The 72,089-nt window shown below is 38.5% G+C and overlaps 3 protein-coding genes and 2 pseudogenes across 5 annotated transcripts in view; all 5 read left to right on the top strand.

Annotated features, from left to right (window-relative positions):
- The window catches only part of LOC119911929, a 7,568-nt gene extending 1,353 nt beyond the window's left edge, over positions 1–6,215 (top strand). The window contains exons 3-7 of the mRNA XM_038730905.1: positions 604–877; positions 959–1,098; positions 3,444–3,526; positions 3,808–3,900; positions 5,997–6,215. Of these exons, the coding sequence (XP_038586833.1) occupies positions 604–877; positions 959–1,098; positions 3,444–3,526; positions 3,808–3,900; positions 5,997–6,215 (809 nt within the window). The remainder of the gene's footprint in view (positions 1–603; positions 878–958; positions 1,099–3,443; positions 3,527–3,807; positions 3,901–5,996) is intronic.
- Positions 6,216–20,020: 13,805 nt separating this feature from the next.
- On the top strand, positions 20,021–27,073 carry LOC119911764 (annotated as a pseudogene).
- Positions 27,074–39,566: 12,493 nt separating this feature from the next.
- On the top strand, positions 39,567–46,229 carry LOC119911768 (E3 ubiquitin/ISG15 ligase TRIM25-like). 3 transcript variants are annotated; one of them, XM_038730677.1, is made up of 4 exons: positions 39,567–39,850; positions 41,087–41,764; positions 42,220–42,328; positions 46,080–46,229. In XM_038730677.1, exons 2-4 carry the CDS (start codon positions 41,121–41,123, stop codon positions 46,107–46,109), a joined length of 783 nt encoding a protein of 260 aa, XP_038586605.1. In that variant the 5' UTR covers positions 39,567–39,850; positions 41,087–41,120; the 3' UTR covers positions 46,110–46,229. The 3 variants fall into 3 exon arrangements, with proteins under 3 accessions (XP_038586605.1, XP_038586604.1, XP_038586603.1); XM_038730676.1 differs by lacking the exon at positions 46,080–46,229 and adding an exon at positions 45,083–45,237 and having other exon boundaries at positions 39,567–39,787; XM_038730675.1 differs by lacking the exon at positions 46,080–46,229 and adding an exon at positions 45,083–45,237.
- An 11-nt stretch (positions 46,230–46,240) lies between these two features.
- LOC119911928 lies at positions 46,241–50,232 on the top strand (annotated as a pseudogene).
- Positions 50,233–61,066: 10,834 nt separating this feature from the next.
- LOC119911767 (macrophage mannose receptor 1-like) lies at positions 61,067–65,905 on the top strand. The gene is made up of 5 exons (XM_038730674.1): positions 61,067–61,123; positions 62,554–62,594; positions 63,068–63,448; positions 64,060–64,404; positions 64,855–65,905. Exons 2-5 carry the CDS (start codon positions 62,561–62,563, stop codon positions 65,199–65,201), a joined length of 1,107 nt encoding a protein of 368 aa, XP_038586602.1. The 5' UTR covers positions 61,067–61,123; positions 62,554–62,560; the 3' UTR covers positions 65,202–65,905.
- The last annotated feature ends 6,184 nt before the right edge of the window (positions 65,906–72,089 follow it).

Raw genomic sequence — 72,089 nt, 5'->3', positions numbered from 1 at the left:
CAAACAAACAAAGAAGTCACTCAACACAGAAACTACAGCTATTATTCCAAAATTCAAATCTTTATCAAATCTTCACAAAATTATTCTGTCATCATTCTATGATTTTCATGATTCAAAATAATTTTATTTCAACACTTTAATCTGATTTAAAGTGAATGCAGAGCACAGCTTATATAATTATTCAATTGATAACCCTGAAGATCCTTTACTTTAAATTGCATGTTAGGTGAGAAATTGTTAAATGTTCTGTAAATGTTAGTTTTGCACACACATTCACGGCCCAGTGACTAGTTAAAGTTTTCACATATATGGTGAAATTTCTCAACATCTACACAATGGTTAAGTGTGTGTTTTTTGCCCTAATTTTTATCAAATGCCAATATCAGGTATAAATAAATTTTATGTGTCTAATACTTTGGTTTATCTATCTAACACTTTGATTTGCTTTACAATAAGCAATCTGGCCTCAAAGATGTGCTGTAGAGTATTTTGTCGTGATGAAGTACTTCAGTTTTCATTAAGTGCTGTGATTCTCCATATGAATCAGTAACTGGTCCTTACTCATTCATTTTTTCGCAAATGCCTTCATGACACTCCTGTCAGCCAACGTGGCACCGAGAGGAGTAGCCACACAGTCTGGAAGACCAGCTTCTGCAGCAACAGCTCCACAAATGGCCATTGATGAAGACAGTGGGAAGGATCCACAAAGCACCTGTGCTTCAGTTCCACTGCAAGACAACCCCTGGTGGCAACTGGACCTGAGGAGTATCTACAAAATAACAGCTGTGTCTGTCACCAGCATCAGCGACTGCTGCTCAGAGGAGCTGGACGGTGCTGAGATCCGCATCGGTCTCAAAAATGACACCAGCAACCAAAGGTGCAGGAAGAAAAGAGTACTTACTTGCTGTAGAAGTACTAGTACTTATCAGCCTTTGATTATCGCTTTCTTATATTTCAGGTGTGCCATCATCTCCATTGCAACGGGACAGAGCAAATACAACTACCAGTGTGGAATAATGGAAGGTCGCTTTGTCCATGTTGTTCTTCCTGGACTACAGAAGAATTTGACACTTTGTGAAGTACAGGTGTATGTGCTTGGTAAGTTTTAAACTGTTTCCCACTTAAACCAAAATATGTTTCTATCACAGGGTGTTCTGCCAATGAGAGCTGAGCATTTCACTTGTCACCGTCATGCTGAAAGAGCAAAAGATGAACCACAAAAAACAACAACAAAACCTAACCCTACAACAAAATGGACAAAGATTTTCATCTTTTTACTCGCTGACTATTTCAGGTACCTGTTGACACTGTCGAAATATACAATTAATGAGGCGATACCATTTTTTCTAGCTTTTATCTTTTTAACAGTGTGCCCTGTGAAACAGTTGGTAAGCACACATGCTGAACATCCCTTTAAGGTCTTGATTAAGGAGTAACTCAACACCCCCTTTCATTCCTTACCCCCAGTGTACTACATTACTGTTGGGTGTGGTAACCAACCACAAACCAGCGATGAAACAGGCTTGAAACTCTCAAAAGGAGAGGGCAGCAAAACACAGATTTTTAGGTGGCTGTTAAGTTACTCTTTGGAAACAAGTCCTCCAACTTAAACAACAAGTTCGTATTAACCAACCTCCAAAAACGACTCATATGAGCCTATAAAATGGTGCCTCTACAGGTGCTGTTATATGAGTGTATCCTACAATAGCGGCTTACCATACCTTCGTTTTGGAAATCACGTGACCCACGTCAAATGACATAAACACGGGGAAACCGCTGCGACACAAGTGAGGTGAACCCTGCTGCTAGCAGATCGGCCGTGATCTGTACAGCTGTTGGTTCACCGTCTACATGCATAAAACACTGAGTTAGGTTTAGGCACACACCCCTATGAAGCTAATGTAGCTAAAGCTAATTTCACCAAGCTAATGCTACGAAGCCAACGTAGCTAATGCTAAAGCTATTGCTAAAGTAGCTAATGCTACTACGTAAGTTTGCCAGTCACCTGGGTGAAGGACCCTACCCACCACCACTACTGAAATTCCACTTTCTGGCTATTTATAATACGTCACCGTCTTTGTCATGTGTTTGCATTGTACGGCCACTAGAGGTCGCTGCCACAACGAACGTTTAACATGAGTGGTAATTTTGTGTGGCTAAAACAACCTATATGGTCATTTTTCTTTGGAGGACACGCTGCTTTAAGGGTAAAACATGACCTTTTAAGTTTAACCACAAAAATACATAAAACGCAAATGTGCAAACCAAGATAAAAATTGTGTAACTGACTTTGCATATGTTGCAGAAAGCCTCATCAATATCAATATCAATTTTATTTATATAGCACACTTATAACAACCAAGGTTGACCAAGGTGCTTCACAGGTTAAAATACAACAACAAGAACTTACACAGTAAAAGTACAGCAATAAAACATTGTAATATACAGTATACAATATATAGTGATATTAACATTGCCAGGAATAATAACAGACTTAACTCGAAGGAAATGCCAAAGAAAAGATGTTTTTAACAGTGATTTAAAACGTTCGAGAGTTGGGGCGGTTCTGATATGGACTGGCAGGTTGTTCCACAGGTTAGGGGCAGCTATACTAAAGGCTCGATCGCCTCTGGTTTTAAGTCTGCTTCTGGGTACATCCAGGAGGAGGAGACTGATGGATCTCAGCACTCTAGCTGCAGTATGAACGTGAAGAAGCTCCATTAAGTACAATGGAGCCAATCCATTAAGACATTTAAAAGTTAAAAGTAAGATTTTAAAATCAATCCTGTAATGTACAGGAAGCCAGTGGAGGGAGCGCAACACAGATGTGGTCACCCTCTCCAAATATATAGGAGGGAGATAGGTCTTTACCTTGGCTATAGTTCTCAACTGGAAAAAGCAGGATTTAACAGTGGCGGATATCTGTTTATCAAATTTAAATGCACTATCCAATACAACACCAAGACTCCTCACAGTTGAGCAGTTGTTTGAAGTTAAAGGGCCGAGAGAATCTACATCAAGCAGTTCAGTCTGAAAAACAGTGGAAAGAGACCTCATACCTCTCAGAAATAGAGGCCAGGGGCAGCATATACAAAGAAAATAAGATGAGGCCTAAGACAGAACCTTTAGGTAAATGGGGCTGTCCACCGAGGGGACAGAGAAGCTCCAATCTGTAAGGTAGGACTGAAACCACCTACTGTTAGGACTGAGTGGTCAACAGTGTAAAACATTTGCTGACTGAAGCTTCAAATATGAGGATTTGCTGCTTTTCTCTGTTTTGCATCAATATTTATTAAGTAAATGTTTTTGGTTGGTTGAAAAATGTAATTGACTTTATTCATAATTGATGTTATTTACTAAGCAATTATTCATTTGTAACATACAGTATTCTTACTTTCAGTACCAGTCTGTTATTCTTGCCATGCCAAAATGCCATTTTTCAGACTCGAAGAAGAGATCTGTGTTGAAGATCCGCACTGACTTTGACATGAGTGACCCGGTCATTCAACAACAAATCTTGAAGCAGGTGAGAAAGAAAAATTTTAATGGGATATTGTGTCATATGTTCTTTCGTAAAGTCTATCACTGCGTGAGGGCATGGTGTGGGAGGTAAAACCTATTCAATTTTAACTTTTAGTCAACATTTCATGTATGGAAAGTCCAAATTCTGACCCCTGTAGCAGCGTTAGTAGTCGTGATGACGCAATTAGTAATTAAAAGTTAAAAAGCAATATCTAATAATACCCAAGTTGCTCATTATTAAAGGTAGAATAAATGTAAAACCAATTATTTGTGAATGCTTCCTAGCTGGAGACAAATATGAAAAGCAAGAGGATCAGTGACTTCAAGATCAGCTGGAGGACGTCAGGACGAGTTTCACGCAAGACTAAAGACAACATAGTAAGACTTTAATGTCATGTTTACTGCCAAGTCTCTTTCTTTTTGTTATAGTCATTTTTTCTTCACTTTTTAAAAATGCTGTTTTGTCAGTTTTTAAAATTTCACTCTTCCTCTTTTATTCTTTCTTTAACTTGTACTATTTTTAAAATTGCTGCATAAATAGAGTTTGTCTAGTTACTTGCTCAATAAAAGTCCAGTATAAAGCCTGAACATTGGCCCACTGTTTGTGGCTATTTGTGGGATTCAGCTGACTTGATCCCAAGTCATACTGCCTTGACTTGACTTGTGCAAGTTTTGACATAGCAGCAAATGATGTAAAGGGCAACATGTTTATCAGCAGGGAAGTGTAAAAGTACACAAATACACTCCAACAGGTGTGTGACACCGGAGGGAGCTGAATCAAGAGTCCTGCCACTCTGACTGGGCTGAAGCTGAACAATGTGGACCAGTGGACTGTGTGTACTGGATGGTAAAAACAGGAAAGCTGATAAAGATGAAAATGTATTTGTAAACAAACGCTGTGTTTTTACCCCCTTCTTTTTAATTTACTCAATGTAACTGTATACAAGGTTTCTTTTAAAGTTACTTTGGCTGTGTGCTAACATTTCATTTTTAACCGAGCCACATTAATCTTACTCAGTCAATTATGACTAAATTAAGGAAGGTTCATTTTTTGCATTCAAAGAAATTGTGTGAGAAAACAAATGTTTCTGTTAAAGGTCCACTATGGAAGCAGCAGCTGATGCACATAAAAATGAATACTTTGACATTATGGAAAACAGGCTAATTTACTTTCTTGCTGAGAGTTAGATAATATGATTCGTTCACTATCATGTCTGTACAATAATTAAAAAACTGTAGCCAACAGCCAGTTAGCTTAGCTCTGTCCGGTAACACACAGCATTGTTTTGACTATGGTAATATTCCTGAAAAGATTGTCTAAAATTTGTATCTGTTCGCCTATGAAAATATTCATAAAATGAGAATAAAAATTAAACTACAAAATATACACACAAAACGTCTATGTTATATAATTTTTTGCAGAGTCTGTTCCTGTTTTTATTCTCACTTCTTAAAAGCTTTTACTGTGTGATGCATAATTGGATTTTCTTTTATTTGTACTTTGACTTGCTTATGTTTTATTTATTATGATTATTATTGTTATTTACTGTAAAACACTGTGTGTGATACCAGTTTTACTGATACTTATCTATGTTTTACATAATTGCTGTAAGGCAATTAGTTAAGAACAGGATTGGAAGGAAGCGTAAGTTTTATTACTTTATTGTTTTAAAGCTGGGCAAGCAAATCACCCTGATGTCAATGGACCACTGCTAAACAAATCTGCGTGTTTCCTCCTCACTACTGGTCAAAATTTGCATGAAATGACATGAAAAATTTTTCCCAACACACAACCTGAACTCCTGAACAGAGATGGTTGTGACAGGTTTCAACAACAGGAGAAGTAAGTCTGTGTTAAAAAAATGCACTAAAATTATTCTGTATTGTAAAATATAGAATTCTCTAATAAATCTAATGAATTAAGATGTCATCACTTTTGTTGACAGATTTTGTTGGAGGTCATCATGCCCTTTTATATTAGTTAACATTCAAATAAAACTCATTCAGTTTGTGTAATTACGGGCAGGGCTTGTATGCTCCTGAGGTTATTGGCAGTAGTATGTATTGAAAATTTCACAGACCAACCAAGTAACTTAACATTCATGCATTATGACAGAAATCAATAATTCAACTAGAAGGAATTGGAATTGTTTACAAAACTGATGCAACTGGAAAAAAAAAATTTTCAAGAGTATTTTACAAACTGTGTATCTAAACTAAACTCAACTATACAGTCATACAGATTTGATAATGACATTATGTCTGATTGATTGTTTGCGCACCACAAGGTTGTGGTGCTCTTTCCAAATGTTATTACTAAATAAATTTTAAAAAAGGCTGAGGTTCAGTTCTGCAGTAATTCAGGACACGCCTAATCTTCTCTGTAGATGCAGTTTGTATGTTTGAATATTAACGTTTCTGCTTTGCTGAGAGTTTTTAAATGTCTAAACCTTCTGCCCAAAGTGCCTCTGCAGTACCACCTCATCAATGGCTCCCTGATCTGGTATGAGGCTCAGAGCTTCTGCAGAGTAGAGTGCACCAACCTGGCCACCGTGAACAACATGGATTGCAATAACATGCTGGTCAACACGTTGGGCAGTCATGTGACATACAGCTGGATCGGGCTTTGGGCAGGTGGAACTCACAGACAATGTATGGTGCGGACAGATGTCTCACACGGGTGTGTGGAATGACTTTACATGTGGAGCGGATAATGGTTTTGTGTATTATGAAAGTGAATAAATAACCCACAGTGTCATTAAAATCCAGATATAAAACTGTTGCATTCAGTCCAAAATGTATTCACAGGTCTTTAAATACATATACTAACACAAGAGAACAACTAAAGTTAAAGAGGTGGTATTATGTTTTGTGGCTTTTCCCCTCTCCTTTATTGAGTTATTTATCTTTTTTGTGCATGTAACTGGTTTGCAAAGTGAAAAACCCCAAAGTCCAGCCTAAAGGGAGTTCCCATCTCCCACAGAAAACTCTGCTCTGAACCGCTTGAAAACAGCTCATTTGTAGTCCAGTCCTCCACTTCCTTTACTTGTGACATCACAATGAAAACGCATCATAAAGCTTGCCAAGCGGCTAGCGGGGTCAGGCACGCCCTCAAACCAAGCTAGTGTGAGCGGAGGCCCTTTGGCTCGACTCGCCTTTGTTTGGTTTTCCATTGTAGAAATGTTGTACCTGTACCTGCTTCCAGGTACATTTTTTCGTATCACCTCACCTCCGTCGAGGTTCCAAGCGAGCTGAGGGAAACTAAAATGTAACGTGAAAACAAGACAGATTGCTGATTGGTCAGAGAGAATCGTCACTATTAACTACATCATCATTGCACCAGACAGAGGCCAGCAACAGAAAGCAACAGTTTTTGAATGGAATTTCATCACTAAATCCACTTCTGAGAAGTTTTCAGGTGAAAACAGCTGTGTAGATTTCGAATATTGACAGTTTTACTTTAAGCGATGGCGAAACAAAAATGTGCTTGAATATTGTCGGAGTTCAGGAGCTCCGCAAGTGGCTGCGGGGGAAGCCTGCGCCAACCCGCGGGAGGAGCGTGTGAGGCCGGCCAGCCGCCCGCTCACAGAGCCCTCTGCTCCCGCCGTCACACAGACCGCTGCAGCAACAATGGCAGAGGAAAACACAGCTGGAAGGTTTTCATACCGCTTATCTGTCTTTACATTCTGAGGAATGTTGAAACGTTTTAACTTAAAAAAGAGAAAGCTGTGTGGATCGCTGGTGTGTGTGTTGCATTGAACATTATGTCGCAGCAGTTGTGTGTGGCGTCGCTATGACGACGAGCTACGTACTATCTCTGGGTACTATCTGCAATGGAAAATGGAGCAGGGTCGAGTCTATCGATTTGCGCTATGGTAGCATTTTTCGGCAAAGGCAGCATAGATCATCAGAACATTGGCAACAGTTCAACTTTAGTCCTAATGGTATGATGTGGAACAATGATGTTGTGGACTTGAGAGTAACATCTGCTAGGTTACGGTCTCAGTCTTTGATTTGGATCACATTACCTTGTTTCTTATGATCCGCCCTTCTCTGCTTCTGATTGGCTAGTAGTTCTTACCTGGGAACTGCGCATATGCACCTCCCAACAAAGATTTTGTACGTAAGATGCATCACTCTGTAGCTCAAGAGCGGAGCGTACAACACACAGGGTAAAAAAGAGGAGCTGCATCAATGTGCAGTATGAGAAAAATATGGTGTTTTTCGAAAATGAAACCATGTAAACCTGTTCTGGTACAACCCCTAATTAAGATTTTGAACCTGAAAATGAGCATAACACCACCTCTTTAATAATATTTGATAATAATATCTGATGTCACTTTAGCATCACCGACAACTAAATTAACTTTCACCTTGTTATTGTGTGTACATCTGGACATTTCCCTTACATTTCCATACAATTTCCCTTCCTGCAAACCACTTTACGATCTAGGAGGATGTCCTGTTTGCATGCATGTCCCTCTATTTTGATAGCATGACATTTTAAAGCCACCTAATGGGAGCTTTTGTGGAAAAAAGTGTGTCGTCTCCTGTGTGTCAATCTCTTTGCATGTCCCCTGCTTGCTTTGCAGAAGAAAGACCTGAAATTCATTTTTGTTGCTGTCTCCCTGTAAGTCTCTTTAGGTCAGCAGGATGACATGACAACGTATGTGTACACTGAAAAAACAAACTTTGTGGTATAGTAAAATATATTAAAGTCTTAATTTCTACATATAAAATTAAGTTTCAATGAGATCTACAATTTCTTAAGTAAATATTTAAATCTTTACACATTTTATTCATGTAATACACTAACTGTGTGGAAGGAGTAGGTTTTACTATAGATGCACATACTATTTAAAAGTTTAATAGTCGCTGAATAAATAGCTAAAAATACTAAGTAAATTGTAATCCAAGTGGGTGTTTACATTTGAATCCACACATGCGCTTATGGACAAGACAAGATACCTGCCATTTTAGTGGTAATAGACCAAAGCAGGGCAACTGAATCTGTTTCTGTTTGAGACAGAGGTGCTGCATGACAGGGCTTTACTTTTGTGATATCATTGCCACTGTCTCAAGAGCTGCCTGGCTTAGAAAACCCCTGCCACGTTATTGTTATAACGTTACCAGGGCTAGAAAAAAAAAGCCCACATGTAACTATGCTTAAAAGCTCGTTTGTTTATTTAATTTCTATACTGTAAAGGTATAGAGTTGCCAAAGAGTGGGTAAGTTGAAAGAAGAACAGAAGTGGAGATGTGTTTAACGTACATACTGACTAACCTGAAATTATTACAATTTCACTAAAGAAGTTATTAAAGTAACATTACCAAATTAACTTAATACATGCTGCTAGGCTGGTGTGTAACATTATACACTAAAGGACTGCATTGTATTTTAGCGCAGCTGACTACTTTATTTAGCCTGTAAACACGTCTAAATTTGTAAATAATAGTGTGGTGTTTTAAATAAAATATTTTTGTGAGTTTCCAGCCCTTGTTTTGACATATTTAATGTTATATGTATATTACATTATGTTACCAATCACTCTTGTCTGAAAAATGCCTGTTTAAATAAACGTGTAAAATATTCTGATTTATGCCCTCAACTTTGCATGCCCCCCAAACACTGCGCTACACCTTTAAGGTGCTGCAGAAACTTTCCCTAGAACGGGATGGGATTAAACTTTCCCCAACTCACTTCTCCATCTTGCAAATAATTGCATCAACTTAAAAAGACACTGTCACCTGCATTGGACCCTCCGCCACTGTCAACACACAGACTTGCAGAATCCATCTTCAGCTTTGACTCTCTAAAAGAATGTTAAATGTGGTCAGATGGGACCAGGATTTATAGACTATGCTGTATATAAATATATTTTTCAGATGGGTAAATGCAGTGGATAAACATGTTTTAATGCATTACGCTTTTAATGTCACACACGGTGTTTTTTGCAGTACAAAGACATGCACCAGCAAAGGTAATAAAATGTGGGAATATATTAAGAACTTCTTAATGATATTGTTTTACACAAATACATATTTTTGATGGTGTTATAAATAAAATCAAAATTAGTGCTGGGCAACGATTAAAAATTTTGTGATGAATCTCAAAATTGAATAATGAATTGAAGTTGACATTTTGGTTACTGTATGGGGTAACCAACAACACGTTGTATAGCATGTAATGCTGTGACATGCACAAAAAAGATATAAAACATAAAAGAGAGGGGGAAAACAAAGAGCATAATGCCACGTCTTTAAACAATATGATTATTGAGTTATTATTAAGTTAGTATGTAGTATTAACAAATGTAGAGCTTTTTTTTGCACTAGGATTTAATAAATAATAACAACCCACAGAAATGAAACAGCTGTAACTGGATTTATTATTCAGCTAGTGGTAAAATAGTATTATAGTAATGTTAATGTTAATATGTTACATTAATACACTCATTTATACTAGTTCTTCCTTCAGGTTGTGGATAGAGCATCTGCAGTGGACAGATGTAGATTTAGACAGACGCAGAGTCAGGATGCCTTTGTCCCAATATGTGATCTTTTTAGCTTCCTCCTCCTGAGAGCAACACTCATAACACAATAAACCCACAACTTTGTTTGAGTTGAGAAATATCCGTATTTTGTGCAACATTGTCCACAATAATCACAATATGACTTTTTCTCCAAATTGTGCAGCTCTTTCTAAAATGTTTAAATTATTTGGATTTTCCATATTTTTATTTTGTTTATTCAGCTAATTGTTTGATTATATTTTCTGTAAAATGCATCTTTCAGTGCATTTTTCAAAGCCTTCTCACACTGCTTGCGATACAATTTTGGGGGAGAAATACTGATCCCTTATTAATTTATGAGGGTTGGCCTAAAAGTGGTCAATGGCCAGTGTAATACGTTGAGTCCGAAATATCCAATACCCACTGAATGAAATCAGTGAAATCAGTGAAAACTCCTCTCTGGTTTGCCAAAAAAAACAAATTTTTAGAAAATACAAAACGAATTACCTCAGCATCCATAATGGTTTCAAATAACTGCCTTGAATGATGGATGGATTTGATCTGTATTAATCAATTATTTTCTTCCAGATGACAGCAATGGGAGAGAAAGTTACACCCTACAAACCACAACTATGTCATGGCAAGACGGTCAGAGCTTCGGCAGACAGTATTACACTGACCTGGTGAGTGTGAAAACTACGGCACAGCACAAAGAGATTTGTATGCATGCTTACAACAACAGAGTCTGGGTCAGGCTGTTCAGAGACGTGTTTATGTGGTCTGATGGAAGCACTGGCTCTTTCAGAAACTGGGATGAAAGTAACCCTGATAATCTGGGAGGTAATCAGAACTGTGCGACGTTCAGATGGGTCCATCCAGTATCAGTAGAATGACAATGATTGTTATTTCTGCTTACCTTTTGTCTGTTACAATGGTGAGTTATTAATTTTATATATACTTAATATGTGTTTTAGCAGTAGGTGAATTTAGCAAATAATTTAGTAATGATGACACTGCTACAAAGGGGTGCGTGGTAGTAGGGCCAATAGAGGAATTTTCTTTGAACCCTTAAAAATCTTAGAATTAAGTTTCATCTGGAATTTTTGTTATTAAAAATTATACTATTAATTACTATTTTATAAATATATTACTATTTTTTTTATCTAAAACATTGGTTTAGTCTTCGCCTTCAGTAGGATGTACAAATAGTTTATCTCCAAACACACTGACGCTGAGGACTTAAGGTGAATGTTGAAGCATCATGTCATTTCAAAATCAGGCTACCAAAAGAAAAAAGAAAGACAGGAGGAAGAAGAAGGTGCAGGAGTGCGGCTAGCTCGCTAATATTATAAATGTTAGGTTGCTGATAAATGAAGCATCATTACCTTCAGTTTCAGAAACAGCCACAGAGATTGGATCAGCCATAGGTCCATTATCACCATCTTTTCATGTTACTGACGATGTCAGACAACCTGAACCCATAAAGTGGTCATAGTCACTTTAGCTATAGCGGGTTACATTACTGATGCAGACAACTAGTATTGACTCTGTATTAAGAAGGGCAACTGGACTTGGTTGAAGATACTGGAAGACGTTTCGTCCCTCATCCAAAGGACTTCTTCAGTTCTGACTGACTGGCAGGGAAACTCAGCTATTTAACCTCAGTGGGGTCGTTATCCCGGGTCATCAATACCGCTGGTTCGTTAGTGTTCCTTGTTGCTGTGACGACAGTCGTTACAGTCGTTAAGACTACCTGTGGCCAAGACTGAACGACCATCGTTGGTATCTTCACCTGAGGCCAAGAGGTTACGTTTGTTGAGTTTCCTGGGAAGTGATGAAAGGACAGCATTGTAAGTGGGGGATAAGTGGTGGCGTAGACCCCCTCCCCTGTTCAATGACGGCTTCTCAACCCTGGTGTAGATGGCTTCCTTGACACCTCTTTCAAACCATCCATCTTCTCTGTCTAAAATGTGCACCTGGTGGTCCTCAAACGAGTGTCCTCTGTCCTTCAGATGTAAGTAGACTGCAGAGTCTTGACCTGAGCAGTTGGCCCTTCTGTGTTGAGCCATGAGTTTGTGTAGTGGTTGTTTAGTCTCCCCAATATACAGGTCTGTGCATTCCTCACTGCATTGGACCGCATACACTAGATTGCTTTTCTTGTGTTTGGGTGTGCGGTCTTTGGGGTGTACCAGCATCTGTCTTAGTGTGTTCTTGGGTTTAAAAAACACAGGGATGTTATGTTTGTTGAAAATCCTCCTGAGTTTCTCTGATACTCCAGACACGTATGGAATCACAATGTTGTTGCGTTTGACCTTCTTTTCCTCCTCCCCTGTAGTTTTGTTCTTCTTGGATCTTGTGGCTGTCTTCACAAAGGTCCATTTAGGGTATCCACAGGCTGTAAATGCCCCCTTCAGGTGGTTCTGTTCCTTCTCTCTGGCTTGGGCGCTTGTGGGTATGTTTTCCGCTCTGTGGTGCAGTGTTCTCATGACCCCTAGCTTGTGCTCCAGTGGGTGGTGTGAATCGAAGAGTAGGTATTGGTCTGTGTGTGTGGGTTTTTTGACCTCAGGTGAAGATACCAACGATGGTCGTTCAGTCTTGGCCACAGGTAGTCTTAACGACTGTAACGACTGTCGTCACAGCAACAAGGAACACTAACAAACCAGCGGTATCGATGACCCGGGATAACGACCCCACTGAGGTTAAATAGCTGAGTTTCCCTGCCAGTCAGTCAGAACTGAAGAAGTCCTTTGGATGAGGGACGAAACGTCTTCCAGTATCTTCAACCAAGTCCAGTTGCCTTGATTTTAACCTTCGTTGGATAACTATGACCTGGATGACTGAGAATCTTCATAGACATCGTGTAATACAGTAATCCTTTCTCACTGTAGGGGCCAGACCTTTGTTTTGTGCCTGGGTTACAATTACAACCTAAAAAACCTTTTCTAAATTTTCTCTTTTAGATTTCTAATAATCTCATAGTAAAAGCATCACACAGTAATTAACAGTAAAGGGCTGAAATATGTTGAGATTTCAGATTGTGCAGACTTTCTTAAATGTCTTAAAAACATTAATCACTACTGATGCATGTGTTTACATGTTGGTTTAGTTAGTTAATGTGCCACTTCTGTTACAAACCTGATTAATATTTTATAAAGTTCAAAGAAATAGTGTGACATTTTGTGAAATACACCTTGTAATTTTTTGGTCGAGAACTTAGCTTAGCTTAAGACTTTAAGCAGGGGGAACAACTAGCTTGGCTCTGTCCAAAGGTAAAAGAAATCCGACACGCGTTTGTTTAATCCACATAGAAATGTTTTGCATCTTTATGCTAAGCTCTGCTAACCGGCCGCTGGCTGTAGCATATTTCCCACAATTTCGAACTATTCCATGAACTAACAAATATGTAATGTAACCTACTACTAGTATTAAAATGAATCTTGTTGTTTTGGGAACTGATTCAGAACTGAATATAACCAAGTGAAGTGTAGTGAAAGTGAAACTAAGCTCTACGGTAAATCTGAATCTTGTTACAGAGAGTGATTTTCTCCTGAAACAGGTGAGAGAAAGAGAAACAAACTCAAAGAGGAAGAAAAAGAGATGGAGTCACTATGAAGGAGAATGGATCTATAGTTTGAAACAAATCTGCATTCAGTTTCAGGCACAGCTGGAAAACCAGTTTAGGTGTGGAGTCCAAGTCCACTGGCAGGCTGACATAAATGCACAGGTCTTCCATAAGTAAGACAAACACAATGGAACCGATAAAACAGGTGCATTTGCTGCAACACCCACTTGTTACTCCTAAGGTTACGTTTGTTTTACTGTAAAGCAAACGACAGTTGAACAGTGAAACCAGTTTTTCTGAATGTCTTTTATTGCACTTACTCTGAAGCTTATTACGTAATTATGTATATACGTAATCTTTTTTCTCTTCTCTTAGGTTGTTGAATACAGAAGCTAATTTAACGGCTCCTGCATGAGGTTCTGGAGAAGCAGCTTTTCAATAAAGACAAATATAGTCATGTTTTTATGTAAATGTAACATGTAATAGTAACTAAAATAATACGTGGTTTGTATTTTGCTGTATTTGTGGTGAGCATATGGTTTATTTGGTGATTAAATTCAAATCTTAATGTAAATTTTTGTATGTAACAAAATCTGAACTCAAGGTCCACTTTCTAGCCTTTTCCTCAGTGGATTGAGTTTGTTTTGTTTTCATGAAGTATGGAACTGACATCTGAGCCTTTTTTTCCCAAGGAAAATCTTGAAAGTAGACCCTGAGTTGACATTTTCTTTTGGTAAAGAATGAACTTTCATGTCCTGTTACTAATAACCATCAACAACACCTTTTGTTATAAATCTACAGTTCTTAATCCTTAATTAAATGATTTTCTAGCCACTTGGGGGAAGTAGCAACAGCCTGCAAACAAGCAACATTGACATAACGTGTTTTTGGTCTCTACCAGCTCCTTAAGGAAACATGTCTTTTTAGCATTATGTTCACTCACTAGTCGCTAACTTCGTATGGCATTTTGTGCTGTGCAGGTCGTGTACAGTTGAGGTTTTGACTGAAAGTCACAGGTAGTAAAACCAAAACATTGAGCTGAAAGATGCTAAATCGTTTCATAGAGCTGAGCCGAACTGCAGAGTTGGGTAACAATTCTCCAGTCTTTCATATTACATTTATTTAATCTGTTGTTGAAATTAAACTATTTATTAGAGCAGCTTTAATGTCTGAAATATCAAAATAATTGTCTGCAATGCTCATTTTGTATGTCAATAGGAATGTAACACAAGTAATTGCAGTCTGATGAAGTACAAAGTACAAGACGTTTACAGGAAAACAGAACTAGATATCAGATAAACAGATCTATTATCACCACTGCAATGACTGAGCTGAAGGACTTCATTTTCATTTCTGTGTAAATGTAACTTAATAGTCATTCAAGCACGAGCTGTTGAAGGTATTGATACTCACAATACAACATTTTTCACCATGAAGGAATGATACTCAACACATTGTCTGATCAAAGATCCAAGAATGTACAGCATGCAGAAGGTGTGGCTTAAAGCTGTATATAAATAACATCCTCAGGCTCTTTAGTCACCCACACACCTGCAGGAACTCAAACAGGTAACAAGATTTGTGTTTGCATTTGTTGTTTATATTTCTTTGATTTTTCTATTAAATGTTCAGTAACATGATTTACCATACTGGAACTCACAGCCCATCAATCTTATCATTAATCTTTCATCACCATCATGGTGATCCTGCTGCTGCTGAAACAGTTTGAATTAATTTACTTAATTGTGACATTACAAGAGTTTCAAACCTACTACTACTTTAAAAAAATCGTTAGCTAATTTCAAAACATTTCTAAATTATTCGAGGACCTTCTGTTTGGCGATGTTATGTTTTGATTAATAGTCTTATTAGAAAGCCAATTGTGAGGCTACTGTTTAAAAATGATAAATGATTCTAAGTCTATATGTTATGAAAGTTTAGTCACCAATCTTTTATTAGACTCAGTATAGAAGTACTGCAGAAACAGTTTCCCATATTCTTTCCTCTTTTTACTTAATTTAGGCAATTTAATTACTTAATTGTTACTGTTAATAATTACAAGAGTTTCAAACCCCTTTCTAAAAAGTATATAGACTACGTAATTGAAACATTTCTCAATTATTCCTGGAACTTTTACATAAGATCAGGCCTATTTGTAAACCTTTTGAAGATGTGGAAATGGAAGACTTGCGAGACAAGACATTGTTGTGAAATCAACCAGACTCACTCCAAAAAGGGAAAGAAGGTCAGATGGTGTCAAAAGAGGAGGGAAGTTTTCCTCCCCTAGGGGTGACCTTTTCACATGCAAAAACCAGAGACAGCGCCTGGTGTTTGGTAGGGATCGGCAGAGACCCAATCAGACGGTGCATCGCTTAAGGATTGTGTATTCAAAGAGCCTTAGTGAACCTCTCTAGCCGTAAAGGTGTCACTAGAAACATTCAACAGGACAGCAAAAAGAAGTGTCCAATCCCTCTCCCTACAGAGTGCCTCAGGACATCAAAGTACCGGACTTCTGATCCCCTTTTTCCCATAGAATGGCTTGGCCATAAAACACCACTCCCGTCTCTTCTTTTAGCTGATGTGCAAACGTGATAAGCCAGGGATGTGAAAGGGGGACTTAACAACTCCTACCTTCTTGAGCTAAAACATTGTTTCCTTATAAACTGTTGTTCTCTTTAAATAATAATCCTTGCTAAGTTAGTAGTGGCGCTGCCTCTTAGGTTAGTAGTTATGTTACCATGTTGCTGTTATCTGTTGTTGATATTGTTGCTGAAAAGAATCTAAATAAGTTAATTTTCAGCAAGGTTAATGACATTCCTTCATTTTATGTGTAACCAATGCTTGTTCACAATACTTTCTGACAATTCCTTTAGAAAGGATATGATAAAGAAATGTCATCCTATACTCGATTAATGTGCCAGCTTGAATTTAATGTTAACTAACCAAATTCCACAGCTCCTGAGCAAAGATTGTCTTAGAGTTAATCAAAGATATCATCATGTAACCCGAGCTCCCCCAAGTGGACAAAATAAGTATTACATGCCATTGTCTGAAATGCCGTTAATGTATAAATGTCACTTGGTATTTGTCTTGTCAATAATCTAATGACATTCGTGTATCTTGCTTATATTCTCTAAGAACGTGTAACAGCCAATAGCCTATATTTAGAAAGCAAGTTAAGTTCCTCTCATCTGTGATTCCTATGAAGTGCTAACCTTGTAAGGTCTAACTACTGACAATTGTTCTCCTTTTTATCAAGTGCTTAAAGCTAAGAACGGTACAACTGTTTGACAATTGAGGTTTGATTGTGGGAAGATATTTGATTACAACACGCGCAAATAGATTTTCTTCTTTTATAGACATATTAAAAGTTAAGACAGTCTTCCCCACCAGAAACCTGCCCTCCGGGAAACAAAGGACTGCCCTCTGGGAACCACGCCCCAACCAACAAAAGCGCGAAACACGATGTAGTTCGCCCTCTTGTGCTCTGCTTGGTCCCGGCAACGCCCTAAGAGTTCGACCCGGGGCAACAAAAACCTTTGATCGTTTCAAGCTACACACGCGACCTCAGCTTTCCCTCGTTTCAGCAGCTTTCTTGTTTTTATTTGCTTTTGTTTTGTTAAAATTATCAGTCCGTTAAGTTACACTACTTTAATTGAAGAATGACCAAGTTCTTTTCTTTTAAGCTTGATTCGTCGAGCTAATCTCACAGAGGTCGTATCCTTCCACGTGGTCATGCCAGCAGTAACAAAGGGGAACCAAACCTTTGACCCGCGCCAGGGTTAGGAAGGCCCCACTGCGAGTTTCTCCATTAAAACCGACAAAAGACGGACCTCTTGAGCAATTCCCTGGCTAAGAAAGCGACTGGCGGACAGCTTTAAGCTGTCCTAACCGAGAACGCACGGATCTCAGCCAGTGTGAGGCCGTTTTACCAGCAACCCGGCGGGGAGAAACACAAGCAGTAAGACCAAACCAAGGCATTCTGTGTTCAGTGATGTCCAATAGTTGGTTAGTCCAGCATATTTAATCCTTGAAACCCCTAGACAAATTTAACTGAGTTATCATCTAATTGCATTCATTAGCTGCCATATGAGTCAAATTCTCCCACAATAGACCTCCACATTCTCATTTAGCCATTGTTTATTTCTTTGATGTATATGTAACTGCATTTATATTCACCTTAGTTAGTTAATAAATTTCACTGTAAGTTAACCAAAGGAATTCTGTGTGTATTGCCCACCTCCAAGTCCCTGCCAAGAGAATTTACCCCTTCGATATGAGACTGACTGACTGATTTATCTAAGCTAATTGAGCGATTATTAACTAACTGATCACTAGTGAATAATTGTATAATTATTAAAAGCTGCCCAGAGGTCCGAAGACTCTGGGTTAATTACAACTCCGGTGGTGCCCCCGCAAAACGAGAGCTTTAGAGATGAATATTTTCTGAATATTAAAATTCATAATTGGGTATTAATTCTCATTAATGTATTAAAACAATGTAGACATGCTACAACATACTGAATAGGCCTACTCCAGAAACGGCATTTCTACTCAGATTTCGAAAACTGACTGGGAATCCAGGTACTGTCCAACGGGAGGGTGTGACATTGCAGAGTCCCTAGAAGAAGTCCCTAAGCAGCTGTTATGCCTGCTGAGATGTGCATGCAGCTCTCAGTAGAAAGTAGAATAAAAAACTGCCAGACATTGTAATAATTTCTACTGCAAAGTAGGCTTGTTTAAAAACGGTATAATATTATTTGTCAGATTTATCAAGAATGCTAAATAATTTGAAGTCTACATGTTATAAACGTAGTCATCAATCCTTTATTAGACTCAGTAGCCTATTTAAGCATTTCCTTGTTACTATTCATGATTAATTGAAAACCTGCTGTGTCTGAGCTCAAACACACACACAGGGCAAAGTCGAGGAAGCAGAGCAGAGAGGACGCACTGGATTAGTAGCCTAAAGCACATGAAGATAATGTCAGTTTTACTGGAGTTAATGCTTGTTAATGGCAATAGAACTGTCTCTAGTAAAATCAGTAGGATACTTTATCAGTACACCAATTCAAACGTGTAGGTATATTCACAGCAGGCCATATGTAATGACATTGCTGCAGCTTCTCTAGAAAAAGCATTTATAGCCTAGTTTTAGTTCAGGTATATTCAAAATATTAAATTATAATGCTATTCTGAATGTTGGACTACTTTTAAAATAATCTAAAATTGTAAATAAGAATCTTTTTAAAACTGCAACAACAGCCATTCATGGTGACCAGCTGTCCTTTTCAGACCATGTTGCTGCTGTCTCTTGTTCATGCCGCTTTGCTCTATACAACATAAGGAAAATCAGGCCCCTACCCTCACTCAGTACGCCACCCAGCTTCTGTTACAGGCCATGGTTATCTCTCGCATCGACTATTGCAATGCCCTCCTAGCAGGTCTTCCAGCTTGTGCGGTGAAACCCTTACAAATGGTTCAGAACGCAGCGCGTCTGGTTTTTGATCAGCCCAAAAGGACGCATGTCACTCCATTACTCAGTGACCTCCACTGGCTCTCCGTGGCCACTAGAATCAAATTCAAGTCACTAACGCTTGCATACAGAGTGACTACTGGTTCTGCACCCATCTACCTAAACTCCATAATACAAACTTACGTTCCTTCTCGGCCGCTATGCTCCTCCAACGAACGCCGCCTGGCTCTGCCATCCCTTCACACAGAGCAATCTCAATCCCGGCTATTCTCATCTGTGACACCACGATGGTGGAACAAGCTACCACACGCCATCAGAGCAGGGGCGTCCCTCTCTAACTTCAAGAAGCTCTTGAAAACTCATCTCCTCAGAGAACACTTCTTCTTATAACACCTCTAACCTGCACTTTCTGTGCTCTTCGTCTTATATCTCCTACAATTGTCTTGTATTGATTGCACTTTTTTGTTTCGATTGCACTTTTTGTTAACTCTTACTTCCTTCCCTAGGTATTTACCTCATTGATGTGATATGTACTAGTCTTACTAGTCTTTATTGCTGCTCTTACTAGTATAGTAATGTATTGTTGTTGTAGATCTGTATTTGATGCACTGTTGATGCTTTGGATTAAAGCGTCTGCCAAATGAGTAAATGTAAATGCATGTGAGAATCCTCTCAAGTTTAGGAGACAAGCACAGTCATCCATGTCAGTGTATTACTGGATTGTTAAAACTGACTCATTAACATGTAAGCATCATTTTGATCTCATACCTGGTTAAGGTGAGGCTAATTTAACCTACTTAATTTACTTTCTGCATCATAAACTGATTATAAACCGATATGTTTTGTATCTTAGCTTCTGTTTTAAAATCATTGTTTACCATTGGCTTGCAGCTCAATAGGAAAGTTCAAGATAACCAACTTTGTTTTTTTATGTTCCTCTTCAAGGTACGGGCAACTGAAAGTGATGGCAAATGGACCAGCCCTGTCCACTGCTAGAAGAGGTGAAATTTATGTGGGAAGTGAAATTAAAGATTCCCTCTCACTGTTGGATGTTCTTTATGCAAATCAGTTTGAAGTAGAGTTGATAGATCCAGATGTTGTTGAGGAGAAAGAGGAAAACTTTTACAGAGGAGCCCCGCCTGAATGGTTAAACTTTCACATAAGTGAACAGGCAGAGTCAGATGGCACTGGAAGGCCTTTTATTAAACGAGATGGATACGATACACTTGTAAAACAAATTGACCAAAGAAGAAAACTCCCTGGAACATCAACTGTTAAACTGTTCCACCAGCCAGGATGTGGGGGGAACCACATTGGCCATGCAGGTGTTGTGGGACTTGCGGAAAACCTTCAGGTGTGCTGCTTTAACAGGCTCAACCTCAAACATTACAGATGTTGCAGAGGAGGTGGTCCACCTTTTCACAGCTGGCAGTCGAGGCCACCAGAACACTGTGCTGCTGTTACTGAATGATGAGTTAATTTTTGATGATCTCCAAGATAACATTATGATGAAGATTGCTGAACAGGAGATAGTCACCCATATGCCTGTTGTGATTTTCCTCAGCTGTATTAGAAAGGATGCACTTCTACAGAGTGACAATGTCTTCCTACAGGAAGTGCTTTCTGAGTCAGAGAAGCAAAAGTTTAATGAGAAAAAGGAGGAGCTCAGCAGAAAATACGGTGATAAATCAAAGAAGTTCCATGGCTTTAACATAATGCAAACTAATTTCTCTCAGGATTACATCCAGGAGGCCTGTGCTGTGTTCAAAACAATCAAGAAAGCAAACAGACCATTGAAGACCCAGCTTGCTGCCTTCCTGTCCCTGCTGAATGCCTATGTACCAGGCTCATATCTCCTGGAGTCTCAGTGCCTGGACTTATTCATACGTAAAAACTCCATCCACGGAGACCATTCATTGGAGGACAGAATGAAGCCCTTTAGTGATCTCATCATCACCTTCCAACAAGATACAAGATCTGAAAAAAGAGTCTGCATGGCTCACCCTATGATAGCAAAGTGTTGCACTGAGATGATGGCTGAGGCAGGTGTGACCAGAAGTGACACAACAAGAAACCTCCTGACCTGTTTGTGCAGAGATGAGGTTCCTCCATCTTTGCTTGGTTTTCTCAAAGACATGTTAACCAAAAGAAGACCAAAAGAAATGAAACATGAAGAGGACCCAACCAAAAGTACAGAGATTAAAGAGGACAAAGAAAAGTTTTCTAAACTAATTCTTGACATTCAAAAGATGGAGGACAAGGCTCAGTGTGCATCAGTTTTAAAGGTGGCAACAAAACAATTTGATCAAAATCCTTTTTATCCTCAGGCACTTGCTCGTTTCTATTATATAGAAATAAAAGACTACAACAAGGCAATAATGTGGGCAAAGAGAGCAAAGGAAAGAGATCCCCAAAATTCATTTGTTGCTGATACACTGGGACAAGTCTACAAGAACTGTTTGAAGAACAAAGAGCATCCTGTCAAACCGAGAGAGATTTTGCAACTGGCCACAAAAGCCATTGAAGCTTTCAAAGATGAAGAAGAACTTGCTGGAAAAGAACATGGGACAGACGAGGAAGACGCTGGAAAGATCAAAATGACATGTGTTTTTAACATCAGAGGGCAGATTGGTTACCTGCAGGTTTGCAACCTTGTGTATGACCTCACAAAGCATGCGTCCATGAGCTCAGACAACAAACTCCTAAATGATCTAATAAGCAGAGACGAGGTTGAGAGAAAATGTCAATTTCTCAAGAAATATCTGACTTACTCAAAGCCTGAAGTGAAAAAAGAAGATCCCTCATACATTTTTGATGATGTCGCAAAATGCTACAGGAAGTATGTTGGAGATGAAGATTTTGAACAGAAAGTCGCTGATTTCATCCAGAAGCTTAAACCAATCCCGGCAGAAACGTCTGCTGGAGTACTCTCATGGCTTGACAGAGAATACACTGAAGCAGAGCTTAAAGAAGTCACTACATGGTGGGAAGAAATCTTTCTACATTCCTCTTGTGAGTCTTTAACAACATTTGGACAGAAAATGCCACTGAGCTCCACAGATGCACCTGAACTCCACATGTTAGCCCTCCTCTTGTACTGGCCAACAGACAGTGAAGAGAAATGTGTCTTTGACCTTAGTCAGTTAATTCAGTGTATGCGCCGTTCTTATGACCATGCGTATAACACATACTTTAGATCAAGGTACCTTCGCCCTCTGTTTTTCATTGGAAAAGGTCTGAAGAGATTTGTGTACAAAAAGGTCCTCGAGCAATTCTTTTTTGAGCAGAATAAGGAAACAAACCAAGATTGGAGCAATGAAGAGATTTTCAAAGATCCCAAGATTCAAGCACTCCTCAAAGTTGATGGAGAAGTACGAAACTACAAAGTCTATGCAATTGTTGGTGGCACAGAAATGGAGGTGGATGCAAACCTGCAAAACAGCCTCTGGAAACCACGCAAAGTTTCCTTTTATCTTGGATTTACCATCAGAGGTCCTGTAGCCTTTGGCATCCAGACAAAAACTGCAGAAAATGGTAACATACTATAACTTTAACATAATTAAATATCTAGTGACTCTCTGCATATTTTAATTAGTCCAGTACGTAGTTTAAATATAATTAAAATAATGTGTTGTGCCAATGTACTTTCTTATTACTTCAGCAAATGTGCTGTAAATGCCAGTAAGTAATTTCTTAATATGAACATGAAACAAAAAAAATCAACCACCAATGAAATAATCCCCACAATGTTTCAATTAAGTTAGTAGTCTCAATTAAGACTGTTCTGCAGATCATCCTGAGTAACTGAATCATTGTTATTGGAGAGTCACATTGCTGTTATTTTTCACTGTGTGCACTGTGAAATCCCTTTCCATTGTACTGTGTAGCAGTGAAGGTCTCAGAGAAGGATACCTCAAAACCTGGACCAACAAAAACAAAACTGTCTGCCTGGTCAGACACGACTAGAGGTAAGTGATTTGCTAAAATAAAAATTATGATTGTGAAGTGATTAGATGACTTCAGATAGTGATTTAACACTATTTCCACCATCTGCTGAAATATTTTTTCAGTTCCTTGTTTTAGAATTTTAATATATGACCATTAAAGCTTCTAGTATTCACTGTTTATTGTTTGTTTTATTGCTTTGCTTTTATCTTCCATGACAGGCTCAGGTCAGCATTTTGTGGATCTCCATCAGGCAGCTCTGATTAACAGAGTGAGCGACACAGGATTCATCCTGGACAGTCTGAAGGATAAGGGTCTGATCTCAGAGGAGAACTATAATGTTGTGAAAGCTTTGAAAACCACAAAAGACCAGATGAGCGGCATTCTTCAGTGTTTGACTTCAGCCAGCTCAAGAGGCAAAGACGCCCTCTATGAAATCCTCAAAGGGATGAGAAGCATGAGGCCTCTCATCCTTGAGCTTGAGGAAACTGAGCACAATGTAAAATCCAGTCCATCATGTTAGTCAAGACTTAACGCTGTGAGATAAAATGCAGATACTGCAAATACAGTTGAATTTGGTTTGAAAGAAGAAAGTAATCTAGTTCTGTCCCAGTGACAAAGATGTGACACTCTGCTTAACAATACCGTAAAGAGCGTCACTACATCCATTTTACATTTTCGCATACAGCTCACAACATAACCCTGTTGGATGCCATGGGCACAATAATGTTAAAAATGTTTGCTAAGGTTTCCTCCTTCATGGGTCAAGTACTTCAGGATTTATTTTGAACGACTGCAACAACATATGATAAGAGGAATCATTCAAACAAATATAAACATGTGGCTTTTTGTCATGCTTTAAATAAGAATGAACCTATTTTATGCCATTTTGTAATTGTGCTAAAATGAATACAAATATGAGATATTAATGTGGCAATATGTAGTTTTCAGCGGACACTAGCAGTGCGGTTTTAAGATATATTAACCAGGTGTGTGCTCGTAAGGCAGTTTGAAACCTGCTATAGACAGACTCACTGGGAGACAGCTTCACACAACATGCTGGAAACTCAGGAAAACTCCCACTGCAACGTTACAGTAATATTTTCATCAGATTGAGGTTTAACTAATCCATACTTGTTCCATGATAACTTTACATTGACTGCATTTAGCCGACATGATACATCGGCGTTAGCTTGTCTGCCCTGCTTTTCAGTTAGTTTATTATGTATATTTTATCAGAGGCTCAGCAACGTCAACACAGCTAAATGTATTGGATAATAACAAAACATAGTGAGCTAGTTACTATAGTGGATGGGTCTTCCACTGTGTTATACTGCGCCGTTATGTTTGCATTATTGTAAATTATGTGGGTCACGTAAGTTACAGATGTTGACATTGGTCCGATTCTTGTTTGGCCTGATGGGCTTCAGCACATAAAACTCTATTGTTGTTTTTATCCTTACGTGGACTTTGTGTCAGTTGTTTTATGGTGTTTTTGGACTGCATGTTGTTAGCTGCGATGTTGTCGCTGTAGTCGGAAAGAGGTTTGGGAGCGTGCCTGCAGATACAACCCAACCCACTACCTTCACATAGTATGCAAAATAATGGCTGTTTCAAGCAACAGAGAAACAGACTGTGGTTAATTTGATGTTACAGCCCATCGACATAAAGGCTATAAAAAGTGATATATTAGGGGAGAGCGGGGTAAGTTGTCACACTGCTCATAACTCCAACACTAGAGGCTCTATGTCAAAAATCAAAAAGCCATTTTGTGTGACTTCTTTTTCTATGTTCAACTTCCTGTTCACATGTAGTCAAGGTCACTCTAATCTAAGGTGAGCACAATTTTATTATTTTTTGCTTCAAAACTAAAATATTTGCACTTTACATTTCATGTATTCCAACCTTATTAGGTATGAATGTTCAAAATAATAACTTTGCACAAAGTAGAGGAGACAATAACGTGTCTTTTGATACTTCCGCTGAATTGCTATGTTAAGATAACCTTGAGATTTAGCCAACATTAGCACACATGTCAGATTGGGGCAAGTTGTCTCAATGACTTTGGGGCAAGTCGTCACATGTGATTACTTGCCCCAGTACAAATAAACACATAAAACATGCTCAAAAAACTCTGTGAAATTGTGTAATTATCTCTGACACTAGTATTAAATGATACTGTAAATCGAATATTAGACAGTGTAGTTTACAGCAGGAGCCATGTGCCTGGACAAGTGTGAATTCATGACAGAGTATATACGGTCTTATACTGTGGGCATGTAGTATGTTAGTAGATACAAACACACACACACACACACACACACACACACACGCACTACATCATACAGTTATTAATTTAGTTAGGCAACAAGGGTAGTAGACAAATATGCTTGAAAATTTGTAATTGCAAGTTGAAAATTTGTTTTTGAAGGAAGGAAGGAAATTATCAACAGAAGACAGAGAATGGCAGCACGCCACCTGACAAAATGTTGAAGGTAGTCAGGCAGGTGAAGTTGAAGAACAAATCAATCAGAAGTACAGCTAAGGATTTTGACGTAAGCTGCTGACATCTCGTTTGGCCTCATCTATGTGGAGCCATTTTCCTACAGTATTCCAAAGGAGACGTGGTTTAAGTGTGTGAAATGCAACAAATGGGCCTGTGATGTTTGCAACTCAGGCCAGGCAATTTACGTGTACCTGAACTGTGAAGTTGAAGTTATCTGCAGCATTACATTCAGTTATCATAGATCCATGTGCACTTCAGAGAACATTTGATTTTAAAGTTCAAAGAAAGAGGTTGTGCCACTGAACGTGTGCTCTGCCAACATTTTTGTTTTGAATCTAATTATTTATTTTCCAAATTCTCTAGGCTTGATTGTTGATTGATTTTATTTTTAGTTCTGGTTAAAATTTGAAATTGAAATACTTACCTGCTGACGGGGCAGATTATCACAAGTGCACACTCTCTATTCAGCAGTCTATAACTCCATAATGAGATAAGATATGAAGATGTAATGAATACAAAACTTCTGTCCAAGAATTCATTCTTTCATTTGGTATGGCATTTGTACCATTGTCATGTACGGTGCTCAGTAAATATTAGACAGTGTGAAAAGTGTGACAACATACCCGCTCTCCCCTAATAAGTGATTTCATTGAAAAACCACAAATAGCCCCTTTAAAATGTATTTGCTAACCTTTGACCTAGACTGTGTTTCCTCAAGTTGCTTTCTTTCAAAGATAGTTAAGAGGTCACAAACTAAAAAGTTTGAGTAGTGGACCGTAAATAAGTAAATTTGATTAAGGCTACTGTACTGACAATTTTGAGATAATTGTAATTTAATTACAAGTGAGTATTTGTTGAATATTTTTAAACAACTGCAAAATGCAACCATAAAAGTCCAGCACAACTGTTGAAGCTGTAGTAGATGGAAGTGGTGGTATCTTCAACTCTATGTCTGACAATTTATGTTATTACCATTTTATTTAAGGTTATTTAACCATTTTGTGTTATACATTTTTTGAAGGTGGACAGGTGCATGAAATGTTCTTTAAAAGTCAGGTTTACATTTTTTGTTGTTTTATTTATTTATGATGGCATGGCAATATTTTCTTCCTAAAATATACTAAACAAATTTACAAAGATAAATAGGAAGTTGCATTCTTGTATTGCATTGCGTTTTGCATAGTTTTGTGAAATTTTATAAGGTGTTGGTTGCATTTCTGTTGATTGAATGTATTATGTAGGCCTATATTTATTCTAAAACTCTTAAATCAATATTTTGAAAGAAATATCTTGTGAAGTATGTCATTGAAAATAATGTATGCAGTTGTTTTGGCAATAAAATTTAACTTGCAAAGGGATTATTTGCTTCCTTTTTGAGTTTTTAAAGAAGTACAGAAGCAAGTGCACTGAAATGACACTGTGCGGATTTTTACTGCCTTAATGTACAGCTGTATTACATTTAACATGAAGGGTACCTTGACCTTACTATAATTCATATGACAAAAAAGGGGAGTCAGATAGGCCTGTGCCTATTTTCCCAGTGTGAAGTGTTTTTGTCAAACATTGTTTTTTATATTATCAAATAAATAAATCCCCACATTTTAAATAGTAGTTTTTCATCCTGTGTTGTTGCTCCTTCATTTTGCATACTGGTTTTCTGTTTGGCTCAGATATCTGGAGGAAACAGTTCCCTCTGAGTCTCTAGCTGCTGCTCACCTTGTTTAAAACAAGACGAAGAATCTCACCAGACATTCAACACCAGTTTTCAATAGTTGGTGATACTGACACGTTATGTTCTGTACTCAGAAAGTATCATGGTTCATTACCCATTTCTATAAAGAATTATTGTATTTTTCCCCCTGATATTTATTAATGGCAGGCTGTGAAGTAGCATTTAGACCTCCATGTAAGATAAAACAAAAAATAATAGAACTGAATCAATTAAATTATAGAATATTCAAATTTTGTATTGTAATGGGAATTCCAAACATATTGCATGTAACCCTGGACTCAGGGAGACTCATCTGTGATGTGGCACTGAATCTGTGTAAACGTAACAGTCAAAATATCTCTGTTCTGTGTTATCCACTTCAGGGACAATGTGTCTCTGTGGGATTATATGATTGACCCTAAAGCTGGATAAATAACAGGCTCACGGAGCTCTCCTCACTCATTCGAGCATACATGTACACGGCGTATGTGTTTTGCTGTGAGTCCTTCTGCAGAAGACTAAAATTCACAGAAAGACAAGTGTTTGCCTGAGCTGTTTATTTAAACACGCAATTCCCACCACAGTATGTTTCTTTGCCCACAAGTGTTGAAGGATTTTTCTTACCTGAAGATTAATATAAAATAGATGCAAATAAATGAGATGACATTTCAGTTAAATCTTTTTTGGTTGTATTTGACTATGAAATGTACTGTAATACAGTAATCCTTTCTCATTGCTGAGGCCAGAGTTAGATGGATTTCCACATCTGTTTTGTGCCTGGGTTACAATTGTGGATGTGATGGAAATAATGTTTAATATTCTAAAACCTCACAGTGAACGCTTTACTTAGCTTAGCTTATTATAGGCTTGGAGCAGGGGCAACAGCTAGGTTGGCTCTATCCAAAGGTAAAAGAAATCCGACACGGGTTTGTTTAATCCACACAGGCATGTTTTGCATCTTTATGGTAAGCTCTGCTAACCGGCCGCTGGCTGTAGCATATTTCTCAAAATGTTGAACCATTCCTTTAATTAACAAATATGTAATATAACCTACCATGTAGTATTCAAATTAATATTTATGCTTTAGGAACTGTTTCAAATCTGAAAATAACAAAAGGAAGTGTGGTGAAACTAATAAATTCTATTCAGCCTTTTTTGGAGTCTGTCTGTAGTATCAGTAATTTGGTATTTTGTAGTTTGAGTTTTGGCCTGCTGGGCAACCTGTCTGTTTGTTTGTGTGTGTTTTGTCTGATTTCCTCATGTGCTCCACCTGGTCTTGTTTGAACTGCCACGTTTTGGATTTATCCTTTCATCTGCCACTCCTTGGATAATTTGTTGTTATGGTCTTTATATTTTGCTGCTCTGCAGACAACCTTTGTTTATGTTTTTTCTTTGTTGTATTTTGGACTTATTAGGCCTTATTACTAACAACCACCAACAACACTTAAATCTGAATTAAATGACTAGCAAAGAGTTGTTTATTCATCTCATACACAGAGTATAGACGGACCAATGTTTTTGGTCTCTACCATCTGCTGAGGGAAAGACCTATCTCTTTAGTTGCTAAATGCTATATTGTGTTCACTAACAAGTTGATAACCTTGTCTGTCGTTTGGTGCTGCGCAGTTAGTGAACAGCTAAGGTTTTGACTGTAAGCCGCAGGTAGTAAAACCAAAACACTGAGCTGAAAGATGCTGGATCGCTCAGTATAGCCGAGCTGAACTGCAGAGTTAGGTGACAATTTTCAAACCTTTCAGATTACATTTATTTCATTCATTGTGAAAATGAAAATATTTATTAGAGCAGCTTTAATGTATGAAATTTAATTTAATTTAGAGGGAATGTGCACTGTAGCCTACATATGGAGGGCCTTGGATCATAATAATTGTAGCATGGATAAATTAGCTATGGATTTTAATAAATTTATGAGAATTAATCGTTAAAAGGGCACCACCGGAGTTGTTATAATCACTCTAGTCCGGACCTCTAGGTAGCATTTAATAATTATACAATTATTACTAGTGATCAGTTATAATAATCGCTAAATTATCTTAAATCAATCAGTCAGTCTCATATCTAAAGGGTCAATTCTCTTGGCAGGGACTTGGAAATAGGCAACACACACAGTTTCTTGATTACAGTGAATTTATTAACTAACGTTAACTAAAGCGATAAAAGGGTGGTTAAATACAGGGAAAATAAACAATGGCTGAACAATGACAAATGGAGGTTCGATTGTGGGAAGCATTTGACTCATACGGCAGAGGAGAACTAATGAAAGTAAGCTATGAGTTTAGGAGTTAAAAGGAAATATTAACATAACAGGACATCCCTGACCACAGAATGTTTGTTAGGTCTTACGGCTTGTCGACAGCCTGCTTTGGCCTGTTGCACGGGTCCCACGCTAGCTGCCCGATCCTGGCTTTTTGCTAGGGATTCTCCGGGGTTCTCCGTGTCTGACTGAAGAAGAAAACCTCAAGGGTTGGCCGTCCTCCGTCTGGCAATTCGACTGCTTTCAGGTTACCTTCTTTTCCGCTGGCAAGACCACGTGACTTGGTCTGACCTCGGTGAAGTTGGCTCGACGAACAAGCTTAAAAGGGAACTTGGTCGTTCCTGAGTATTAGTCCAGCATAACTTAACGGACTGATAACTGATAAACAAAACAAAACAAAATAAAGTTACTGTTTGATCGATGTCGCGGCACTTTGCGTGTGTAGCTTCAAGCGAACAAAGGCCTGTTGCACTGGTTGAACTCTTAGAGCGTTGCCTGGAGAGGCATGCTGGACGCGTGCCGAAGCGCCCAGAGAGCAGAGCGGAAGGCCAGGGCACGAGGAGAGGAGAAGAGCAGAGAGAGAGAGAGTGAACGACGTCGCGTGTCGCTCTTTTGTTGTCTGGGGCGTGGTTCCTCTGAGGGCGTTTCAGGTTTCCCGAGGGACTGCCTTTCTAAACTTTAGTGTCTAAAAGAAAAGAAATCTATTTGCGCATATTATCAAATCAAATATTTTCCACAATCAAACCTCAGTGGTCAAATGGTTGTACCGTTCTAAGTTAAACATTTGGTAACAGGAAACAATTGTCACATTATTGGTCAGGATATTTATACATTAACGGCATTTCCAACGATAGTATGTAATACTTATTTCGTCCACTTGGGGGAGTTCAGGTTACATGAGGAAAGCTTAGATTAATCCAAGATAATCTCTCTTTAGGAACTGGGGAATTTAGTTATTCAGCCTTAAATTCAAGCTGGATAATTAATATATAATATAATAGAGTATAGTATGACATTTCTTTATCATCATTTCTAAAGGAATTGTGTGAGAAGGTATTGTGAACAAGTATTGGTTACACATAAGATGACGGAGTGTCCTTAATCTTGCTGAAAATAAAAACACTGCAAAAGTAACTTATTTAGATTCTTTTCAGCACTAATAGAAACAACATGGTACTCAAATAGAGGCAAACGTAATCAAGTAACTAAAAGATTCAATTAAACTTAATTAAATGCTTTGAGTCTAAAGGAGACTGCAGTCTTTGGTTTTTCAAAGTTCGGCTGTTCTGGGTTATGTCACACTTAGGTGAGACAAGGGGTATCCCTTTGATGGGGTAATGAAACACAGAGCAAGGACAGTTGCCACAGTTATGTGCATGAGGGGGGCAGTTTAGGATTTCCTGCCTTTCCAAGGAGAAACTGATAGGCTGTTCAGGGAAATACTAATCAATGGTTAATGTCCCTTTGTCAGTTTAACAGTCAGGCAACGCATTATCAGCTTCGTAGATCAAAAAGGTGCCAGTTTTATGGTCAGGGATAGCACTTAGAGAAAGCAACTTTTCCACCCCCCTTCCGTTGGGGTCTCTTCAGCAGTCTGTTGAAGTTGATCTTTAACCCCCTGCTCCTCTCTGGGAGAGGAAAAGAGGAATTTGGAGTAGCTCCAAATTTAATTAATATAAAATGCACAAATCCACACCGTTGTCCCACTACATAATTTACCTTTTTCAACACATTGAGTTATAGCCTACTGAATGCCTGATCAAAGATACAAGAATGTAAAGCATGCAGAAGGTGTGGCTTAAAGCTGTATACTGTAAATAACATCATAACACAGTCTTTAGTCACCCACACACCTGCAGGAACTCAAACAGGTCACAAGATGTGTTTACACATTTATTTTTTATGTTTAATTGATTTTCTTATTAAATGTATAGTAACATGATTTGAGCAATAGCCTATTTGATAAGAATGTGTGCTGTTATCAAACTGGAGCTCATGGTGCATCAATCTTATTATTAATCTTTCATCACCTTCATGGTGATCCAACTGCTGCTGAAATATTTTTTTTCCCCCCTTTTTGATTAATTTAATTCATTGCTTTATTGTGACTGTTAATAATTACAAGAGTTGCAAACCCGACTCTAAAAATAATGACCTTTTAAAAAGATTTCTAAATTATTCAAGGAACCTTTTTTTTGGCGATGTAGTGTTTTGATCAATAGTCTTATTTTAAATTCTAACTAGCCATATTTTTTAAGGCTACTGTTTAAAAACAATAAATGATTCATAGTCTATATGTTATGAAGTAACATAAGTCGCTTTGGATAAATGTGTCGGTCAAATGAGTAAATGTAAATATAATAAACATTTAGTCATCGATCTTTAGACTTTAGACATTCACATTTCATAGATATACTGCTCTCTGTGACTGAGCTGAGCTTAAACACACACACCCATGGACAGCATAATCAGTAGAGCAGAGAGGCAGCCCAGGAGAAGTGAAGCATGTGAAGTGAAGATAACTTCCAAATTGATCGAGTTGACCACTGCTTGTTAATGTAAGTAAGGGCAATATAACCTAAAAAGCCAATAGGTTACTTTATCACTCCTGTTTAGACATGGAGAAACTTATGCCGAAATACAGTAGCCCCTTTAAAAGTGACTTTGCTGTTGCTGCACTAGAAACACAATTTAGTTGTAGTCATATTTAAAATCATAACCCTGTTCTGAATGTAGGCCTATTTTAAAATTGTAGAATTTTAAAAAGCCTTTTTAGTGTATCTGTGAAGATTCTCAGTCATCCATGTCCTAGTTATCCAACGAAGGGCAACTGGACTTGGTTGAAGATACTGGAAGACGTTTCGTCCCTCCCTTTTATGTAGTTCTTGTAATAATGACTAGAATAAATAATAATTTATTTAACCTATAAAAAGCAGTGAATGTGAAAACATGTTCAGTATTTATCCTCAGTCTTATCCCGAATTGTGTTGATTTATAGTGCATCATTTAAGTTGTTTTAATATTATGGCATCAATAGCAAATTTCAATGAATGATGATGTTATTAGACTTACATCTTGATCAAACAGGATATGGTCAGCATATTTATGAAGTGTAATTTATGGGATTTTCTAACGCAAAATTACTCAAAAGAAATGGAATAGACAATCTATTAGTGAAAAACAGGTTGGGCAGAAATGCACGGAAAATTATTTGGTGGTGGTCCAGACCTTTCGTAGGGAAAGGTCTGGACCACCACCAAATAATTTTCCGAATCTAATTAAAAAATCCACATATGAGGAAATTGATGCAGCACCTTCTCATAAATCACTCGTACAAACACTAATCTGTTCAAAGTGGTTCTTGCGGGCTGAAGTGACTGAGGGAGCAGTTAAAAATGGTGAGGGGGCAAATGTTTTTACATAGTAAAAGAGTGGGTTATCATCCTGCTGTGCCAATTTCTACACTTGTTTTCCTCCTGCAGGTGGCCATAGCCGCATTTTGACTAGATGTGAACATTTTGTTACTTTGCCTTATATTCTAAACCCAGCTCAATTTAAATACAGCATAGCCTACAATTTAGAAAAAAGACTGACTTTTGTAGTGTTTATATAGTATTATAGTCACATTCAAAGTGTACTTTTACACAACTGAAAATGTATAATGATCACACTTTTGCTAAACAATAACCTACACGGTGATGTAAAACTTTATACATGTATACTATATATCAGTGATTCCCAAAGTGTGGTGTGCACGCCTGGGGGTGAGTGAGCTGCCTCTAGGGGGTGCGCAAACAGTAAGCGTGTGTGTTAAAAAAATTAAAATATATTAAAAATAAAATAAATAATCAAAACAATAAGCGTGTGTGTATGTGTGTGTGTTAAAAAAATAAAAATATATTAAAAATAAAATAAATAAAACAGTAAGCGTGTGTCTGTGTTAAAAAATATTTGTAAAATAAAATATATAAATAAAACAGTAAGCGTGTGTGTGTGTGTAAAAAAATAAAATAAATAAATAAAACAGTAAGCGTGTGTGTGTATGTGTGTGTGTTAAAAAAATAAAATAAATAAATAAAACAGTAAGCGTGTGTGTGTATGTGTGTGTTAAAAAATAAAATAAATAAATAAAGCAGTAAGCCTGTGTGTGTGTGTGTGTGTGTGTGTGTGTGTGTGTGTGTGTGTGTGTGTGTGTGTGTGTGTGTGTGTGTTAAATTAAAATATATATGTTAAAATAAATAAATAAAACGGTAAGCGTATGTGAGTGTGTGTGTGTAAAAAAATTATAATATATTTAAAAATAAAATAAATATTAATATATTTTTTTTAATTCATTGATTAAAATATAATAATAATAAAAAATAAAAAGAAATCAGTATCAAATGTAAAAACAAAACAATAACTAAAATATAAAACTTGTCAAAATAATAATAATAATTTGAAAATCTGAGGTTCCACTGGTTGTCCTCACTTCATGGCATGAGGAGACATATTTTGCAGCAATTATTTCACATTTGGGCATTTCTCCCAGTAAATAGGGGTGTTTCTGTGTGTCTGAAATGAATTCAAATTCGGGGTATATTTGGGAAATGTTTGCAAAGTGTTTTTGTCTTAGTGTTTTATATTTGGGGCATGTGGTTAGAAAGTGCAGCTCTGTCTCTACCTGTCCCCTGTCACACTGGGAGCAGAGTCTCTCTTCTTGTGGTAGTCAGCTCTGTCTGTGGCGACCCTTTTCTATGGCCAGGCTGAGTTCACTCAGTCTGTTTGTTGTCAACATTTTTCTTAGTTTGGGACATTTTATTGTACTGGTAATATGCCAGTGTGAATTCTCTTTTTAGGGTCAGATAACATTGTAATTTACTTTGTGTTTTGGTCGTTTCTTTCCAGTATTCAATTTATTTTTCTTTCTGCTTGCTGATTATTTGGTTTGGTCTGCTTGAGTTGGTGTTGCTGTTGGGGACTTGTTACTGCAGAGAGCCTCAGGACCAGCTGGCTGAGGGGACTCGTCTCTGGTTTCAGCTCCTGGTATGTTAGGGCTTTGTGATGATATGACTGGGGGTTAACTGATAAGTTGATTGTAAAATTTAAGTGATCTTTTCTGTATTTTTAGTAAGAGGGGGTATTGGCCGAGCTCTGCTCTGCACAGGTTATTTGGTGTTTTTCTCTGCACCTGCAGGATGCTCTTACAGAACTCAGTATGGAAAGATTCTATGATTGTTTTGTCCCATTTGTCAAATTCATTATTAAGTTTTGGCCCCCAGATTTCGCTACAATAAAGAATTATCGGTTCTAGTAGAAATTGGAAAATTTTAAGCCAGATTTTGATTTGAATATATATTTTAATGTTTCTTTTTATTGCATAGAAAGCTCTCCTTGCTTTATCCCTCAGATCTTTCACAGCACTTCACTCACTTTCACTCACTGGGCTGAGCAAGTGTAATGTCTGTAGTGGCAAAGGCGTTGCCAATAACAACATAGAATGTTTATCTAAACGCGCAACATGAACAGCGCTAAAATGACTGAAATGTATTCTCTATAGGAGTAAATTTTACCCGCTGGCGCTTAAATGCCCATTTTTTAAATCTGGCTTTATATTGACATTTTTTAACAATAGGGGGTGCTACATAACACACTTTTAGGAAAAGTCAGAGACTGGGAGACTTGAATATTATATTGAAACAAAGATATATACAATAAAAAAAAAAACGCGGGTAAATTTGACCCGTTGGCGGTTCTTGTGTTAAAAGCGTCAATTTGAAGAGTGTCATTGAGTGAAACCCCATTGCTGTGACTTTGGGCATGTTCACTGGTGTAACACCGACACTGGGCTGCTCGACATCATAACAGATCGTCATATTTTGATGTTTAGCCTATTGCAACTTCAGTAATATCGGCTGGATACTGCTGGTTCGTTAGTGTTCCTGGTTGCTGTGACGACAGTCGTCAAGACTACCGGTGGCCAAGACTGAATGACCATCGTTGGTATCTTCACCTGAGGCCAAGAGGTTACGTTTGTTGAGTTTCCTGGGAAGTGATGAAAGGACAGCATTGTAAGTGGGGGATAAGTGGTGGCGTAGACCCCCTCCCTTCTGTGTTGAGCCATACGTTTGTGTAGTGGTTGTTTAGTCTCCCCAATATACAGGTCTGTGCATTCCTCACTGCATTGGACCGCATACACTAGATTGCTTTTCTTGTGTTTGGGTGTGCGGTCTTTGGGGTGTATCAGCATCTGTCTTAGTGTGTTCATGGGTTTAAAAAACACAGGGATGTTATGTTTGTTGAAAATCCTCCTGAGTTTCTCTGATACTCCAGACACGTATGGATTCACAATGTTGTTGCGTTTGACCTTCTTTTCCTCCTCTCCTGTAGTTTTGTTCTTCTGAGCTGAAGAATGGGCAAAGAAAGCTATTAGAAGAGCTCCAAACAACTCTTATTTAGCTGACACTCTTGGGCAGATTTACAAGAACTGTTTGATGAGGAAATCAACTGGAGGATATGTCAAACATGGTAAAAGAGGCATTCAACGCATTTAAAGATGTGGAGATGAAAGCTGAGAAAGAAGAGGACCCTGGAATGGAGGACAAAGCTGGTACTGTAAGCCTTTCAAATTTCTTCATCAATAGAGGCCTTTTTGGCTTCATTCAAGTGGCAAATGTAGCCTTTGAGAAACTCCAAGCAGTAACATCTTATCCCTCGCATAAACACAGGAGTTTGATCCAAAATTTAGAACTGGAAGTTAAAGCCAAGTTTAGCTTTTTTGAATGGTACCTAACCTACTCCAAGCCTGACATGACATCCTTAGAGTCATGTTTGTTTGTTACAAACACTACACAACAGCAACAGCAGCTGAATCCAGCAGCTTTACAGACCTTCTAGATTGTCTGAATCACAGCCTTTTCATGTCAAATGGAAGCCGTGCTAGGTTTGCGGAGGCTGAGAAGATAGTGTCTGATTTATAGGCAATCCGAGATGATTTGAAGACCATCTACGAGACAGCAATTGACGATGTCAAAGCAGCTGAGAGGTACATCCTCTCCAACATCATCTTGAGCAACAAGTTGCAAAACTCTCCCCGGCTGACCCCGGTAAGAGACCTCCAAACAATAATACACAGATTCTTGGGCACAAAAGGAGGATATAGAAGCCCTGAGTTTTACCTTTTGGTTCTGCTGTTTTTTTGGCCTGAGGTAGAGCCTCAGGTGGTGCAAGATGAGGATGATGAAGAAGTCGAACTGCCGTCCACAGAGGATGACGAGTCAGACGACCAAACCTGGGAGGATAAGGACAAGGAAGAGGAACAAGAAACAAGAGAACCTGCACAGCAATCTCTCGAGCTCACGTTCGACCGTGACCTGCAACAGTATGTCACATTATTGAAGAAAGCGTATGACAGATCAAAGTATGCCAAGTACCAAGTAGAGGACATTACCTTTTGCCTCTGTTTTTTTTGGGAAAGGGCTCCGGATTGAGCAAATGGATTCAAAATCAAGGTTGAATGCAATCGTGGAAGAAAAAGTTGACTCTGAACTATGTGATAAACAAAGTAAAGCAATGAAGGAGAAATGGAGACGCATCGATGAAATGTGGATCAAGGGGGAAGTGTGGGGAATCCCAGAAATCCAAGATATCCTCCTTCCAGTCTAGGGAGAGCTATGCCATTCTCCCACGATGCCACAGGGGTGTGAAGAGCAGGACGTGATTCTTTGTGCTGGAGGGAAGAAAATAATGGCCGTAGCAGAGATTGAACCTGATGCTTCAGCACTGAGCCCAGTGCTTTTCTATCTTGGCTTCACCATTCAGGGTCCTGTCATCTTCAAAGTGGGATTTCCTCACATGTTCGGACAGTGATTCACAAGGAACACTTTGGGAGTGTAATAAAGACTCAACAAACATTTGTTTGACAACATTATAGACTTTTTTCCTTTACAAAACCACGGATGATGATGCATGAAAAGTCAGGGGATCACCAATATCAGTAGTTTTTATCATCTTGGCACTGTGAATGTCATGGCAACCTGTAATAGTTGCTTAGATATTTGAGTAGACGATATAGTGGTATATTTAAGTTAGGTTTATTTAACCATGTTGCGTTAGTGATTTTTGCGAAGGTGGACAGGCATATAAAACATTTTCTTTCAAAATCAGGTTGACATTTTTATAGGTTGTACCTATTATTTGAATTGATGGGGAAAAGGGAGTTTCATAGGCCTGTGTCCATTTATTTGTCAGTCATTTCTGTTGTGAATAATAAATAAATAATTTACCCCATCTTCAATACGGGTTTTTCATACACATATCAATATTTATGGAAAAGGGGGTTTTGTAATTAAACATTTGCTCATGGGAGGTTAGTTCTTTACCTGTCTTTTCATTGTATTTCAGTCTTCCTCTTTGAGTTATATAAAATACTGTCTCTAGCAAAGAGCACTTCTCACTTTCATGCTGAATCGAACCTTCATTATTGTGCATCATACTGGTGCTCTGGCTCAGATATCTGGAGGAAACTGTTCCTTCTGAGTTTCCAGCTGCTGTTCACCTGGTTTAAATCGACACTAAGAATTTCACCAGACATTTGATACCAATACTTGGTGATACAGGGTAAGTTTTACTGTTTCGAATCCGGATGTTCAAGCCCCGCCCCAGCTCGTGGCTGAACTGTGACACAGAAGGCTCCATGTGTGCAGGGGGCTGAACTGGCCAGAATTTTACATTACTATTGAAATTTGGTGGATGGATTGGTTGCCAAATGGTAGTGTCCTGTATCTCAGTATCTGTCAGTACAGTTACAGAAATCCATTTTAAATTTGCAGATTAATGTATCTAAAATCCATGAAATAATGTGTCTGTTGCATCAAACATCTAAACATCACTAAATAAAATATGAACATTTTGTTTGTAACACTAAATTGAAATTGGAATCCTGTGTCTTAAATACCTGTGTATTTTCTAGACGAAATGTTGACCCTCTCCAATATGTTTGCCTGGAGAGTTATTAATAATTTCATGTAAAATTAGTAAATAAAATCAGATATGCCCCTCTTTAACTTTCTGCACAGTCACGATCACTGATAATATCTGATATCATACAAATCATGCTACCACATTATCTGATCTATTACAAATTTATTTTAGGATTCAATCCAGTTTCCAACCTGGGGTGAAAATATTGTGGTGTGCAAGCCCTCCAGCAGCCCAAGCAGTGTGTAGTTTTTAGCAGTTACACTAAATAGTGATTGTCACTCTAAACCTCTGACGTGGTTTAATTGAATTAACCATTTAATGTCCAAAGATGTATTAGTATCCAATATTTCTCTCTCTCTCTCTCTCTCTCTCTCTCTCTCACACACACACACACACACAAAACCCCCCCTAAAGTCCAAAAGATGATATGATGGGAACTAATCATTTGATTTATGCTCATGTTGTCGGCACTCCTGAATGGCCTGTAGTTTTATGAGCTGATGGCGGTAGCAGCATAGCCTGCTATACATCTTCAGTTCATTCAACTCTAACAATGAAGTGACTTACTCAACTAGTTTTTTATCTGTTAGCACTGAGGTTTATTTGTGTGCGACTGACTGGATTTAAAACCCTAGTAGAAAACACTTTCAGAAAGCAGTCAGACTTTGTGCTGGCTGTTTCCTTTTTGGCAGAAAGTAACAATTAATTTATAAAACATCATTTGGTGTTCAATTTTATTTCCTAGCTGTTTGAGTCCTACCAGAATGATTATGTTTGCAGAAATTTTTTTTTTCATTCCCTATTTCAGATTAGGAAAAAACAAAGCACAAAACACAACAGTTTAAAAAAAACACATGAACAGATGAGAAAACACAACAAAAAGAGAACACACACACAAGAAGACACATAAGACTTATTAATTGATTATATTAATAAGAACAGCTTGCTTACAACAACGTGTGACAGCCGTCATGTACCAGCGCCCTAAGCGGTCGAGTGAATTTCCGAGTCGCCCTGAAGGCAACACTTTCCCCGCATCAGCCTGCCCACTATCAGCCGTCTGTTTGTCTGTCTCACAGGTGTGTGTGTGTACTACGTCCTTTTGTGTCAAATGCCGAAAACGCCAGATGAGCAACTAAACGCCCGATGACTGGAATATTTCCCCGGACTGCTAAAACAGACAGGGCTGTTTGTGGGAACAAAAACAAACGGAGCTAACGGTCGTAACGTGTTACCATGTTAGCAGCAGCAGCAGCAGCAGGACGGCAGGTGCATCGTCTGAGACATTAGCCTCATCTTGTGTGAGCTTCTGAAGCTCTGGGTAAATCAGTGTTTCATCTTTTTACGAAGACAACATAACGTCGCAAGTGCCCGCATTGTCAACGTAAGTAGCGTTAATAGCTGTCTGTCCGTCGTGTTTTGCTTTTAGCTCATCAACCGTCCCAACAACTGAGCAGCCAGGGGGGAGATTAGTGCAGCTAACACCGGGGAGGCAAGTTAACGTTAGCTAATTGTTGGTTCGTCAGAAAAAACATACTAAATAAACGGTGATAGTTTTTAGAGCAGCTTTTTATAGGCCTGTGTTATGTCCAAGGCTGTCAGGTGACGGACTGGAAACCTTTGCTCAGTAAAGGGGGACACCACCTTTACGTTTCATGTAAACAGCACAGGTTGGTAGGTTTCCAGGTTATCTCAGGGTCAAAGCCTTTAAACGGAGCCGAGACTGTGTGTGTTTTTATTTTAACAAGCTTAACTGAGCAGCAGGACAGCTGACCTTGTTCCGGCGGTTGTATGTAGCAAGGCCTAAAGTTGAGTTTTACTTTCATTTTTATTATTTTTATTGTGGAAGGAGGAAGTGTTGTTGGTGGGTAAATCGGTTTCACACAATGGTTGAAATAAGACAAAAGTTAACTTGGTTACTGGAGGCCTAATCACACTAAGAGCTGCAGCTAACACTTGTTTTTATTACTGAATCGTTTGCAGATTGTCTTCCAGATTAATCAAGTAGTTATGTTGTCTATAGACATCTGCTTGTGTTATCTAACCATCACTTTAAACCTTATATGAGCTTTGAGAGCCTGGGGACAAGCAAATAGTGAAAAATTGGTTAATCGATTTATTAAAAGCAGTTGCATACAGATTTTATGTTGATTACTTAATCAATGAATCAACTCATGTTTCCTCTCTAATTCTACAAATGAGGAGGGCAGCAACTACTTTTGATGTATTTATTAATTGCTTCAGGTATTTATTAAGGTGAAATCTTTCCAGTGTCTGTAATGTGAGCATTTGTGTTTTGATCTGTTAGTCTGATTTGAAGACATCATCTCAGGTTGATGGGCATTTTTCATATTGATATTTTATAGTATAAATGATTAATTAGCTAATTAAAATTAGCTCTGTCAACGATCCTTAAGTGACTTCTTCATGTTTCTAGTTTTAAGACTCAAAGACATTCACTTGAAAAGCTGCAAATCAAATGTTTTGAATTTTTGCTTTATAAATTACTTAAACAAAGAATCCCCTTTATCCCCACCTCTTCCTCATCCACCTTTTCCCCACTTCTGTCCATCCTTCTGTTCATCCTTTTTCATCTCCCACCACATCCTCCCGCCTCCAGCTCACCCCTCTGACTTCACAGTCTAAAAACTGGCATGGCCTCGGCCCAGTCAGAACAGTCAAGCGTCCTGCAAGAGGAGCTCACCTGCCCGGTGTGCCTGGACCTGTACCGTGACCCTTACTTGCTTCCCTGTGGCCACAACTTCTGCAAGACCTGCCTGGACCGCCTAAAGCGGCAAGCTGATAGAGGTCGCTTTCGCTGCCCAGAGTGCCGCGACAGCCACCGGTGTGGCATCAACTTTCAGAAAAACTTCAAACTAGCCAATATTTCTGATGACTACCGTCACCGGCGCAGAGCTACCACTGCAGCAGCTACAGCTTTAAAATCCAGAGAACTGCTGTCGTGTTCTCTAGCAGCGCAGCCAGCCAGGAGTGTGTTTGCAGTTCCGTGTGACTACTGCCCCTCAGTCGCTGCCGAGGCGTCGGGCTCCAGTTCTGCTGGGGACGGGTCCTCCGCTGCCTCCGTTTCTCAGGAAGAGGGTGGCAAGCAGGAAGCTGCTGGTGCTGCCGCTGCTGCGTCGATGTTCGCGGTCAAGACGTGCCTGAAGTGTGAGGTGTCGATGTGCCAGGAGCATGTAAAGCCACATCTGGAGCTTCCGGCGTTCCGCGAGCACCCGCTGACAGAACCCATGAATGACTTCTGGAAGAGGAAGTGCCCAGATCATGATGAGATATACCGGTAGGAGGCATGTGCACTCATATATTGCTGTTAATATTTTGTAAAGGTGGGAACTTACTGAAGCTATTTGAGTCAGTGATGACCAGCTGATATTAACTACGGATACACGGAACACAGTGGAACAATGTTTATTTTTATATTATATTGTATGTTTCAGGCTGAAGCTATTTTCATTATCAAGTAATGCTGGGAGTGTGAATTGGTGTGGCTTGGATCTTACTACAAGTTTCTACACCAAGGCTAATTCTTTTGCATACTATTTTTCAATAACGTATACAAAACCCAACTGAACAAACATATTTACATTAATATCTTTTCCACTCCATATTTCCCACATTGCGTTTTTCGCCGCATTTGGAGCGGCACTCACTCCTTAGTGAGTCCAACCTGTTATTTCAATACTGAGCTGTCCTTTATAAGGTTTATCTGAGTTTTTACTTGGTGTGCGTCTCCAGGTATTACTGCATGGATGACAAGGTGTGCGTGTGCAACGCCTGCACCATAGAAGGTGGACACTCTGGACACACAATCAAGACCCTGAAAAACACGATGAAAGATCTCAAGGTACCCTTTTCATTGTCATCGTGGTTCCTGCACAGATTAGAAAATTCTGGATTATTATAAAGGGACATAACGTAGGAAATTCTCACACCTTTTAAATGTTATAGAAATGCTCAGGAAGCCTACAGAATGATTGCAGTTTAAATTCAATGGGACTGAATTTTTTTGTTTTTTATCCCCGCAACATCCCCCATAGTTATATTTAATTCTCTTTATTAATTAGCACTAAATCCTTGTATCAAAATGAATGATTCAGAAATAAATGTGTTGGAGCTCTGCGTTTTGAAGCCTCTTCCATTCGGTTTAACCACCTTTTGATTGTTTGGCTCGCACAAAGTCTTGTGATGAGTCTGGAATCCTGATGAATGGATATCGTCAGTGTTTGGATGGCTCTGTGTGTAAATGAATGAATGAGTCACATGACTTCTGGTGTTTTTATGGGAGAGTTCAGTCCACTTCCTGTGCTTCCATTCTCCTGAGCAGAGTGTGAAGTTGAGAGGCTTCCAGTTCATTGTTATGGATATTTAGTCCAGAAACTTGTTGTCCCACTCGTCCTGGAAAACCTGGAAAACAGTTGACCTATTTTCCAGTCATGGAAAATGAAAGAAAGTCAAATGTCCGGGAAAGTCTTGTGTTGTCCTGGAAAATTATGTTAACAATATGTTGCGGTTGCTCTGTTTTGTTGCGGCAGCGTTGTGAACACCCCCCCCCCCCCACTTGGTAGCACAAGCTGGATGACATAAATTCAAGTAACCGAAAATCTCTGTAATGTAAGTTGGATAATCCTCCTAAGGTAAATATTAGTCACTGCTGGCTGGTAACTGTTTTTTATTGGGTTTATAGATTAACATTTTCCTCTCAACTTGTTTATAAACGGCTAAAAAATTTTTTAAATTGGTCAAAACAGCTCTGGCTAGGAGCAATGGTTTCAAATGTGTTGCGTATTGTTGAGAAAGTTGGATAAAAATGAACAGGAAGCCGGGGTTAGGACAATGAATGGGAGCCGATGTGCATCAAACACCAGCTAAATATTGACACTTTTTTTTACCATTACACCGAATTTCAGCTCAGGACCACAGTGATATTATAAAGCTAAAGTTCAAGAGAATACTGGGATTTGTTAGTAGGCAAAATTGTAGGCTCTTATTTATTGGTGGACGCTATTTAGAGCTGAGATCAGTGAAGCCAGAGTTGGCTTCATGTAACACAACACACACAATATTGTCAGTTTTCTACTGTTAGCTATTCAATAAAAGAAATAACATTTCCTGTGGATTAAAACGTTTAGGTGAGATGTTTCAATAGGGGAGGAGGAGTATTTGTCATTGGCACAGTTAGCACTCAATGTTTTCAGCCCTTCAGCCCCTACACATACAGTGAGGAAAATAAGTATTTGAACACCCTGCTATTTTGCAAGTTCTCCCACTTAGAAATCATGGAGGGGTCTGAAATTGTCGTTGTAGGTGCACGTCCACTGTGAGAGACATAATCTAAAAAGAAAATCCAGAAATCACAATGTATGATTTTTTAACTATTTATTTGTATGATACAGCTGCAAATAAGTATTTGAACACCTGAGAAAATCAATGTTAATATTTGGTACAGTAGCCTTTGTTTGCAATTGCAGAGGTCAAACGTTTCCTGTAGTTTTTCACCAGGTTTGCACACACTGCAGGAGGGATTTTGGCCCACTCCTCCACACAGATCTTCTCTAGATCAGTCAGGTTTCTGGGCCGTCGCTGAGAAACACGGAGTTTGAGCTCCCTCCAAAGATTCTCTATTGGGTTTAGGTCTGGAGACTGGCTAGGCCACGCCAGAACCTTGATATGCTTCTTACAGAGCCACTCCTTGGTTATCCTGGCTGTGTGCTTCGGGTCATTGTCATGTTGGAAGACCTGGCCTCGACCCATCTTCAATGCTCTAACTGAGGGAAGGAGGTTGTTCCCCAAAATCTCGCAATACATGGCCCGGTCATCCTCTCCTTAATACAGTCCAGTCGCCCTGTCCCATGTGCAGAAAAACACCCCCAAAGCCTGATGCTACCACCCCCATGCTTCACAGTAGGGATGGTGTTCTTGGGATGGTGCTCATCATTCTTCTTCCTCCAAACACGGTTAGTGGAATTATGACCAAAAAGTTCTATTTTGGTCTCATCTGACCACATGACTTTCTCCCATGACTCCTCTCGATCATCCAAATGGTCATTGTCAAACTGAAGACGGGCCTGGACATGTGCTGGTTTAAGCAGGGGAACCTTCCGTGCCATGCGTGATTTCAAACCATGACGTCTTAGTGTATTACCAACAGTAACCTTGGAAACGGTGGTCCCAGCTCTTTTCAGGTCATTGACCAGCTCCTCCCGTGTAGTTCTGGGCTGATTTCTGGAGAACCCACGAGGTGAGATCTTGCCTGGAGCCCCGTCCGAGGGAGATTGACAGTCATGTTTAGCTTCTTCCATTTTCTAATGATTGCTCCAACAGTGGACCTTTTTTCACCAAGCTGCTTGGCAATTTCCCCTAGCCCTATCCAGCCCTACGATGACAATTTCAGACCCCTCCATGATTTCTAAGTGGGAGAACTTGCAAAATAGCAGGTGTTCAAATACTTATTTTCCTCACTGTATACAAGGGGGAAGAGGCAGGGGGCAGGGAAAAGCTGGATAAACGTCCAGAGTTGTGACAGTAAGTAGTAGGTGTGAATCAGGATTTAGATTTTTTGCTGTCAGCTCAGTCACTACAGTATGTCCTTTGGTTTTAGGTCAGTGGTCCTTCTTCGCATGTCATCTCTATGAGTATCACTTTGTTGGAGAGAAGAAGACCAGGGATGAAGCCCAGAAGTATTGCAGAGAGAAATATATTGACCTGGCCACAGTGTCTAACATGGCAGACATGAAGAGACTCATGACACTACAGTGCAGCAAGGAGAAGCCTGGATTGGGCTGTACAACCAAACACAATCCAACAGGACGTGGCACTGGTCTATGCCAGGAGTGGAGTTCAAAGAAAGCGAGACAAATTGGACCTCGGGAGAACCGAATGATAATGGAGGAGTAGAGAACTGTGTGTTTATACAGAAGATAGCAATTGGAGAGATGGGTCTTGTGAACATGAGAGTTATTTCATCTGTTATGATGGTGAGAATATGTGTTATCCCTACTGTCTAAATTTAATAATTGATCATATAACATTATCTTCAGATGTGACATATCTCATTTCTTCATTTACTTACAACAATAAGAGTGGCTCTGAGAAGCTGTAGGCACTACAGTGCTATGGGCTACACGCTAAAGTCAGCACGCTAACACCTGACACTTTGACATTTTCAATACTAACATGCTGATAATAAGCAGATATAATGTTCACCATGTTTACCATCTAAGTTTAGCATGTTAGATTTAATAATTAGCATTAAACACAAAGCACAGCTTAGGATGAAAGGAATGTCATTAGTTTTACATGTTTTTAGTCGTAAACCAAAATACTGAACTGATAAAAAAAAAAAGTTGAGCTGATGATGGAGCTAGATGAAGAGTCAGAGGATCATCAAAGTTATTGCAATACATCCTGTGATGACCATAAATGCCTGCACAAAATTTCAAGGCCATCCATTTCATTGTTTTTGAGATATTTCAGTCTCAACCAACATTACCATCCACGGAGCCATGACGCTACTAGCATGGCTAAAAATCTGTATTTGCTCAAAAGACGTACATGTACACTATAAGGTCATGCAAGTTTGCCTGTTTACTCCACAGAAAATAATGCAACAGACAAATACCATCTGATTAAAGAGAAGAAGAAGTGGCCAGCGGCTCAAGAATACTGTAGGGAGCGTTACACAGACCTGGTCAGTGGACTAAAGCAGTTTCAAGACATGACACAAAAACTCGCTGTAGACATCCAGTCTGTAAGGACTGGATGTGGGTGTGGATCGGCATGTTCAGAGACTCCTGGATGTGGTCAGATGGGAGCAGTTTCTCTTTCAGAAACTGGGATCTGAATAAGCCAGGCAGTAATAAATGTGCCATGACTGAGTTAAATGGATCTGGAAAATGGAGCTCTGATGACTGCATTGAAACAAAACCCTTCTTCTGCTATGACGGTGAGTTTTGCAAACGTCTGTCTCAACTGTTTTCTCCCATTGGAGCTGAACTGGAATCAGTTGCAAAATCTGAATCTACAGTATTTATACTTTATTTTAATTTTGTTGAAACACAGTCTTTTTGTGTTGGTTGTGTCACAGCTACATGTACACAAGCTACATCTGTTTATATTTTTTACTTTCTTTTAAAAGTAGTCGTTAATTGATCATTTTATTTATTATTGAGCATGACATGGCTTCCTTTAAAATAAAATGTCACTTTCTTAAGAAGTAAGATATTTAAAGATATTTGTCATTAGCCCCAAACACACAAGCAGTCACTTAAACCTGAAACATTTTATTTCAGTATTGAAGATCCATATTGGATCCCAGTGTTCCCAACAACTAACTGAACAAAGCTGCTGGTATGATCCTGTGTTTGTCTCAATTTCTTCCATGACAGATAAAGTGATCCTGATCAAAGAAAATAAGACCTGGGAGGAGGCCTTATATTACTGCAGAGAGAACTACAGTGACCTGGTCTCCATCACTAACCCTCACCAGCAGATGGGTCCAAGAGAGAGCCAAGAACGCCTCAACTGATTTCGTCTGGCTGGGACTGCGCTACACCTGCACTCTGGATTTCTGGTTCTGGGTCAGCAATGATGTTGTCAACTATACAAACTGGGCCCCAGGGAAAAGACTGATGACTGTGGCATGTCTGGAGCCATGGACAGAGGAGGACAACATCAGTGGTTCACAAAGCCGGATAATAACAAGTTTAATTTCATCTGTTCTAAGTGTTGAAACCCACTCTGCTCACTGGTGTCAGATGTTTTATTCATTCACTCATGTTGTGTTTAGTGGTGTAATACTTTTGAAGAAGTCTACACTATATATCTTCTTTGGGTTTATTGAATGGCTTTCTGGGAAAAGTGGCCACACTGAATTTAGTCACAAAGTACCACAAGATTACTGAGGATGTGGCCAATAACAAGTTTTTCTGTCTCCTTTTTCTGAATCACTGAATGATCACTAGATGCAAGATCACAGTGACTGTTTGTTATTCTCTGAGGTTGTTGTGATGTTTTCTTTCTCTTAAAGTGTGGATCTTTTATTAATCGTCCGTCTTCTATAATTCAAAATGTGTATTTTGTTTTCCTATCTATATCTTTTCAAGAGAAAATAGGAATAAATACACACATCCACAGTATACTATACTTTACGTTTGCCTCTATATATTTAATATTAAACATTTTAAGTTTTGGTAGAGATTTGGTGATGGGGTCATATTATGTGAAATCTCAAATGTCTTCTTTGATGGTCATATATTTGCATTTTTATGTAAACAGTTTTCTCTGAGGTTAAATAAACTGTTGAACCATGGAGTGGTGCTCTCTTTTTTCCACGATTGTTTTTGTACCTAAACATAAACAAACTTTAACTGTAGTGTAACATCAGAAAACAGTGGCTTGGATGACACAGGAAAATGATGTTGTCTTGGCGATAAAGGCGTCGTATCATAAAATGTTTTGTCCCACCAACTCTGGATGCACATATCTAATGTAAATGCTGTCAAATGCATAATTGGAGTGATCGCTGAGGAACCAACTTTTAGTTTGATGTTATGATGGATAGATTACTTGGCTGGGATGACCAAGAGTTCTTAAGAGGTTTAGTTGAAGGTGGCAAGCCTTCATCCATGTGGATATGGCTGAGAGACAATCCGTGATCTGTGCTGAGACAGTGGGGTCGTCTAGAGGAAGGACTGGTAGAGTTGCGTACAGTCTGCGATGGAAAGTGTCAGAGATTTGTTCTATACATTAATATCTTTACAGTATCTCCGTGTCAGACATGTTTTACTGGTCATGGTGAATGGCTTCAGCTCGCTTTTGTTATTCATTAAATCATTAAAGATATCTTTGGATTCCCAACTCCTCTAGGAAAAGGACAGGTCATACAGAAATGTAATATATTCACATATATGTGAGACACTGCTGAATATATTGAAATACATTTTAAAAATATTTTCAAAATGCTAAAATCTTAAAGTTTGAAAATTATCTTGATATTCTATGTGTAAATATATCTAAATATGTGTGGCAATATGTGTCATGCATCATTTAATCAAGTGAGTTACTTTTTTTGTCTCTTCCAAAAAACCTCAGGCTTGTGATATTTATTCGAAATACATACAGCTGTGTTCGTTTTTACATTTCATTTTCAATTAACACTTGAGATACATTTCAATCCAATGAAACAATTATGAAGCTTCAGGAAAGACATTTCAATTAAATTTTCTGATTTTATCTACTTCATCAGTACCACTGACCTTATTAAGTGGATCAGGTATTGACCACATGTGACTCATCTACATTAATGAAGTTTTCTGCCACTGGTAGTGACATATTTTCTTCTCCGTGTGTTTCACAATATGGCAATCTTAAGTTAAGTTAGTGAAAATATTTGCATATGATTATAAAACATCTATAAACTAACAGCATATACAGTACTGAAATATAATCTATATGTATAGATAACAATTTGAGAAATATGGGAGAAGCTTAATATATGGCACTTGATCCTGAGGAAAATGTATCCTGTTAGGCTGAAAAATCGTGCTGAGATTCGTTTCAGAACCCCATCAGGCTTAAACTCTAAAACTGTACAATGATGTCAACCGGTGCATTCAAAAACACAACTAGCTGTAAAATCTTATCCAAATAGGCTACAACATCTTAAAGTATGAGCTTACAGATATCAAGCAAACTGCAGCCTGAACCAAAAGCAATACATTTATACAAATACAAGTCTAATTATATTCTATATTTTTCTTAAAATGTAGTTCACCTTTAATGTTGGTACAGACACAAATAAGCCTTTCTGTTGAATCTTACTGGCAGGAATGGCTGTCAGATGGCCAACAGTTTTATCAAAAGCAACAAAATGGCATGGGTTGCCTAAGGATGTGATTAAACTGTGCTTTTGCTTTTGAAAAACGTTACCAATGGCATAGCACGTGCCTCCGACTCCTAAATCTGCAAAGATAAACTTTCTCACCAAGAATCATCATCTTTAAGGATTACAGTGTGAGAGTTTCTCTTGGTCTCCCTGGCATAACTCTCAGCATGTATTATTTCACCATCAACTACTACTCTATCATAGTAATTGACACGAGAGCGTCAAGTGCCAGATAGTTGTTACGTTCTACCAATTTCCTTTGTGGTCTGCCAAGTGCAGTGACTCCTTCAAACTGTTCAACCATTTGAACTGACTTCTTGGATGTAGTTAAAATGTCAAATGTGTCTTTGACCTCAAAGTGGGCATTACCCATCAAAGATTTAGCATAGACTGGAAGTGCCTTCTCTAGCAGAAAGGTTTTGCAAATCTGTAAAGCTACACCCTGTGTGCTTTTTACCATCTCAAGCCGTTGTCTGTTGTAATTTTCAAACACAGGCAGAGTGAGCCCAGAGTGGCCCAAAATCTTTAACACTCTGCGCCAGATGCAGTCAAAGATGAATGTTGAATGTCATGTTACAAATACCATAAAGTCCCTCTGCTTCTTGTGTGTTGAGCAGTTTTTCAGCCTCTTTGATCTCTTGTGAAGTGATTGATTCCAAGCGGAGCAAACCAACACCCTTGATAAGGTTTAGCCAGTGGACAAGGAAGCTTTCAGGGAGTGTGCCCTTTAACACAGGTACACTGTATAAGAACAACCACATGTACCACTCATGTGCTTTCCAGAAATGCCTTTCAGTTATGGATCGAGGGATTCCCGAAACACCACGGGGGAGCTGTGTACTGCAAAGTCCATCATCCACTTTTGAGACTGACCTTCCAATATGCCACGGCATTCCACTGTTCTCACTGCAGAACCACAGGTTAGCGTAGGACCTCGCAACACAGCCATGTATGATATGAAAGTCTGGCAACAAAGACAGTACTGAGGGTCCTTTAACACCCATTACAGGAGTGGACTTCTCCAGTGCTCTTTCAGCAAACTTGATGGTTTGAGTGTGACTTCTTAAGCCACACTTTTGTTTGCCCTTTTCCTTTTCGTACCATGACTCCTCTCAGTACACAGAATGAACAGCCAGTTAACGGTTTGAAATTTTGTTAAAGTGGCCTGGCAAGAGAATCACTGACTAGCACCAAAGGAAACACTTTAGTTGTGTGTTTTACATGTCCAACAGACCATTTGAAGCCAGCCTGTTGCAAGTGAACACATTCTTTCACAAAAGGTTCAAGAAACATATTCATGTTTGGCTTTTTATCACCGACCCACAAGGCGGCAAGCATGACATGTTTTGATCTTACTGCTGGGTCAAGTTCATTAATGATAGAGAGCAAGGGCCAAATACTACACTTTGATGAACTATAGAGTGGCTTTCCATCGCAGCTAAAAGTTAGTGATAGGTGGCTCACACTACTCTGGCATTTACTGGTTAACGCTTCCTTATACAACTGCCCATCGTAGATGTCACAGGCAGAAGTCTTTGGTGCAGGTGCTACAATGTGTGCACGAATTTCATCATTTTCTATCATTTTTCTGAGTTGGGATTCCAGGGGCAGTTCAATAAAAAAGTTTCCATCTCTCGTGTACAAGTTGTAGTGAACAACGGTGTGGATTTGTGCATTTTATATTGAATAAATTTGGAGCTACTCCAAATTTCTCTCTCCTCCCCCAGAGAAGAAGGGGGAGGGGTCAAAGTTGCTTTCTCTAAGTGCTATCCCGACCATAAAACTGGCACCTTTTTGATTCCGAAGCTGATAACGTGGGGCCTGACTGTTAAACTGACAAAGGGACACAAGCCAGCCATTAGCATTTCCCTGAACAGCCTATCAAAACTGGTCCTCCCCACACATGTTTCCGTGGCAACTGACCTTATTCTTTGTTTTATTACCACATCCAAAAAGAAAACCCCTGTCTCACCCAAGTGACATAATCCAGGACAGCCGAACTTTGAATAGCCAAAGACTGAAGTTGCCAAAGACTGAAAGCATTTAATTAAGTTTAATTAAATCTTTAGTTACTTGATTACGTTTGCCTCTATTTGAGTAGTTATGTTAACATGTTGTTGCTATCTGTTGTTGATATTAGTGCTGAAAAGAAAGTTACTTGTGCAGTGTTTTTATTTTCAGCAAGACACTCCTTCATCTAATGTAATCAATGCTTGTTCATAATACTTTCCTACAAAATTCCTTTAGAAATGATGACAAAGGAATTTTTTACTATACTCTTAACTGCCGGCTTGAATTTAAAGAATCAACAATTTTCCCAGTTCCTAAAGAGAGATGATCTTGGATTAATCTAAGCTTTCCTCATGTAAGGTGAGCTCCCCCAAGTGGACGAAATAAGTATTACATACCATCGTAGGAAATGCCGTTAAATGTATAAATATCCTGACCAATAATGTGACAATTGTTTCCTGTTACCAAATGCCTAGAACAGTACAACCGTTTGACCGTTGAGGTTCGATTGTGGAAAATATTTGATTATAATACGCGCAAATAGATTTCTTTTAGACATTAAGTTTAGAAAGGCAGTCCCTCGGGAAAACTGAGACGCCCCCTGGGGAACCACGCCCCAGGCAACAAAAGAGCGAAACGTGACCTCTCTCGCGCTCTTCTCTTCGCTCCTTGCTCTCTCCGCTGCTCTGCTCGGCTCTCTGGACGCTTCTGCACGCGTTGGCGTGCCGCGCCAGGCAACGCCCTCAGAGTCGACCAGCGAAACAGGCCTTTTGTTTCGCCTGAAGCTACACACGTGAAGTGCCGAGACATCGATCTGCCCTTCAGTTTGTTTTTATTTTCTTTATTTCTTTTGTTTGTTAAAGTTATCAGTCCGTTAAGTCACACTGGACTAATTCAGGAACGAACAAGTTCCATTTTAAGCCTTTTTCGTCGAGCCAACTTCACCGAGGTCAGACCAAGCCACGTGGTCTCGCCAGCTACAACGAAGGAAACCGCCGAATTGCCAGACGGAGGAGGCGTTTTCAATCAGACACGGAAAACCCCGGAGAATCCCTAGCAAAAAGCCAGGATCGGCAGCTAGCGTGGGACCAGCAACAGGCCAAAAGCAGGCTGTCGACAAGCAGTAAGACCTAACACATATTCTGTGATCAGAAGATTTCCCTTTTTAACTCCTAAACCCATAGCGTTAGTTTACTTTCATTAGCTCTTCTATGCTGTATGAGTCAAATGCTTCCCACAATCGAACCTCCAAGCTCATTGTTCAGCAATTGTTTATTTTCCCTGTATTCAACCAATCTTTTTATCACATTAGTTAGAGAATAAATTCACTGTAATATAATCAAGAACTGTGTGTGTTGCCTATTTCTACGTCCCTGCCAAGAGAATTGACCCTTTAGATATGAGACTGACTGACTGATTTAAGATAATTGAGCGATTATTAACTAACTGATCACTAGTAATAATTGTATAATTATTAAAACTACCTAGAGGTCCGGAGACTCTAGGATTATAACAACTCCGGTGGTGCCCTTAAGGAGGAATCTGGTTTGATTTTATGAATAATAATATTCATAACTGGGTATCAATTTTCATAAATTTATTAAATTGCATAACTAAATTTAGGTTTGCTACAAAGTCATGTTTCTCCACACAGTTATTACATTTAGAAATTTCTCATCAGACTGCATCACAATGGAGCTCTGTCTACAAACTGGATGAAGCTGAAAATGTTTTCTGACTTCACCGAAGGTTTTGTAGAAACAGTACTTGGATGTGGACACATGTTTTTCACTAACTGCATTAATGACCTTAAGCATGTCTTTAATAGCTGCATCAGCATGTTTTAACTTTAATGCCAACATCAGTAATTCATGCTGCTTCCTTCGTTCAGCATCACCTGAACTGCTGGGCTGAAGACCCGTACATGTGTTGTGGCAGTGCAAAGTCAGTATTTTGTGCATTTTTCAACATACTGATTTCAGCAGACTCATAGTACCATGTGCTCCATTATAATCGAATCGCAAATTGCAATATTGTCCACAACATGACCTTTTCTCCAAATCGTGCAGCCCCACGCGGCGCCACAGTTACACGGTGTTTATGTGCGAAACACTGTACTGTGCATTTACAGATGTTTCTGGGGGTTTCCCTTAAAGCTAATAAGCCTTTTTCTTCCGTGCTGGCATTTCACTGACTTGCTTGCTGCTACTCCGCCCCCTGGCGGTCAGATCGCCAATCAGTGATCTCAAGTAGTCATGATCAGACGATATGAAATAGAAGCAATCGCCCTACTGTGTTCAGTACTGTTACATTACAATACAGTACATTTATTTACTTTGCAAGTAATTTTGTTACTGCATTTTCTTTGCACGTTTTCTTTTTTTGATGTTGTGATATAGGTCTAGGAATGGTCTTAAAAAGTCTTAAAACCTGCAGAAACCCTGGAAGAAGGGGAGATTTTTGCTAGCGCTAACCGCCTTCATTTACCAGTAGCTGGGAAACAACAGACTGAAGCAAGCAAGCTGAAGCATTTAACTGACACACTGTGACCTACACCATATATTTACTGCCAAACTGACAACGTACTGCTAATCTTTTCATCTGCTCCGCTCACTTTCACGGTCACTTTCTATCGCTCGCTTTCTCACACACTCGCTATGCACTGGCTTATATGCTGTTCTTCTGACAACACCTGTCATGTAGATGTCCTTTGACAAATGAGGAGAGAAAGCTAGCCAACCACTGTGTTACCGTGCTCACACAGGATGTGAGTGAAAATTGTTAGTAGCCCATTGATATTATGGATTGTGGGAAATTTTAGTAACAGTCCTCGTAGTTCAGCGGCATTGATTTCCAATGATATCTGAGAATTCCTGAGATCAAATGGAAAATATTCAGAATGGAGAGATGAGCAGCAGAGTTAGTAATTTGTGCTATTGTTGTACCATTAGGTTGAAATCCATCCAGGATCAGGGGAGTTTGTTTACAGAAGTGCACAGAGGGCGGCTTCATATGCTAATACGTCTACTGCTATGGTCAGATGTCTCCTTCTAGGTGTCTTTGACATGGACACACTTCTTTGAAGGAACCTCAGAGGTATTTACAGATACTAAGGATAATGTACCAACACATCTGAAATACTGAAATACTCCTAAAATTATTACTATTTTTAATATTTAGGTGGAAAATCCAAGGCCACATCTGGAGAAGAGGCAAGAGATGCCCTGGATCCATGAAAGGTCAAAGCTATCATTAGTAAGTTTACTAACTGGTGGTGTTGTTTGTTTTGACATATGCCTAAAGGTAGCGTTGTTTCATTGTTACATCCCATCTCACACACAGTGACATCTTCCCATTTCACAATGTTACAGTAGAATCTTCTTGCAATTGGAAAGGGGTTAGATTTGTAAATGCTTCTATTACTTCACTTGTCAACAAGCTCAAAGTTGAATATCTACTCCTCATGTAACCAGAGCTCCTCCAAATGGACAAAATAAGTATTACATGCCATCGTTCTGAAATGCTGTTTTAATGTATAAATGTCACTCTGTATTTACCTGTTCATAATCTGATGCCATTCGTGTATCTTGCTTATATTCTCTAAGGAACGTCTAACATACAACATTATCCAGGAAGCTAGTTAAGTTCCTCTCATCTGATGTGATTCCTAGGAAATGCTAACCTTAAGGTTGAACTACTGACAGTTGTTTTCCCTTTTATCAAATGCTTAAAACTAAGAACGGTATATCCGTTTGACAATTAAGGTTTGATTGTGGGAAGATATTTGATTACAATACGCGCAAATAGATTTTTGAATATACATATTAAAAGTTTTTAAAAAAAAGACAGTCTCTTAGGAAACCAGAAACAAGCCCTCAGGGGAACAAAGGACTGCCCTCTGGGAACCACGCTCCCTCTCCCACCGGCAACGCCCCCAAAGAAGTTTGACGCGGTGCAGCGAAGGCCCTTTGTTAGTTTCAAGCCACACACGCGAAGCGCAGTGACCTCGGCTTTTCCCTCGTTTCTAGCAACTTACTTGCTTTTTATTTTCTTTGGTTTTGTTTGTTAAAAGTTATCAGACCGTCAAGTTACACTATTTTGATTCAAGAACGACCAAGTTCTTTTTAAACTTTATTCGTCGAGCTAACTTACACTGCTCCCACCGAAGCCGGACCCAACCACGTGGGCCCGCCAGCAGTAACAGAGGACGACCAAACCTCTAACCCGAGCCAGGGTTATAAAAAACTCCCACTGCCAGCTTCCTTCAATAAGCCGACCAAGACGGACCTCCGGAGCAATTCCCTGGCAGAGAAAGCGACCGGCCGACGGCTTTAAGCCGTCCTAACTGAGAACGCACGTAACTCCGCCAGCGTGAGGTCGCCGACCAGCAACTCGGCTGGGAGAAACTACAAGCAGTAAGACCAAACCAAGGCATTCTGTGATCAGTGGGGTCCAATAGTTTGTTAATCCAGTATCTTTAATCCTTAAAACTCCTAGACAATTTTAACTGAGTTATCATCTAATTGCGTTCACTAGCTGCCGGTAGGAATAAAATTCTCCCCACAATAGACCTCCACATTCTCATTGTTTAGCCATTGTTTATTTCTTTGATGTGTATTTACCCGCATTTATATTCACCCTTAGTTAGTTAATAAATTTCACCGTAATCACAGGAATTGTGTGTGTATTGTCTAACTCCAAGTCTCTTTCCACTTCGATATGAGACTGACTGATTGATTTAAGATAATTGAGCGATTATTAACTAACTGATCACTAGTGAATAACTGTGTAATTATTAAAATGCTACCCAGAGGTCCGGAGACTCTGGGTGAATTATATACCCGGTGGTGCCCCGTGAAACGAGAGCTTTATGAATTAATATTCTCTAAATATTAAAATTCATAATTTGTATTAATCCTCATACGTCAAAATCATAAGTAGACATGCTACAATACTGTCTGTGTATTTTTGGTACACACATTTTTTGTGTATGTGTAGTAGTAAGTGTGCCATGTACCTTCTGAAAACATTCAATGTTCAAATGCAAGCAAATGTAGTTTATATCAACTGGATCTATTTGATTTGTCTGGAAAATGTTTTTAAATGCCTGCTAACTGTTCATGGGGGGGGTTATATTATAAATTAATAAATGTAAATAAAATGAATGTATTTACATATATGGAGAACTGATTTTTTTTCACAAAGTGTGAAAAAACACGTGAATATATTCTATGAAACATATTTAAGCTTATCTACATATATGTGACATACTAAAAAGGAGCATAAATTTAATATTTGAATATATGTTTAAAAATAGATTTACATATATAATATATTAACATATTCCAGGAGTTGAAACATACATAGATATTACACATTACTGTATTTGCATAGATAAGGAACTACACTTATTTACATATAAGTGCAATTAATATATGTAAATATTTGTTGAATATATTTCAAAATATATTTATATATAAATTAATTTTATTCAATTTAGATTTAAAACATTTAAATATATGTAAATGTAATTATTTTGAATATGTTCCAACCTATGTACTGTAACTTGATGCCACAGATTGGTTGGTGAAGTGGATGAACAAGAGGAAGGTGCGCTCTTTTCATACTCCTTTCAACGCCAACAGCCTCAGAGTTGGTGCTCGACAAACATCTCTTATCTGAGAAGCTGCATGTTTTGAAGTAACTACAGCTTCAATTGCACAAAAATTGCAGGATGACAACCTGTTAAACACGTTCTATTATCTCACCTTCACAATTTTCGTTGATGGCAAATAGTTTGTTTCAATGCCCACAGATGGACCTGCATTTTTTTTTTGTATTTAGATCGCTTCTACTTTGTTTCTCAGGACACATAGCCTACTATATTTGGTGCTAAAGATTAATTACAATAGAGCGTTTGATTATCCTGGGACAACCTGCAGTATTTCTACTTACGGTGTGTTTTTATTTGTATTTTATGATACTAAACTTTTTAGTTTGAACCCCAGTTGTCTCCGCCTTTCTGTGTGGAGTTCGCATGTTCTCCCCGTGTCTGCGTGGGTTTTCTCCGGGTGCACTCCCCCACTATCAAAAACGTGTTAGGTAGGTTCTCCAGTCAGTGCACTGTGCAAAAGTCACTGCATTTCAATCTGGAGTTGGTCCCTGGGCGCTGTACAGTTGCTGCCCACTGCTCCCTTCAGGGAAGGGTTCAATACAGAGGATGAATTTCGCTATGTTTCACATGTATGTGTATGTGACAAATAAAGTACATTTACAGATTTACAGAACCAAAATGTAATCCTAACTGTAAATAGAAAAAGCTTTTTTAGCTCCAGCTCCCGCTTTTAAACACATACAGTATGTTACATTTCTGACTAGAATGCTAAATGCACTTTACAACATAAACAGTGTGATGAGGGCTGTGACAGTTTTAAAACAAATTCCTGTGTGCCAACATTTGAAAGATTCATATTTACTCCCTCAGTCAGCCACACGTACTGTTGAGAATAATTGTAGAACATAACAGCCTAAATTGTTATCATTAATTGCATTGTCATCATTTAAAGTGTTATTTTATAGTGTAAAGTTAAGATCACAATGTTGAAACTCTGTAGCTCTGAGTGTGTGTGCTCCTCTCTGTGTCTAACTGCCTGGAGGCAGTAGCGTGTGTGTGTGTGTGTGTGTGTGTGTGTGTGTGCAAGCAGGCACGTGTGCTCTGGGAGCAGAGTGAATGAGCACAGCAAGGCATCATCAAAAACACCAGCAAAGTTAAAATGTAGAAGCAGAATTAGTGAAAATTGTGTTACAAAACATACATAAACTTATTCCACAAAGTGAGGTTTTTGGTCAAAGTAGCATGATCAGGAGAGGGCAGGGCATCATTTTTGATCATTTTAGTATCCTTAATTAGTAGTAATCATTTATCACTCTTAATTCATCATTTGTAATCAATCATTTTATTATCTTTAATCAGTATTAAGTAATCATTCTTAATTCATAATTTTTAATCATTTTATTGTCCTTAATTAGCATTAATCATTATTAGGCAGTTTATAATTATCCTTACTTACTTCTTAATCTTTGAACATTACCGAGATGTCTTATTTTGTACTTAGAAGTGCTGTAATCATGAATGCAGTAACAAGCTCACTGTGGGAGCATTGACAGTAGGCACTGAGACTATGCATACCTTATTCAACTGTTATCTAGATTTATGACAGCAGGGGAGGCTGCAGGCATTCAAAATCTGCTGTGACAAGTGCATGCTTTGGTCTACTGATATCCACTGTTGTTTGATAACATGATGAACTGCCGAGGTGTCAGTCTGCTGATATTAAGACTACATGCTTAATTACTGATCAAGGGGTTGTTTGTCAACTTCCAACCTCTGATGCTTATAGCCTGTGTGAGCTTCAAATGAACTTGCTGAAGGAATTCTTGCTTAACGTTTTACGAAAGATAGCGGTTTGCATTTTCGCGAAAGCGATTCCACGCAGGTCTATTTAAAGTAGCCAGCTATTTAAAAACGATAAAATATTCTTATATTTTAGGGGGGCTGAAGCCACCCTAACATGGTCCTAAGCCCCCCAAATAATAAGAAGAGAAATAATCATTAGATTTAGATCTATTTTTCTTTTTCCTTTTTTCATAGTGCAGATGTGTACTCAACAAAGAAAAGCAAAATAATGATACAATAGAATAATACAAATATAATTTGTATTTATTGGCTCATAATAATCCTTCTGGTTGTTTCCTCTGCTTCATAATTTAAATCCCTTATGTCGTCAGGCTCTAGGACCCTGGAGGAGGCTGCCTTTCATCACTGCTGCTGAGCTGCAGAGCAACATTACTACATACACACACACACACACACACACACACACACACACACACACACAGTAGGGGTGTAACAGTACACAAAATCTCGGTTCGGTATGTACCTGGGTTTTGAAGTCACAGTTCGGTTTATTTTCGGTACAGTAAGGGAAAAAAACATTAAACTGCTGCAGGTTTATTATGAGCTTTTGAAAACATCCAAATTAGTTTGAAATTTTTAAAACAAACTATGTATATATATCTATCTATCTATCTATCTATCTATCTATCTATCTATCTATCGAGAGAGAGAGAGAGAGTGAGAGATCTATAAAAATCTTGGAGAAGGACGCACCCACTTTTTTTGTGCTTCCAAACCCCATGTAACATTACAGTAACTTCAACAGAGGAGAAATGGAAGAACGTAGTTTTTTTTGTTGCTTTTTATTTGTTGACATCGTGGCTTCTTCACTGGTTGTTGACATAAGTGTAGTTCTAATACAGTAACAAAAGATGTGAGTGCAAAGATTTCGCAAGTGTAAGTTACGGATACCCTGGGCCCCCCCTCGTCTTTTAATCCTAGACACGTATTAAAAATTGCCAACAAATAAAGTGCATGGGCACTTATCGGCTGCTCAATAACATTTTCCTCAGTGGAGGACTGTTGATAAAAATTTACTTAGATAATATTATTGATGTAAAGTGGTTCTGCATTTTAACAAGAGATTAACCAGTTTGTTTGGTTTGGTTAGCCAGTTTGTACATAACACAACTCTTCTTCTAGTTTTGTCTAGACTTGTAAACATTAAATATACTGTCTGAGAGGAGAACAAAAAATACAAACTTATTCTCTACACACACACACAGTGTTACCTGCACTTCGAATAGCTGTGTCTCAGAAAATAATATTGAGAGTGTACACACTTAAAACATTAGGAGATCTGATAACCAGAACCTGTATTTTAGCTGTGTGAAGAAGCAGCCACCTGATATGTTGAACAATGTGTCCTACTCCACGAAACAAAATGACAAAATAAGTTGTTTGTTGTGTCACCTTTGAATATCCATATGTGTTAGAAAAATGATTCATATGCTGACGGTTCTTTGGTTTAGTTAACAATCAAGTGTAGTTAGTTAAACTGGGGAAAGATCAGAGTTTGGAAGAAACTACTTGGTTAAGGTGTTTTCTTTGTTCTGTATCTGTAGATATATTATTTATTAAGCTGAATTTGACACCATGAACCTTGTATTTAAACACAAATGTAAGTGAACATGCTATTATTAGCAAACTAGGAAATGTGTAAAATTTACATAGATAATATAAATAATCACAATAAAACATTGCAGAATTTACAGTAACAATGTGAACAGTTACTGAGCCATTTAGACGTCTAGTACTTTGGATCAAACTTGTACAAATATACTGAACACCCGAAGCCAAACACCCATTCCTTTTCAAATAAATGGACTTTAACTGGAAAACTGTTTTGCTTTAATCAAAAGATAAATAAACTTTAAATGAGTCAATTGTTTACAATGTTTTTGAGTATGAATACAAGAAATGAAAATAAATGTAATACAACTTTTGACAATGCAAAAATATGTATATTCAAAGCAGAAAACATGATTTAAATTTATTCTGCTTGTTAGTGGATGTTTTGGAACGAGACCTTTCTTTCTGTTTGTTGGACAGTCAACAGGGAAGTGTGCTTTTGTTTACTCATGATGTAAATTTACATTATGTAAATTATGTTCTGGCCATCAGTAGATCCTGTCCTGACTATGAAAGACAGCTTAGACTTGTGTTTTTCATTATTCAAATGACATTAGGGGGCTACAAGAGAGCACCTCCCTGGTCTATATTGGACAGTTGTCTTCATCAGCACATGAGGAGAGACACCAGAGTGAAGCTGCTGCGAGGACTCAGAAGATGTGAGTTATGATGCTGTTGTTTAATTTTAATATATCGTTTATTGTTTGTGCAGAGGTGGAAGCACAATATTGTATCTCTGCAGTAGATTTCACAGTTTTATAATAACATGATTTCTTAAAAACCTTAATTGTGTGCAATGTTCAGTATTTTTAACAAAAGGTGGACACACCCACCCAGTAACAGGACAAGACAGATAAATACAATAATCCTTCAATAGCTGTGCGCCCACAGCTTTGTGAGTCTACAGGACTTTTTCTTGCCCTGGATTTTACCTCTCAGGTTCAGGTTTTTGGGGCTTTTTGGTGGAGCACTACTCAGGTCTGGAAAAACATTACCTACTGTCTCCAGCATGCTTTGAAAATAAATGTATAAATGAAATAATGTGAAAATTAATAAATAGATATCTGTTTTTTAATTAGGTGATGTGTTATTCTAAAAAAATATAAAAATTCAATTAAACCTAGACTCAAAACAAAAGACACTCGATTTTTTAAATTCCATTTTTTGTGAGTTTTGTGGTGTAGACACTAGACACTAATTCTAATTATTTCGTTAGGCTTATATAAGGTATAATGAACAATTAAATTATGTGTTATTCTATTGGGGGTTTATTTATTGTCGCACCCTCTCCTGATACATAATGCCTTTAATAGTAGCAGTATCTTTATAAGGTTGACGGAAAATAACAGAAATTATGGCAGTACATGTAAAATCAGAACATTAAATGTCTCCAGACAGAAACAAAATATGCAGAATTGTTGTATTGCCTTATATTGTACCGGTGTTTTTGTTATTGGCCCAGCCCGATGTGTTATATTATTTATATTTTACTGAAAGACATTTTCATGGGCTACAAAAAGATATTTCACAGTTAACCACTGTTTGTACTGATATTAATAGGTCTTAGACAATAATAGGTCTTCACACTCCCAACCTGCCAGCCCTCATTAATCCTGCCCCCTGCTCGCAGAGAAACTACCATAGTACAAAATCCCAGCCACCCTCTCAACTCATGCTTCACCCTTCTCCCACCTGGCCGTAGATACAGACAGCTGCTCTACAAAAAGGCACGCTTTTGAAAAAGTTTTGTACTGCACTGACAAGTTAATGATGTTTACATTATTTGCATATGTGTACTATGGGTATTTTGTGTGTCGTATTCATGTTGAAGCTTTGTACAGACTGTGAAAACAACTTTCCTCCACTGAGGACAATAATGAATGAATCTGAATCTGAACTCAGTTTGCATTGTTGCCTCTATTCTGCTTCCTTATCAAACTGCTGTTCAGAGACAAAGGATTTATTCATTTATTTACTTTAACTGGACATACAGTTAAGTGTTCACATGTATTTTCTTTAAACTGACCCAATTTGGTAAAATCATTGTGTTTGGTTCTCTACACACTAAAATATCAGTTTCCTCTAACAGAGCAAAGATGCAGTGGAGTCTGTTTCTGCTCATTCTGATGGGTAAGTGGATCATTTACCATTTATTTAGCTAAACATTATTTGACCAACCTAATATGCATTCGTTTAACATTTGAACAGCTCACTCTTTCATCAAATTAAAAGTAAAATCACAAAACTGGACCCTGAAGCAGACACAGACACGGAGGGAGAGGTTTAAGTGAGCAGGTTCTCTGAATTAGTATCGTCCAAGACCGAGTCACTGAACCACAGAGACAATCTGGTGACAAGTGGCAGGAGTATTTGACCTGAGGGTTGATGAGCTGATTGAAGTCAGATGTGGAGATGAACCAGGTGTCTGGAGAGGTTAGCCGTGCCTACAACACATGCAAACACACATATACAAGGGGGAAGAGGCAGGGGGCAGGGAAAAGCTGGATAAAGGTCCAGAGTTGTGACAGTAAGTAGTAGGTGTGAATCAGGATTTAGATTTTTTGCTGTCAGCTCAGTCACTACAGTATGTCCTTTGTTTTTAGGTCAGTGGTCCTTCTTCGCATGTCATCTCTATGAGTATCACTTTGTTGGAGAGAAGAAGACCTGGTATGAAGCCCAGAAGTATTGCAGAGAGAATTATATTGACCTGGCCACAGTGTCTAACATGGCAGACATGAAGAGACTCAATGACACTACAGTGCAGCAAGGAGAAGCCTGGATTGGGCTGTACAACCAAACACAATCCATCAGGACGTGGCACTGGTCTATGCCAGGAGTGGAGTTCAATGAAAGCGAGACAAATTGGACCTTGGGAGAACCGAATGATATTGGAGGAGTAGAGAACTGTGGGTTTATACGGGAGGATAGCAATTGGAGAGATGGGTCTTGTGAACATGTTGAGAGTTATTTCATCTGTTATGATGGTGAGAATATGTGTTATCCCTACTGTCTAAATTTAATATTTGATCATATAACATTATCTTCAGATGTGACATATCTCATCTCTTCATTTACTTACAACAATAAGAGTGGCTCTGAGAAGCTGTAGGCACTACAGTGCTATGGGCTACACGCTAAAGTCAGCACGCTAACACCTGACACTTTGACATTTTCAATACTAACATGCTGATAATAAGCAGATATAATGTTCACCATGTTTACCATCTAAGTTTAGCATGTTAGATTTAATAATTAGCATTAAACACAAAGCACAGCTTAGGATGAAAGGAATGTCATTAGTTTTACATGTTTTTAGTCGTAAACCAAAATACTGAACTGATAAAAAAAAAAAGTTGAGCTGATGATGGAGCAAGATGAAGAGTCAGAGGATCATCAAAGTTATTGCAATATATCCTGTGATGACCATAAATCCCTGTACAAAATTTCAAGGCCATCTATTTCATTGTTTTTGAGATATTTCAGTCTCAACCAACATTACCATCCACGGAGAAAAATCTAGCTAAAAATCTGTATTTGCTCAAAAGACGTACATGTACACTATAAGGTCATGCAAGTTTGCCTGTTTACTCCACAGAAAATAATGCAACAGACAAATACCATCTGATTAAAGAGAAGAAGAAGTGGTCAGCGGCTCAAGAATACTGTAGGGAGCGTTACACAGACCTGGTCAGTGGACTAAAGCAGTTTCAAGACATGTCACAAAAACTCGCTGTAGACATCCAGTCTGTAAACAAAGATATGTGGGTGTGGATCGGCCTGTTCAGAGACTCCTGGATGTGGTCAGATGGGAGCAGTTTCTCTTTCAGAAACTGGGATCTGAATCAGCCAGATAATAAATGTGCCATGACTGAGTTAAATGTATCTGGAAAATGGAGCTCTGATGACTGCAATGAAACAAAACCCTTCTTCTGCTATGACGGTGAGTTTTGCAAACGTCTGTCTCAACTGTTTTCTCCCATTGGAGCTGAACTGGAATCAGTTGGAAAATCCGTCTGAATCTACAGTATTTATACTTTATTTTAATTTTGTTGAAACACAGTCTTTTTGTGTTGGTTGTGTCACAGCTACATGTACACAAGCTACATCTGTTATTTTTTTTTACTTTCTTTCAAAAGTATTGGTTAATTGAACATTTTATTTATTATTGAGCATGACATGGCTTCCTTTAAAATAAAATGTCACTTTCTTAAGAAGTTCTTAACATATTTAAAGATATTTGTCATTAGCCCCAAACACACAAGCAGTCACTTAAACCTGAAACATTTTATTTCAGTATTGAAGATCCATATTGGATCCCAGTGTTCCCAACAACTAACTGAACAAAGCTGCTGGTATGATCCTGTGTTTGTCTCAATTTCTTCCATGACAGATAAAGTGATCCTGATCAAAGAAAATAAGACCTGGGAGGAGGCCTCATATTACTGCAGAGAGAACTACAGTGACCTGGTCTCCATCACTAACCCTCACCAGCAGATTTGGGTCCAAGAGAGAGCCAAGAACGCCTCAACTGATTTCGTCTGGCTGGGACTGCGCTACACCTGCACTCTGGATTTCTGGTTCTGGGTCAGCAATGATGTTGTCAACTATACAAACTGGGCCCCAGGAGAAAAGACTGATGACTGTGGCATGTCTGGAGCCATGGACAGAGGAGGACAACATCAGTGGTTCAAAAACCTGGATAATAACAAGTTTAATTTCATCTGTTCTAAGTGTTGAAACCCACTCTGCTCACTGGTGTCAGATGTTTTATTCATTCACTCATGTTGTGTTTAGTGGTGTAATACTTTTGAAGAAGTCTACACTACATATCTTCTTTGGGTTTATTGAATGGCTTTCTGGGAAAAGTGGCCACACTGAATTTAGTCACAAAGTACCACAAGATTACTGAGGATGTGGCCAATAACAAGTTTTTCTGTCTCCTTTTTCTGAATCACTGAATGATCACTAGATGCCAGATCACAGTGACTGTTTGTTATTCTCTGAGGTTGTTGTGATATTTTCTTTCTCTTAAAGTGTGGATCTTTTATTAATCGTCCATCCTTCTATAATTCAAAATGTGTATTTTGTTTTCCTATCTATCCAACGAAGGTTAAAATCAAGGGCAACTGGACTTGGTTGATCAACCAAGTCCAGTTGATTTTTTTCGTTGGATAACTATGACCTGGATGACTGAGAATCTTCATAGACTTTTCCTATCTATATCTTTTCAAGAGAAAATAGGAATAAATACACACATCCACAGTATACTATACTGCTTTACGTTTGCCTCTATATATTTAATATTAAACATTTTAAGTTTCGGTAGAGATTTGGTGATGGGGTCATATTATGTGAAATCTCAAATGTCTTCTTTGATGGTCATATATTTGCATTTTTATGTAAACAGTTTTCTCTGAGGTTAAATAAACTGTTAAACCATGGAGTGGTGCTCTCTTTTTTCCACGATTGTTTTTGTGCCTAAACATAAACAAACTTTAACTGTAGTGTAACATCAGAAAACAGTGGCTTGGATGACACAGGAAAATGATGTTGTCTTGTCGATAAAGGCGTTGTATCATAAAATGTTTCCTCCCACCAACTCTGGATGCACATATTATCTAATGTAAATGCTGTCAAATGCATAATTGGAGTGATCGCTGAGGAACCAACTTTTAGTTTGATGTTATGATGGATAGATTACTTGGCTGGGATGACCAAGAGTTCTTAAAGAGGTTTAGTTAAAGGTGGCAAGCCTTCATCCATGTGGATATGGCTGAGAGACAATCCGTGATCTGTGCTGAGACGGTGGGGTCGTCTGACAGGAAGGACTGGTAGAGTTGCGTACAGTCTGCGATGGAAAGTGTCAGAGATTTGTTCTATACATTAATATCTTTACAGTATCTCCGTGTCAGATATGTTTTTACTGGTCATGGTGAATGGCTTCAGCTCGCTTTTGTTATTCATTAAATCAATAAAGATTTCACTGGATTCCCAACTCCTCTAGGGAAAGGACAGGTCATACAGAAATGTAATATATTCACATATATGAGACACTGCTGAATATATTGAAATACATTTTAAAAATATATTTTCAAAATGCTAAAATCTTAAAGTTTGAAAATTATCTTGATATTCTGTGTGTAAATATATCTAAATATGTGTGGCAATATGTGTCATGCATCATTTAATCAAGTGAGTTACTTTTTTTGTCTCTTCCAAAAAACCTCAGGCTTGTGATATTTATTCAAAATACATACAGCTGTGTTCATTTTTACATTTCATTTTCAATTAACACTTGAGATCCATTTCAATCCAATGAAACAATTATGAAGCTTCAGGAAAGACATTTTAATTAAATTTTCTGATTTTATCTACTTCATCAGTACTACTGACCTTATTAAGTGGATCAGGTATTGACCACATGTGACTAATTTACATTAATGAAGTTTTCTGCCACTGGTAGTGACATGTTTTCTTCTCCGTGTGTTTCACAATATGGCAATCTTAAGTTAGTGAAAATATTTGCATATGATTATAAAACATCTATAAACTAACAGCATATACAGTACTGAAATATAATCTATAGGTATAGATAACAATTTGAGAAATATGGGAGAAGCTTAATATATGGCACTTGATCCTGAGGAAAATGTATCCTGTTAGGCTGAAAAATAGTTCTGAGATTCGTTTCAGAACCCCATCAGGCTTAAACTCTAAAACTGTACAATGATGTCAACCGGTGCATTCAAAAACACAACTAGCTGTAAAATCTTATCCAAATAGGCTACAACATCTTAAAGTATGAGCTTACAGATATCAAGCAAACTGCAGCCTGAACCAAAAGCAAACATTTATACATAAGTCTAGTTATATTCTATATTTTTCTTATTGTAAACAAATCCTGTGAAAAGGCCTAAACCAACAATAAATGTATCCTACTAGATAGTATTGTGGGGGTATCCGAAGCCTGATATATCTTATGTCCGCTGTGCCATAGAGCTCCATTGTTGCCCCAAAACTATACATAAACACACGCCAGAAATACAATGAATGGGGGATTGTCTTTCCTTTCTGAGTGTCCCATCATTGTGTTTGATTGCCAATTCAGACATGATAGTGTAATGGTAGGCACAACACCTATGGTCGCAGTCATCAGTCACACTAGGCAAGGCAAGTTCATTTGTATAGTACATTTAAACAACAAGGTAATTCAAAGGGCTTTACATAAAACATAAAAGCAACAAGGAAATATAAAAAAAAGTTTAAAAGCAACATAAAATATAATAAAAGTTACAATGTTACAATCAGGGTTAAAAGAGGGAGCAAATAATTGAGTTACAATTACAATTTTTGAGAATAAACAGAGAAGTACACATAATCTACTCTCTAGCTAGTCTGTACTCGGGTCCACAGCAATCTTTGGGTCCACTGAAACTCCAAAAACACTCGGACACTACAGAGAAAACAGGACATGTCTGTCAGCAGGCCACTTTGATCCAGTTATACTCTGGACCCATGCGCGATTACAGATGGACAGAGGTTCCTGCAAATCACTCGGGCGCGAGATTTAAGACCATTTCCTGCTCAATCTCACACTCATTATCTTTTCACTCAATTACCTACTAATTTCTCACTGTAAAATTTAAAAGCAATGTTAAAAAGAAGTCTTCAGTCTTAATTTAAAAGATCTGACAGTTTCAGCAGACCTGCTGTTATCTGGGAGTTTGTTCCAGATATACGGAGCATTATAACTGAATGCTGCTTCTCCATGTTAGTTTTGACTCTGGGGACAGAAAGCAAACCTGCCCCAGACGACCTGAGAGGTCTGGATGGTTCATAACGAAGCAGGAGGTCAGAAATGTATTTTGGCCCTAAACCATTTAGTGCTTTATAAACTAACATACAGGAAGCCAATGTAAAGACCTCAGAACTGGAGTGATGTGATCCACCTTTTTGGTCTTAGTGAGGACTCGAGCAGCAGCGTTCTGAATCAGCTGCAGCTGTCTGATGGATTTCTTTGGGAGCCCTGTAAAGACACCGTTACAGTAGTCGAGTCGACTGAAGATGTGTGGCAGAATGAGCGGCCTATGACACTTGAGAACGCCACTTGGGATTGGCCCAAGACCTTTAAAGCACACAGATCATTTTATTAAAAATTAGGGGGCAGAGACAATTATAAAAAATACAATTTTATTTTTTTATATTAAAATAGCAACACCTGCTCTATTAAAAAAAAAGTATGTAATGCGTATTAGAGAAAAAAACAACAAAAACCCCCCACAAACATCATTCAAGTCAACAAACCTGCATGCGTAATTAAAGAATCAAAATCAAACACAAAGAAAAGAACAAAAACCCACATGCAATATGTATCCAGTTAAAACCAATATTTACAGAGCCAATGTCTGGATATTCAAACATTTAAACATATTGCTCCAAACCAGTTCTGTGCATCCAGGACAGTCATATCCAGATACTGTATCAATATACAGCAAAGTTTTATACCGATATCCAGAACAGCAAGAGCGGGAGTATTAGCCTCTTAGATAACTGTGGCACCCGGCAGCCTCGACAGCAGCATGCACACGGCTGTAGCTCGGTCCGGCTGTGATGTGAAAACACACACCATTAAAAAAGGGCCACGATAAATTGTAGCAAACAGGCAAACAAGGCACTTACCGCTTTACAGGACACGCCACCCTCAGACCAGGTGATAGTAGGCTGACTTTGTAATTGTCTTAATATGGCTTCTCAAATTCAGGTCTGAGTCCATGACTACACCAAGATTTCTGGCTTGATTGGCAGTAATAATGGCAGTAAGCTACTTACAGCTGTGGAAAGAACATCTCTCTCCCTCATTCTCCATTCTTCATTTAGTTTTTGGCTAACAGTGTACATGAACAACAAAGTCCGGTCCGCTGAGCTGCCGCACAGTCGTGGATTCACATCAAGGATGGTGTGTCAGCAGCGTTACTTTCCTTAGTAACTGTAATAATTACTTTAGAAAGTAATTAGTTTACTAGTTACTACAGTAACACGTTACTGCCCAACACTGGTGACATCATTGTTTACTGGCACTAAGATAATGATCATTGTGCACTGATCTGTCAAACCAGCGTAGCCTACTGATTTTATCACTATAGTTATACCTAAATGTTAACTGATCACCGGACTGCGGTAAATGGAGGCTATATAAGCGATTGGTATGCTAACTCCAGATGTAGAGGGAACAACCAATTAATGTGAAAATAATATAATCTCTCCAGGTGAACTAAATGATTTAATATAAGCTTGTTATGTGTAACGTGGTCTAACATTACACAGCTAACTCACAACAGGAGACACAAAGTTAGCAAACTGCTCACCAGACTTACCTTGAGGTGACAAGGGTGAACCCGATCCTGAATCACGAGCGTTGAGTTAAAAGAAGATTCTCCACTTTGTTTTTCCACTGCTGGTTTGAAACAAGGCTACAGTCCTTTTCCTTGTTGTCTCTACAGACGAGGATGAAACTAGCTAGTGCCGTGCAGAGGGCTCTGGTGCTGTGAATATCCTTTCAATTCATGAGGGAGGATGTCGCTGTTGCCACCTGCTAGTGTAGCTAGTAAATTACTGTCAAACTTACACATCTCTGTTTACAGATCTCAGTTATGAAGGACAGTGAACAAAATTCCAAGTATATCCAGCTGCAGACCGCAGACAAACGTGACGGAAGTTGACGGAAGTTGAACTTCCAAATATGATTTGTCCCAGAAGACAACGCGCATGTGATGACGTTCATCTCAGCTTACGTACATGATAGATCCAAATGCAAACTTTTATTCTTTAGAAGCCAACAACAGAACTTTAAATACACTTCTGAGAAGTTTTTAGGCGAAAAATCAACAATATAGATTTCGAATATCGGCAGTTGTCCGAAAATTGGCGGCAAATCGAAAATGTGTTCAAACGTTTTCGGAGTTGAGAAGCTCCGCGAGTGCCGACCGGTGTTATATAGCTGCAGTAATGTTACTGGAGGCTGCACAGCAACACAATGGTTAACCCTACAGCGGCGCAGCAGATAGGCTTAACCGGTCGACATTCACATAATCAATAACTTTAGGCACACCCTGTGATGGTTAGGGTAAGAGGAATATACATCGGGGGTCTGTCAGGAATAGTTAGCTAGCTAGCTCTGGTTAGCTCCCCCAGGCCCAGTCACACAGACCACAGCAGCCAACACAGCAGACGTGTCCAGCAACAGCTGATAATGTTCGTACCGCTGTTATTCTGTAAAGGAATTCTCAGTAATGTTGTTAACTTTTAACCTAAATCGAGACACATCTGGCTCGTGATGTAACATTACAGAATACGCTTGGTTTGTGAAACTTAAAATCACTTTGGAAGAAATAAAATATACATTATCATTAGGCTATTATAAATAAATATTTGCTGGAATTATAGTATAAATATTTACTTTATTAATAATATATAATTATAGTATAGTAAATATTAACACCTAACATACACTGATTACAACTATTGCTGAAGCAACTATGCGTGGGCCGAGCGGTCAAGATAAACGTCATCACGTTTTGTGCGTGGTGGCTTCTGGGACAAACCATATATGGAAGTTCAACTTCCGTCACGTTTGTCTGTGGGCTGCAGCTGGACCCTTCTCCAAAATTCCACAAATGTGTAAAAAGGAAGTTACAAATGCCAAGTGACCTGCAAATTGGCATGTGAAATAAAAAGATCTTTGTACAGGTTAAATTGTGTGTATTTGCAAATCACACTGTATTTTTGTGGATATGATTTTACACAACACAAATGTAAAAATACATGTTTTAGGTTGTGTATATGTTTATTTACAGATCTCCACAGTACACATTGGACAAAATTGCACAAATGTGTAAAAAGGAAGTTACAAATGTAACATGACCCACAAATTCACACGAAGTAATCAACAAATGTGTATAAACAGTTTTGTGTGTACACATCACCCTGTATTTTTGTGGATATGATTTTACACATCACCAGTGTAAAATTACACAATTGCGCATCATTGTACACATTTGTAGCTTGTCTTCTGTGGGTTACAAATATTAAAGTCCAAATAAATCTTCAGGTTGCAGGTGCACTTCACAATATAAAAATAAATATAATGCAATAATCAGTAGCTCTTTTTTGTTCAGTAAATTCTTTTGAACAACGCGGAGGCTTCTTCTATATGTACATTGCATTGCAGGTTTTCTTAAGTAGGGGAGAGCGGGTATGTTGTCACACTTTTCACACTGTCTAATATTTACTGAGCACTGTACATTACAATGGTACAAATGTCATACCAAGTCTTGGGCAGAGGTTTTGTTTTCATTACATCTTCATATCTTATCTCATTATGGAGCTGTAGATTGTTGAATAGAGAGTGTGCACTTTCTGCCCCATCGGCAGGTAAGTTGTCACACTGTATTATCAAACAGTTAGAACACTTAATTGTGAATATTGATTTCAATTTCAAATTGTAACCAGAACTAAAAAGTAAAATCAATCAACAATCAAGTCTAGAGAATTTGGTTAATTCAAAACAAAAATGTTGGCAGAGCACACAGTAAGCGGGACAACCTCTTTCTTTGAACTTTAAAATCA

Source organism: Micropterus salmoides, unplaced genomic scaffold (assembly GCF_014851395.1).
Source record: "Micropterus salmoides isolate LMB-PRFRI ecotype aquatic unplaced genomic scaffold, ASM1485139v1 Ms_hic_scaffold_2, whole genome shotgun sequence".
NCBI classification, from domain to species: Eukaryota; Metazoa; Chordata; class Actinopteri; order Centrarchiformes; family Centrarchidae; genus Micropterus; species Micropterus salmoides.
Note: the sequence above shows the minus strand (reverse complement) of the source record. Positions and strands in the feature narration are given on the sequence as shown.

What these genes read in the sequence shown, in the direction of transcription:
- LOC119911768 (XM_038730676.1), top strand. Translation starts at nt 41,121, where the DNA reads ATGGCCTCGGCCCAGTCAGAACAGTCAAGCGTCCTGCAAGAGGAGCTC. An exon ending in GATCATGATGAGATATACCG is followed by an intron (nt 41,765 to 42,219) that starts GTAGGAGGCATG and finishes GTGCGTCTCCAG; the next exon opens with GTATTACTGCATGGATGACA. An exon ending in ACACGATGAAAGATCTCAAG is followed by an intron (nt 42,329 to 45,082) that starts GTACCCTTTTCA and finishes CTTTGGTTTTAG; the next exon opens with GTCAGTGGTCCTTCTTCGCA.
- LOC119911767 (XM_038730674.1), top strand. Translation starts at nt 62,561, where the DNA reads ATGCAGTGGAGTCTGTTTCTGCTCATTCTGATGG. An exon ending in TTATTTCATCTGTTATGATG is followed by an intron (nt 63,449 to 64,059) that starts GTGAGAATATGT and finishes TTTACTCCACAG; the next exon opens with AAAATAATGCAACAGACAAA. An exon ending in ACCCTTCTTCTGCTATGACG is followed by an intron (nt 64,405 to 64,854) that starts GTGAGTTTTGCA and finishes CTTCCATGACAG; the next exon opens with ATAAAGTGATCCTGATCAAA.